The 72,089-nt window shown below is 43.0% G+C and overlaps 2 long non-coding RNA genes across 2 annotated transcripts; one reads left to right on the top strand and one right to left on the bottom strand.

Moving 5' to 3' along the window:
* Positions 1 to 18,980: 18,980 nt before the first annotated feature.
* Positions 18,981 to 19,839, bottom strand: LOC131813792 (uncharacterized). Its single transcript, XR_009346979.1, has 2 exons — positions 19,699 to 19,839; positions 18,981 to 19,616 (listed from the first exon to the last, which is right to left on the bottom strand). It is a non-coding gene; the product is annotated as an uncharacterized LOC131813792 (long non-coding RNA).
* A 4,832-nt stretch (positions 19,840 to 24,671) lies between these two features.
* LOC131813833 (uncharacterized) lies at positions 24,672 to 45,325 on the top strand. The gene is made up of 2 exons (XR_009346995.1): positions 24,672 to 24,808; positions 44,975 to 45,325. It is a non-coding gene; the product is annotated as an uncharacterized LOC131813833 (long non-coding RNA).
* Positions 45,326 to 72,089: the final 26,764 nt, after the last annotated feature.

Raw genomic sequence — 72,089 nt, 5'->3', positions numbered from 1 at the left:
GGCCAGGGTCAGATTTAGGTTCAGGCTTTGCTTTATGTTCAGTTCAGGTTCACAGTTAGGTTTAGGGGAAAAGTTTGGGATGGGGTTCGGGTTAGAGTTAGAAGTAGTGTTATCGTGAGGGTTAGGATTAGACAGCATAAGGTCAGGGTGAGGTTTTGGTTTAGGGTAGGGGTTAGTGTTAGTGTCAGGGTCAACGTTCAGTTTGGGTACACGGTCCATATTAGGGTCAGGGTTAGGGTTACCTTTAGGGTTATGTTTAGGGTCAGGCACACAGTCGCGGTCAGGGTTAGGGTTAGGGTCAGGGTTAGGTCAGCGTCAGGATTAGGATTAGGGTCAGGTCAGGGTCACGGTTAGGGATGAGTCATAGTTAGGTTATCTCAGACTTGGGTTTAGGTTCAGGGTCCGGATCAGTGTCAGCGTCAGGCTTAGGTTTATGTTTAGGGTTCAGGTCGGGATCACGGTGATGGTTTGGGTCAGGGTCAGGGTCAGGGCTCGGGTTAGAGTTTGGGGCAGGCTCACAGTGTCAGGGTCATGGTCAGGGTCAGTGGTTACTGTTAGGGTTAGCCCCGCTCCTGGGTCATGGACTCATGACTTGCCCACCAGGCATCTAACCCCTCATCAGCCTGATCCTCCTTGGGGCATCTCCACCCATGATGGCATGGACAGGTCCTCATTACATACAGACACAGAAACCTAGTGGCACACATACACACACACACACACACACACACACACACACACACAGAGGCAGGGAGGAGACCTAGGGCTACACCAGTCGAATAGAAGGTGTGGGAGTCTCTGACTCTAAGCCCCCTGGTGTCACCTTTTGATTTTATTAGCCAAATTGCCTGAGGTGTTGGGGAATCCTGATATGACCTGCCAGGGAGGGGACGTGTCTGGCGGGCTAGCTCTCTTCTCCCTGCATCCTCTGGGCTTCAGTGCAGCAGAAGAACATGTCGCTTCCTTTAGGATGTGCCTAGAAATGAGCTGGGAAGGGGAGGTTTCTCTGTAATGGGGTGCCTGGATACGTGGGTTCCAATTCCCTTGGGCTCTGTTGTCAGGGAAGTGAGGTCACCACTGCCTGGGGGCTCCTTACCAAACTTCCTGCTCCACCAGAGCTCCATGAGCCACTGTTCCACAAGCTGCTCAAGGCTCACACTCCACTCAATGCAGTGCCAATCCAATGACCCCCATATACCCTCCACCCAGCCCCTGGGAGGCCTGGGTGCAGCTGTTGTCCCCGCTGAAGGGAACAGAGCTGGGTTTAGACTAGGTTAGTGTTAGGGTTAGGGTTAAGAAAGACTTAGGGTCAAAGTTAGGGTTAGACGTCGTTGATGTCAGGGTTAGTGTAAAGCTTAGCGTAAGGGTCAGGGTTAGGGTTAGGTTCATGGTTAGGTTTAGGGTCAGGCTCACAGTAGGGTCACGGTTAGCGTTACGGTCACAGTCAGGGACAGGGTCAGTGTTAGGATGACGGTTAGGTTTAGGGTCAGGTTCAGGATCATGGTCAGATTTAGGGTCAGGTTCAAGTTTTGGTGTGGGTGCAAGGTTCATGTCAGGGTCAGGGTTAGGTTTGGGACAGGTTTAGTGTCAGGGTTAGGGTCAGGGTCAGGGTTAGGTTCATGGTTATGGTAAGGTCAGCTTTATGTTTAGGTTCTGTTTTATGAGTAGGTTCAGGATCGGGGTTAGCTTTAGGGTTACTATTCTGTTCAGAATCACGTATTGGGTCAGAGTTAGGTTTACAGTCAGGGATAGGGTCAGTGTTAAGGTCAAGGCCAGGGTCAGGTTTAAGGTTAAGTTCTGACATAGGCAAAGTTCAGAGTTAGGGTTATGATCAGGGTCAGGGAGAGGGTCAGGATTATTGTTAAAGTGGGGTTAGGGTTAGGGTTAGAGGTAGGTTGAGGGTTAGGGTTAGACCGGGTTAGGGTCAGAGTCAGGGATAATGTTAGGGGTTAGTTTTAGGGTTAGGTTCAGCGTTAGGTTTCAGGGTATGGCCCGTGTTAGTGTCAGGGTCAGGGTTAAGTTTAGGGTTACAGCAAGGGTCAGGCTCACAGTCAGGGTCTGGTTTAGTGTTCAGGTCTGTGTCGGGGTCACTGTTAGGGTCAGGGTTAGGTTGATTGTCATGGTCTGGGTCAGGTTCAGGGTTAAGTTTAGGCCCAGTGTCAGGTTTAGCTTCAGGATCAGGTATTAGGTTAAAGTCCACATTCAGGTCAGGGACAGGGTTATGTAGTGGTCAGTGTTAGTGTCATGTTTAGGATTAGGGTCATGGTCAGGGTCAGTTGAAGGTCAGGGCCAGGGTCAGGTTTAGGTTCAGGCTTTGCTTTATGTTCAGTTCATGGTCACAGTTAGGTTTAGGGGAAATGTTTGGGATGGGGTTAGGGTTAGATTTAGAAGTAGTGGTATGGTGAGGGTTAGGCTTAGACAGTGTAAGGTCAGCATTCGGGTTTGGTTTAGGGTAGGGATTATTGTTAGGGTCAGGGTCAACGTTCGGTTTGGGTTCAGGGTCCGTATTAGGGTCAGGGTTAGGGTTACCTTTAGGTTTAGGTTTAGGGTCAGGCACACAGTCACGGACAGGGTTGGTTTAGGGTCAGGGTTAGTTCAAGGTCAGGGGTAGGTTTAGGGTCAGGGTCAGGGTCACGGTTAGGGATGAGTCATAGCTAGGTTATCTCAGAGTTAGTTTTAGGTCCAGGATCCGGATCGGTTTAAGTGTCAGGCTCAGTATCAGATTAAGGGTTCAGGTCGGGATCACGGTCAGGGTTAGGGTGAGGGTGAGGATCAGGGTTCGGGTTAGGGTTTGGGGCAGGCTCTTTTCAGTGTCAGGGTCACTGTTAGTGGTTACTGTTAGGTTTAGCCCTGCTCCTGGGTCATGGACTCAAGACTTACTTTAAAGACCACATTCGGGTCAGCGAAGGGTTATATAGTGGTCATTGTTAGGGTCATGGTTAGTTTTAGGGTCAGGGCCAGGGTCAGGTTTAGAGTCAGGGTCTGGTATAGGCAAAGTTCAGGGTTAGGGTTATGATCATAGTCAGGTATAGGGTCAGTGTTATTGTTAAAGTTTAGGGTTAGTGTTAGGGTTAGCGTTTGGTTGATGGTTAAGGTTAGAACTTGTTAGGATCAGGGTCCGTGGTAGGGTTATGGGTTAGTGTTAGGATTAGCTTCAGCAATAGGATTCGGGGGAGGGTCCGTGTTAGTGTCAGGGTCAGGGCTACATTTAGGGTTAGAGTTAGGGTCAGGCTCACAGTCAGGGTCAGGTTTAGTGTTCAGGTCAGGGTCTGGGTCACTGTTAGGGTCAGGGTAGTTTTATGGTCATGGTCTGGGTCTGATTCAGGGTGAAGTTTTGCGCCAGTGTCAGGTTTACCGTCAGGTTCAGGTATTGGTTTAAAGTCCACATTCGGGTCAGGGACAGGGTTATGTAGTGGTCAGTGTTTAGGTCATGGTTAGGATTAGGGTCAGGGTCAGGGTCAAGTGAAGGTCAGGGCCAGGGTCAGATTTAGGTTCAGGCTTTGCTTTATGTTCAGTTCAGGTTCACAGTTAGGTTTAGGGGAAAAGTTTGGGATGGGGTTCGGGTTAGAGTTAGAAGTAGTGTTATCGTGAGGGTTAGGATTAGACAGCATAAGGTCAGGGTGAGGTTTTGGTTTAGGGTAGGGGTTAGTGTTAGTGTCAGGGTCAACGTTCAGTTTGGGTACACGGTCCATATTAGGGTCAGGGTTAGGGTTACCTTTAGGGTTATGTTTAGGGTCAGGCACACAGTCGCGGTCAGGGTTAGGGTTAGGGTCAGGGTTAGGTCAGCGTCAGGATTAGGATTAGGGTCAGGTCAGGGTCACGGTTAGGGATGAGTCATAGTTAGGTTATCTCAGACTTGGGTTTAGGTTCAGGGTCCGGATCAGTGTCAGCGTCAGGCTTAGGTTTATGTTTAGGGTTCAGGTCGGGATCACGGTGATGGTTTGGGTCAGGGTCAGGGTCAGGGCTCGGGTTAGAGTTTGGGGCAGGCTCACAGTGTCAGGGTCATGGTCAGGGTCAGTGGTTACTGTTAGGGTTAGCCCCGCTCCTGGGTCATGGACTCATGACTTGCCCACCAGGCATCTAACCCCTCATCAGCCTGATCCTCCTTGGGGCATCTCCACCCATGATGGCATGGACAGGTCCTCATTACATACAGACACAGAAACCTAGTGGCACACATACACACACACACACACACACACACACACACACACACAGAGGCAGGGAGGAGACCTAGGGCTACACCAGTCGAATAGAAGGTGTGGGAGTCTCTGACTCTAAGCCCCCTGGTGTCACCTTTTGATTTTATTAGCCAAATTGCCTGAGGTGTTGGGGAATCCTGATATGACCTGCCAGGGAGGGGACGTGTCTGGCGGGCTAGCTCTCTTCTCCCTGCATCCTCTGGGCTTCAGTGCAGCAGAAGAACATGTCGCTTCCTTTAGGATGTGCCTAGAAATGAGCTGGGAAGGGGAGGTTTCTCTGTAATGGGGTGCCTGGATACGTGGGTTCCAATTCCCTTGGGCTCTGTTGTCAGGGAAGTGAGGTCACCACTGCCTGGGGGCTCCTTACCAAACTTCCTGCTCCACCAGAGCTCCATGAGCCACTGTTCCACAAGCTGCTCAAGGCTCACACTCCACTCAATGCAGTGCCAATCCAATGACCCCCCATATACCCTCCACCCAGCCCCTGGGAGGCCTGGGTGCAGCTGTTGTCCCCGCTGAAGGGAACAGAGCTGGGTTTAGACTAGGTTAGTGTTAGGGTTAGGGTTAAGAAAGACTTAGGGTCAAAGTTAGGGTTAGACGTCGTTGATGTCAGGGTTAGTGTAAAGCTTAGCGTAAGGGTCAGGGTTAGGGTTAGGTTCATGGTTAGGTTTAGGGTCAGGCTCACAGTAGGGTCACGGTTAGCGTTACGGTCACAGTCAGGGACAGGGTCAGTGTTAGGATGACGGTTAGGTTTAGGGTCAGGTTCAGGATCATGGTCAGATTTAGGGTCAGGTTCAAGTTTTGGTGTGGGTGCAAGGTTCATGTCAGGGTCAGGGTTAGGTTTGGGACAGGTTTAGTGTCAGGGTTAGGGTCAGGGTCAGGGTTAGGTTCATGGTTATGGTAAGGTCAGCTTTATGTTTAGGTTCTGTTTTATGAGTAGGTTCAGGATCGGGGTTAGCTTTAGGGTTACTATTCTGTTCAGAATCACGTATTGGGTCAGAGTTAGGTTTACAGTCAGGGATAGGGTCAGTGTTAAGGTCAAGGCCAGGGTCAGGTTTAAGGTTAAGTTCTGACATAGGCAAAGTTCAGAGTTAGGGTTATGATCAGGGTCAGGGAGAGGGTCAGGATTATTGTTAAAGTGGGGTTAGGGTTAGGGTTAGAGGTAGGTTGAGGGTTAGGGTTAGACCGGGTTAGGGTCAGAGTCAGGGATAATGTTAGGGGTTAGTTTTAGGGTTAGGTTCAGCGTTAGGTTTCAGGGTATGGCCCGTGTTAGTGTCAGGGTCAGGGTTAAGTTTAGGGTTACAGCAAGGGTCAGGCTCACAGTCAGGGTCTGGTTTAGTGTTCAGGTCTGTGTCGGGGTCACTGTTAGGGTCAGGGTTAGGTTGATTGTCATGGTCTGGGTCAGGTTCAGGGTTAAGTTTAGGCCCAGTGTCAGGTTTAGCTTCAGGATCAGGTATTGGGTTAAAGTCCACATTCAGGTCAGGGACAGGGTTATGTAGTGGTCAGTGTTAGTGTCATGTTTAGGATTAGGGTCATGGTCAGGGTCAGTTGAAGGTCAGGGCCAGGGTCAGGTTTAGGTTCAGGCTTTGCTTTATGTTCAGTTCATGGTCACAGTTAGGTTTAGGGGAAATGTTTGGGATGGGGTTAGGGTTAGATTTAGAAGTAGTGGTATGGTGAGGGTTAGGCTTAGACAGTGTAAGGTCAGCATTCGGGTTTGGTTTAGGGTAGGGATTATTGTTAGGGTCAGGGTCAACGTTCGGTTTGGGTTCAGGGTCCGTATTAGGGTCAGGGTTAGGGTTACCTTTAGGTTTAGGTTTAGGGTCAGGCACACGGTCATGGTCAGGGTTAGGGTTAGGGTCAGGGTTAGGTCAGCGTCAGGATTAGGATTAGGTTCAGATCAGGGTCACGTTTATGGATGAGTCATAGTTAGGTTAACTAAGACTTAGGTTTAGGTTCAGGGTCCGGATCAGGGTCAGCGTCAGGCTTAGGTTTAGGTTTAGGGTTCAGGTCGGGATCTTGGTCAGGGTTAGGGTCAGGAACAGGGCTCGGGTTAGGGTTTGGGGCAGGCTCACAGTGTCAGTGTCAGGGTCAGGGTCTGTGGTTAATTAGGGTTCACCCCGCTCCTGGTTCATTGTCCCCTCCTTTTATGTTCTCAGGATAATCCCTGGGCAGAAGGCTGTAGTCCCGACACCCGATCCCACTTAGCCAGCATTACACTGGGATGTAAACATGACCTGCCCACCAGGCATCTAACCCCTCTTCAGCCTGCTCCTGCTCGGGACATTTCCACCCACAATGGCATGGCCAGGTCCTCTTTACACACACACACACACACACACACACACACACATACGGGGAGGAGACTTAGAGCTATACTGCTCAATCAAAAGGTGTGGGACTCTCTGACTCTGAGCCCCCTGGTGTCACCCTTTGGTTTTATTTGCCAAAGGGCCTGAGGCGTTGGGGAAGCCTGATATGACCTGCCAGTGAGGGGACGTGTATGGCGGGTGAGCTCTCTTCTCCCTGCATCCTCAGGGCTTCAGTACAGCAGAAGAACATGTCGCTTCCTTTAGGATGTGCCTAGAAATGATCTGGGCAGGTGGGTTTTCTCTGTAATGGCGTGCCTGGATACGTGGATTTTAATTCCATTGGGCTCTGTCATCAGGGAAGTGAGGTCACCATTGAATGGGGGCTCCTTACCAAACTTTCTGCTCCCACCAGAGCACCCTGAGTGCGCCCATCCCCAAGCTGCTCAAGGCTCACCCACCACCCCATGCCCTGTTCATCCAGTGATCCCCACACAGCCAATCCCAGCCCCTGGGAGTCCTGGATGCAACTGTTGTCCCGGCTTCTGGGAACAGAGATGGGTTCATACCGAGTTAGGGTTCGGGTTCGGGTTAGGGTTAGGGTTAGTGTTAGCGAGAGACTTAGGGTCAGGGTTAGGGTGAGACATCGTTGGGGTCAGGGTTAGCATTAGGCCTAGGGTAGGGGTCAGTTTTAGGGTAGGTTCATGGTTAGGTTTAGGGTCAGGCCCACAGTAGGGTCAGGGTTACCGTTACAGTCATAGTCAGGGTCAGGGTTAGTGTTAGGGTGACGGTTAGGTTAAGGGTCAGGTTCAGGGTCATGGTCAGATTTAGGGTCAGGTTCAAGTTTTTGTTTGGGGGCAAGGTTCATGTCAGGGTCAGGATTAGGTTTGGGACAGGTTTAGTGTCAGGGTTAGGGTCAGGGTCAGGATTAGGTTTATGGTTATGGTAAGGTCAGCTTTATGTTTAGGTTCTGTTTTATGAGTTGGTTCAGGATCAGGGTTAGCTTTAGGGTTACGATTCTGTTCAGGCTCACGGATTGGGTCAGAGTTAGGTTTACAGTCAGGGATAGGTTCAGTGTTAAGGTCAAGGCCAGGGTCAGGTTTAAGGTTAAGGTCTGACATAGGCAAAGTTCAGAGTTAGGGTTATGATTAGGGTCAGGGAGAGGGTCAGGATTATTGTTCAAGTGGGGTTAGAGTTAGGATTAGAAGTAGTTTGAGGGTTAGGGTTAGACCGTGTTACTGTCAGAGTCAGGGATAATGTTAGGGGTTAGTTTTAGGGTTAGGTTCAGCCTTAGGTTTTGGGTCAGGGCCCGTGTTAGTGTCAGGGTCAGGGTTACGTTTAGGGTTAGAGTTAGGTTCAGGCTCACATTCAGTGTCAGGATTATTCTTATGGTCAGGGTCAGGGTCACTGTTATGGTCAGGGTTAGGTTTATGGTTTGCCTTTGTCAGGGTCAGGGTGAAGTCTAGGGCCAGTGTCCGGTTTATGGTCAGGATCAGGTATTGGTTTAAAGTCCACATTCGGGTCAGGGACAGGGTTATGTTGTGGTCATTGTTAGGGTCATGGTTAGGTTTTGGGTCAGGGCCAGGGTCAGGTTTAGGATCAGGGTCTCTAATAGCAAAGTTCACTATTAGGCTCAGGGTTAGGTTTATGGTCATGGCCTGGGTCAGGGTCAGGGTGAAGTTTAGCGCCAGTGTCAGGTTTATGGTCAGGATCAGGTATTGGTTCTGAAGGACCCCAGGTCAGAACTATAGTATAGCCTATAAGTTTTAACATTCTTTTTATAACCAGCTTATGCTAACTGAGAAACTGTAGCTAGCTGACGATAAATAAGAGAGTCAGCAAGCAGCATAACAGGATAACGAATGGCGAAAATCTGTGTTTAACCCGGCTGTTTCTAGCTTCTGTATAATAATGTTTCTAATGCTTTGCTAAGAAATGAAAAATTGCTTAAACCCTCAACTCTAAGGAGCAAGAGGCTGGCTGAGGACAAAGCAAAAGATGGCGCCTTGCACCCCCCCCTTCACCAGCTCCCCTCCATATGTGTAGCATTATAAATAGTTAACTTGCAGAAATCACAGTCCTGCAGGGTAGGAGTCTCCCTTGGTTTGCAAATGTCCTTGAGATTACAACAAAGAAGTTACCTTACGTTTGATAGCAGGAATGTAACATTTCACCAGGAGACTCCCAATTGTCTTTATGTTAGTGCCTCATTAGAGGGAAAATGGCCTTGGCTTGATAGTAACCAGGCCTTCAATATCCTGATAGTGCTTTCATTCGCATGCGTGGGCTAACTACCGGCCAGTTCTGCTTCTGTAAGATTGCTTTGTCTGCTTTTGCACGTGGGTCCCCAGATCCACTCCACTGATGCCAAGTATGCCTGTTCAGACTATCAATCAGTCAGCTCAGCCCCTCCCGAAACTTGTTTGTCCATAAAAATCCTGAACTACCCCAGCCTGGTGTGCTCAGCTAGCAGGAGCTGCTGACCACCCACAGGCGCCTGTGCTACAATAAAGAACCTCTTGCTGTTTGAAACCAGTGGCAGTGTTGAATTTTTGGGTAAGGGGATCCGCGGGTCTTTCAGTTCAAAGTCCACATTTGGGTCAGGGACAAGGTTATGTAGTGGTCAGTGTTAGTGTCATGGTTAGGTTTAGGGTAAGGGCCAGGGTCAGGTTTAGGGTCAGGGTTTGGTAGAGGCAAAGTTCAGGGTTAGGGTTATGATCATAGTCAGGTATAGGGTAAGGGTTCTTGTTAAAGTTTAGGGTTAGTGTTAGGGTTAGAGTTAGTTTGAGGGTTAGGGTTAGACATGGTTAGGGTCAGGGTCCGCGGAAGGGTTAGAGTATAGTGTTAGGGTTAGGTTCAGCGATAGGATCGGCGGAGGACCCGTGGTAGTGTCAGGGTTAGGGTTATGTTTAGGGGTAGAGTTAGGGTCAGGCTCACATTCAGTCTCAGGGTTTGTGTTAGGTTTGGGTCAGGGTCACTGTTAGGGTCAGGGTTAGGTTGATGGTCATGGCCTGGGTTAGGGTCAGGGTGAAGTTTAGGGCCAGTGTCAGGTTTAGCGTCAGGATCAGGTATTGGTTTAAAGTCCACATTCGGGTCAGGGACAGGGTTATGTAGTGGTCAGTGTTAAGGTCATGGTTAGGATTAGGGTCAGGGTCAGGGTCAGGTGAAGGTCAGGGCCAGGGTCAGGTTAAGGTTCAGGCTTTGCTTTATGTTCGGTTCAGGTTCACAGTTAGGTTTAGGGGAATAGTTTGGGTGGGGTTAGGGTTAGAGTTAGAAGTAGTGTTATCATGATGGTTAGGGTTAGACAGCGTAAGGTCAGGGTGAGGGTTTGATTTAGGGTAGGGGTTAGTGTTAGGGTCAGGGTCAGCATTCGGTTTAGGTTTAGGCTCCATATTAGGGTCAGGGTTATGGTTACCTTTAGGGTTAGTTTTAGGGTCAGGCACACAGTCACGGACAGGGTTGGTTTAGGGTCAGGGTTAGTTCAAGGTCAGGGGTAGGTTTAGGGTCAGGGTCAGGGTCACGGTTAGGGATGAGTCATAGCTAGGTTATCTCAGAGTTAGTTTTAGGTCCAGGATCCGGATCGGTTTAAGTGTCAGGCTCAGTATCAGATTAAGGGTTCAGGTCGGGATCACGGTCAGGGTTAGGGTGAGGGTGAGGATCAGGGTTCGGGTTAGGGTTTGGGGCAGGCTCTTTTCAGTGTCAGGGTCACTGTTAGTGGTTACTGTTAGGTTTAGCCCTGCTCCTGGGTCATGGACTCAAGACTTACTTTAAAGACCACATTCGGGTCAGCGAAGGGTTATATAGTGGTCATTGTTAGGGTCATGGTTAGTTTTAGGGTCAGGGCCAGGGTCAGGTTTAGAGTCAGGGTCTGGTATAGGCAAAGTTCAGGGTTAGGGTTATGATCATAGTCAGGTATAGGGTCAGTGTTATTGTTAAAGTTTAGGGTTAGTGTTAGGGTTAGCGTTTGGTTGATGGTTAAGGTTAGAACTTGTTAGGATCAGGGTCCGTGGTAGGGTTATGGGTTAGTGTTAGGATTAGCTTCAGCAATAGGATTCGGGGGAGGGTCCGTGTTAGTGTCAGGGTCAGGGCTACATTTAGGGTTAGAGTTAGGGTCAGGCTCACAGTCAGGGTCAGGTTTAGTGTTCAGGTCAGGGTCTGGGTCACTGTTAGGGTCAGGGTAGTTTTATGGTCATGGTCTGGGTCTGATTCAGGGTGAAGTTTTGCGCCAGTGTCAGGTTTACCGTCAGGTTCAGGTATTGGTTTAAAGTCCACATTCGGGTCAGGGACAGGGTTATGTAGTGGTCAGTGTTAGTGTCATCGTTAGGTTTAGGGTCAGGGTCAGGGTCACCTGAAGGTCAGAGCCAGGGTCAGTTTTGGGGTCAGGCTTTGGTTTAAGGTCAATGTTTGGTTCAGTGCCAGTTAGGTTTTGGCAGTAGGGTTTGGGATTGGGGTTAGGGTTAGAGTTAGAAGTAGGGTTATGGTTAGGGTTAGGGTTAGACAGCGTAAGGTCAGGGTTAGGGTTTGCTTTAGGGTAGTGGTTAGTGTTAGGTTTAGGGTCAGCGTTCGGTTTAGGTTCAGGGTCCGTATTAGGGTCATGGTTAGCATTACCTTTCGGTTTAGGGTTAGGGTCAGGCTCACAGTCACGGTCAGGGTTAGGGTTAGGGTCAGTGTTAGGTCAGCGTCAGGGTTAGGATTAGGGTCAGGGTCAGGTTCATTGTTAGGTATGAATCATGGTTATGGTAATGTCAGCGTTAGGTTTAGGTTCATGGTCCACATCAGGGTCAGTGTCAGCCTTAGGTTTAGGTTTAGGGTTCAGGTCAGGATCACAGTCAGGGTCAGGGTCAGGGTCGGGTCAGGGCATGCGTTAGCATTGGGGCAGGCTCACATCAGTGTTGGTGGTTACTGTTAGGGTTAGCCCCGCTCCTGGGTCATGGACCCATCCCCTCAGTTTCTCAGGATAAACCCTGGGCAGAAGGGTGTAGACCCTACACCCCATCCCACTTAACCAGCCTTAAAGTGGTGTTTGAACATGACTTGCCCACTAGACGTCTTACCCCTCATCAGCCTGATCCTGCTTGGGGCATCTCCACCCACGATGGCATGGCCAGGTCCTCTTTACACACAGAAACACAGACACCCAGAGGCACACACACACACACACACACACACACACACAGAGGTATACTATGCAGCCATCAAAAATGAAATCTTTCCATTTGCAATGACTTGGATGGAACTATAGGGTATTATGCTAAGTGACGTAAGTCAATCAGAGCAAGGCAATTATCATATGATCTCCCTGATATGAGGAATTTGAAAGGCAGGGTAACGGGTCATGGGAGGTAGGGAGGGAAAAAATGAAACAAGATGGGTTTGGGAGAGAGACAAACTATAACAGACTTAATCTCACAAAACAAACTGAGGTTTTCAGGGATGGAGAGGGTGGCCGGGTTATGAACATTGGGGAGGGTATGTGATATGGTGAGTTCTGTGAAATGTGTAACACAGATGAATCACAGACCTGCACCCTTGGGACAAATAATACATTATATGTTAATTTAAAAAAATTTCACCTGTGCTTTATGCAGTCTGGGGGAGGATGGGCACACATATAAACCCAAATAGTGATTGGTCCACCTGAGACCAATAGGACCAATCAGAGTCTCTCTGGGATTGATATGTAAATGACAGGAAGACAAAGTTCTCTCTTTACGCGAGTGACTGGTCTTGCTGGATGGGATTCAGGAGCTGGCCATGGCCATCTTCCTGGACACTTGAAGAGTCTGACCAGAGAAGAAAGCAGCCATATGGAGACGAGTAAACATGAGACATGGACAAAGAGAAAAGTGTTTTGCCGTTTTCCAGTCCCTAGTTCTTGATTCTGAAATTTTAGTTCTGCAGCTCTTCTTTTGATTTTTTTTAAGATTTTATTTATTTATTTAACAGACAGAGATCACAAGTAGGCAGAGAGGCAGACAGAGAGAGAGGAGGAAGCAGGCTCCCTGCTGAGCAGAGAGCCCAATGCGGGGCTCGATCCCAAGACTCTGGGATCATGACCCGAGCCGAAGGCAGAGGCTTTAACCCACTGAGCCACCCAGGTGCCCCTTCTATTGATTTTTAAAAAAGATTTTTTTTATTTATCTGACAGATATCACAAGTAGGCAGAGAGGCAAGTAGAGAGAGTGGAGGAAGCAGGCTCCCTGCAGAGCAGAGAGCCTGATGTGCGGCTCGATCCCAGGACCCTGGGATCATGACCTGAGCCGAAGGCAGAGGCTTAACCCACTGAGCCACCCAGGTACCCCATCTTCTTTTGGATTTTTATGAACTTCTGTGGTATCCACCCCTACAGGAACCTGGACATTCCTTTGTTTTTTGTTTGTTTGCTTGCTTTTCCCTTTTGGTTCCTCCAGTTTTCTTTGGATTGCTGCCACTTGCAAGCAAAGGGTCTTGTAAAAATAGCACACCAAGGAAATTCACATGTCCTTTGGAGATATTGAGTAAGTTCCTGTAGGGGAAGGACACAGTGAGATGCACATTTTAGAGTGATCATCTTAGAATAAGTTTAGAGGATGAATTGGTGTGAGGAGGGGAGGGAAAGGGGCATATTCCTGAAGATGAAATGACAGGTTGGAAGGCCGTTATGGTCATTCTGGCAAAGTATGGTGAGTGCCTGAAACAGAAGAGAAAAGGGGGCCGAGGAAAGATTAAACTTACACAAGGTGAGGAGACTAATGAGATTTTATGAAATCTGAGTTTGTGAAATCAGATATTGCTAGGCTTTTAGCACACTTACTTTGGGATCTAATCTTCAAAAATATTTAAATATCTCTGGTGGTGACAACACCATCGTCTTTCCAGTGATTAAGAACTCTGAAATCTTAATCTGGCCTGGACTGTAGAATGTCAGCTGTGGCTTGAGCACAACGAAAAGCCGTTGAAGGGTTTTACACTGGTGGGTGGAGGGTGGTCATGGGATTCCTTTTGCATTTTTAAAATGTCATTTTTGGCTGCTGTGTAAAGAATGGATAGAGAAAAGGCAAAGATAGTAACAAATCATTCTCCAATATTTACGGAACATCTACTATGTGTCAGGTACTGTTCTAAACCCTAAAGACAGAATAGTTAACAAGAGACAAAATAAATTTGATGTCCTCTTGGAGTTTTCATTTTAGTTGTTGAGTGAGAAATGAAGCAAATAAATACACATACATATCAGGGGTTGATGTGGGGTAGGAAGGAAACTAAGCTGAGTGAGTGGACATGGAGTGTGGGGTTTAGGGGAGCAGGTTGGTATTTTCTATGGGACTGTGTCAGGGAAGTCTCCCTCATTTGAGGAAAGACCTGGAGGAAATTAAGGAACAAGCAGTTGTGCTGTTTGGAGAAGAGCATCCCACACAAAGCAAACAGTAAGCCCAAGGTGGGAGCACATCTGGTGTGTTTAAAGAATGACACAGCGACCAATAATGCTGGGCAAAAAATGAGCAAGACGGCAAGTGGTAGGAGGTAGGTAAGGAAGGTAGTGGGGTCAGATCACATAAAGTCTTGAATGCCATTGTAAAGATTTGCCTTTAACTTTGTGCCAGATGAGAAGAGCTTGGATGGTTTTGAAGAGGCTTGACTTGATTTAGATTAGAAAAGGATCGGGGCACCTGGGTGGCTCAGTGGGTTAAGCCTCTGCCTTCAGCTCAGGTCATGGTCTCGGGGTCCTGGCATCGAGCCCCGCATTGGGCTCTCTGCTCATCAGGGAACCTGATTCTCCCTTTCCCACTGCCTGCCTCTCTGCCTACATGGATCTCTCTCTCGCTCTGTCAAATAAATAAATAAAATCTTAAAGAGAAAAGAAAAGAATCACTCAGGCTGCTGTGTGCAGAAAGGACTTGCGGGGTTGTGGGGTGGGGATGCTTCTTGCATTAATGTAGACTGAGATTTCTATACTGCTGACATTTGGGGCCACATTAATTTTTGTTATGGGGAGCTGTCTGGATCGCAGGAGCGCCCTTTCCCACTCTCAAGTTGTGACAACGAAAAGTGTGTCCAGACCCTGTCAAAATCCCCTGCGGAGGAGCAGGTACACAAAACTCTCCTGGTTGAGGACCACTGATCTGGGTGAGAAGGGTTATTGGCCCAGACCAGAGCAGTAGATGCAGGGGTGGGGAGAAGGGGGCAGATTCTGGGTGTATATTGAAGACAAAACATGCAGGATTTGTAAATATATTAAGTGTGGAGTGTGCGGAAAAGACAAGAGTTGGGATGATTTTACAATTTGGGGGGCCTGAGGCCCTGGAACAGTGACGTTACCACTTGCTAAGATGGGAAAGACGACAGGAGAAGCAAGTTTGATGGGCAACAGGTGTTTGGTTCTGGAGATGGTGGCTGAATCCACATAGGGATGCCCAACCAGCAGCTGAACACATGAGTCTGGCATTCATGGGTGAGGTCCAGGCTGGAGGCACAAATATGAGCACCGTTAAGACATAGGGTTCAAGCCCTGAGAAGAAGTGGGCTTACCTATGCAGTGAGTATGGACAGAGGTGTGTTTGGCAACATGATAAGGCAGCTTCATGATATCTGTCCCCTGGTATTTGTCCTGTGAGTATGGATGGGAGTGTGTATGGGACTTAGGACTTGCTTTTAACCAGTAGAATTTGGCAAGGTAAGAAGATGTCACTATTATGATCTCATTATATTAAATCAGACTGTTTTACTGATTGGAGTGAGAGGCTGTCCTGGACTTGAAGAAGCAAAGAGCCAAATTCAGAATCACCTGTGGAGAGAGTTATATGGCAGGAAACCGCAAGCAGCCTTTGGGGGCTGAGGATGGTTTCCAGTTAATAGCCTGGAGAATCTCTCTGGCCCACCCCAGCATGGGCTGCCCCCCAAATCACACAGCTACAAGGAAATGAGTTCTTCCAACAACCCGAGTGAGTTTGGAAGCAGAGCCTTCCATAGTGGAACCTGCAGGTGAGAACACAGCTTGGTGGGCGCCTTCTCTCCTCCTTTGAGTGAGACCCAGAGCCGAGGACCCTGGTTAAGCTGTTTCTGGCCTCCTGACAGCTAGAGATGGTAGGATAGTAAACTGAGCTGTTTAAAGTTAATAAACTTGTTATTATTTGTTATGAAATAACTATTAAAAACAAAACAAGAGGCCCAAAATGGAGTTGCTTATGCTAAGCCCCATGTCCCCCAAACCAGGCTTAATTATGATTTCAGCTGTCCCAGAAATGGAGTCTGAGCCCAGGCAAGCAGACACCACCTGATCCCCACTCCCTCGGACCCCTGCCATCCCCAGAAGCCAAGTCACCTGGCCATAACCAACCTGCCTTGTTTGCCTGATGTGACTTCCTTGCTCCTCCTCTCTTCTGCCTATAAAAGTCTTTCATTTTGTACTGCTCCTCTGAGCTCCTTTCAGTCTGCAAGCAGGATGCTGCCCATTTCGTGAATCATTGAATAAAGCCAATAGGTTCTTTAAAATGTACTCAGCTGAATTTTTTTTAAAGATTTTATTTATTTATTTGACAGAGAGAGATCACAAGTAGGCAGAGAGGCAGGCAGAGAGAGAGAGGAGGAAGCAGGCTCCCTGCTGAGCAGAGAGCCCGACGCGGGACTCGATCCCAGGACCCTGAGATCATGACCTGAGCCGAAGGCAGTGGCTTAACCCACTGAGCCACCCAGGCGCCCCCTGAATTTTTTTTTTTTAATACAACAGAAAACTCAAGCAGAAGTTCTGAGTCCCAGAGCACAGGACTGATGTCTAAAGGTCAGGAAGCTCAAAAAAACCCAGCCAGGAAAGGAGCCATCATCACTGACCAGTGTGGAAGAGGAAGGGAGAGCCAACATCACGATGAAAAAGATAGAATATTTCCAGAGAAGTGGAGGGAGTTCTATGTCTATTGGACTGACAGGTTGATTCATTTGGATCTGAAAGTTAATCATTGGATTTGGCAACTTGGTGGTGATTAGCGATCTTGTAAAATATCTGTGTAGGTGTAGTCGTGGGACCAATGACTGTTAACAGTGTCTGAAGTGCAAAAAAAATTTCAGGGTTTGGATTCAAATGGGAGCAATGGATATAAAGAGCAGTGAGCAAGTGTGACTTCTGTTTTGGAGGTCAAATCAGTTGGTTTTGCTGATGGATTAGATACGAGAAAAGGGAAAGGGGGAATTTATCCCAGGGGCTGAGGCTTTAGCCAGTAGGAGTTGGGGATGCTGTTTACTAAGATGGGGAGACTGGGACAGGAGCAGGTGAGGAGGGAGCAGGATAGAAATCATGGTGAAAATAAGACTCCTGTTACATATTCATGGAGAAATATGCTGCAGGCAGCTGGCCATGTGATTCTCAGCTCCAAGGGCGGATTAGGATTAAAGACGTTAACTTCAGAGCCTTCAGCTTCTACAAAGAACTTAAATCAATGATGCTGAATGGAATCGGCTAAAGCAGTGATTTTAAAACTGGGGCTGGGAGGCAAGGAGTTTTGCTCCCAGGGCCAATTGAACAATATCTGGCGACATTTTTGGTGGTCACCACTTGGGGGGGGAGGGATGCTGCTGGCATCTAGTGGCTAGAGACCAGAGATGCTGCTAACTGTCCTGCAGGGCACAGGACAGCCCCACAGCAGAGAATCACCCACCAGGTATCAATAGTGCTAGGTTGTGAAAGCCTGATCGAAGGAGAGAGAGAGAGAGAGAGAGAGAGAGAGAGCGAACGTATAGCTACAGAAGACCCAGAATCAAGCTCTTCAAAGGGGCAGAGATGAAATAGAGAAGCAAATTGAGAATACAGGTCCAGGATGGTAGGAAGAGAAACCATGTGATTAAGAGGGCACTAAGGAAGCGGGAACCTAGAGACACCGAGTACATCCACGTTTGCTAGTGATAGGCGTGTTCGGTGCATGGACCGCCTATGAGAATTCACACACCTTGCACATTTTTAAGTGGACATCTGAAACTTTTTAATCATAAACTTTTCATCACAATATATGTATATTTTATTAACTAGGTGTTGAAAATATTAAACATTTAAAAAATGAGATAGAGGGCACCTGGGTGGCTCAGTCACTAAGCAGCTGCCTTTGGCTCAGGTCATGATCCCAGGGGCCTGGGATGAAGGCCCACATTCCTGATCAGCAGGAAGTCTGCTTCTCCCTCCCCCGCTCTCCCTACTTGTGTTCTGTGTGTCTGTGTGTGTGTGTGTGTGTGTGTCTACCAAATAAATAAATAAATCTTTAAAAAGAAAATGAGAAAGAAAAGGATCGACTTCATTGGAATAACATTTGCCTGCTACAAGTTGATTTTTTTTAAAGCAGAACAGTCTCATTTTCTGTTATTTTATTTCCCAAACCACACTAGAATGGAATGAAACCATTAAAATCCTTACTTGTGCTTTTCCCTATTATGTCCCTAGAAATATGTAGTTTAATTTAAATATGAAGGAATGAGTGTCACTAACCAAAACTGATTGTTATTCTGAGCACTTCCAACATCTGCCCTAATCCCCTTTCCGATGTTAACCTTTACCCTTAATAAGGAGAAGAAGCTCTAAAGGTGGAGCCCCAGGACTGCCCACAGAAGGGCATTATTTGAAACAAAACTGGTATTTCAACTTTGGTATCAGCCCAAGTCCTACACTCTAATAAGATCTGAGAGGAGTGTCTTGATCTTCCAGGAAGGAGAGGAGTATCCTGATATCAGACCCAAGAATGGGCATATCACCTATCCTACAGAGTACACATGGAGTTTGGATCTGGAAATGGACTCCCTTAAAATGATCTGCACATAAGGATTCTTTATAGAGATTTTTCAACTACCCTTGGGGACATGGTACCCTACACCCACAGGTGTAGACAAATATTTTACAAGCTATGCTGGGAATGAGGTGGGGAGAGAAATATGGAGGTTGTTATAGGAAGGTAGAAGGTTAAAGGAAGTCTTTGTTTTGGGTTTTTTTCCTTTTGTTTTTAAGAAAAAGGTCATTTGTCTTCTGACTGGAAGGACCCATTGGAACAAGAACTTGATATTGATCCTGGGAGTGGAGTCCTGGAGAGGGCTGGAAGGAACAAATCCCAGGCACAAGGAAGAACAAACCCTAGCTGGGGATGTCTGCTCTTCTCAATAAACCTGCTCTGTCTTCAACTCTTTCTGTGTTTCTTGTACATTTCTCCAATTACCATGTAAATTCCATGATGCCAGGGACTTTTTTGTGTCGTTCGCCACAGATTTACAAACACTCAGGGCAGTGTGTAGCACACAGTAGGTACTGACTAAATATTTGTTGAGTAAATGTCTAAAAACAAATTAAAAATGGATACAAATGTAGGTGTAGATTTGATTGGGTGGTGGTAAGATAAGGGAATTCCTGCACAAAGGGCTTTTATTTTCTTGAAGTGTGACACTAGTGATGAAGTTTTGGAACACAGGTGAGGTTTGGTGGGGTGAGGTCCAGAGCTGATGACCAAGAAAGGATTCTTGAGACGTCTTAGGTGCAAATGGTGGTTTTATTAAAACACAGGGACAGGACCCAAGGGCAGAAAGAGCTGCTCAGACAGAGGCATGGTTGACTGGGAGCTGAGGAAGGTGAGGACAAAGGGGGTGTCCAGAAGGACTGTCATATGCTAAAGAAGAATTTCAGGATAAGGGAGACCTGGTTATTGTCAAGTCAAGGCTGTTTTTGCCTCTAATGAGGGAAAGCATGAAGACAGTCGGGAGTTTCCTGGAGATATGTTACATTCCTTCTATCACACATCCTTGTCAGTGGGATTTGGGCTTAGAAGAAATTCAGTTTTATTACACTTCCCTCCCCCTTAGCCTCCCTCAATTTTATGGAGGGGAGGGTGATGTTAGGGCTTCCGGAAACTGAGGTATGGGTCTCTGGAAGTCAGGCTATTGATGAGAAAGCTTCTTCCTTCCTTGTAAGTCACTAGGACATTCGTAGATGGAGGGATACTCCTGTCCTGCAGGACTGGGATCTCTATCAGTTAAGCATCGTTTTTCCTTTAGGGCAGCCAGGAGTGCATGAGGAATGTTACACATATGGCATGGGGAGAGGGTGTAGGGTGCCAGTTTCTGCTTTGTCCTAAGCTTGCCTTCTGCTCCCTCATCCCTAGGACAGGAGCTGGGAGTGAGGTGACATAGTTCAGAAGAGGTAGGTGTAGGGATTGTTGAGGCAAGTCTTGAAGGAGGGAAAGCAAACTCACCGGAGAGACAAGGGAGTTTGAAGCCAGGGTTGAGTATCCACTGGAGAATTGTGGTCAAGTGTTTTAAAGTACAGCAGGTTGGCTCAGCTGTATGATTCCTTCCTGGTTTCTGGTGCATGCCGCTGGCATTGGTAGAATCATTTCTAAAGAAACAAAGCAAAAGAGGATAAGCCATTCTTTCACAAACGATGATGAATCAAGTTTTGAACATGCTGGGTTTTGAGGCATAGGTGGAACATCAGTGAAATAGCATGAGTAGGTAGTCAGTTACACGGGCCTGGTGGGTAGGAAAGAAACAGATGGTCGTGTATCAGTGGGAGAGATGTTGGCTAGGGAATGGGAGCTGAAACCAAGGGCACAGTTGATATCACTACAAGAGAGGGTAGCTTGGAAGAGAAAGGTTAACTGAACCCCCGGGGAAACCCTGATGGGAATGTCACATGCATTTCTCAGGCATGCCAATGTTGACACAGATTACTGTAACTCCTGGGGGCCAGAAGTCATGTCTTTGAGATTCAATCATTCTTTGCCTCTGGCATAGCGTGGGCCACATTGAAGGTAATTCTAAAATTCATTCCGATTTGATTTCATTGCACTTTTCATTTACCAGAATCTTGTCATTGTTTGCTAGTGCATCATTTTCTCAAAAAGATTAAATAAGGACCATTTTACAAATATGAGATGAATGCCTGAAGGGATTTTGTTTAATTCATTCATTAGCTCGGGAACCACTAAGATGTTACCACCACTTCAGGCAAGAATCTCAAGGCAGACACATATACAATCAGTAATACTTAAACGAATTTGCTTTGATAGATGCAAATAGATATGCAAATAGAATGCAAATGGATGCAAAACTGCCTTCTACCAAAGGAAAGGGGGTCAACTGTACTTCCAGTGGACAAAATTCATTTACATATAGCTAGACAAGATCATCTGCATCCACATCAATTATGTACAATCTATAGAGTTGCAAAATAGCTCAAAGACAAGAAAGGCACAGAATATCCCATAGAATTGGTCAGCCCAGAAGGGTACATGAGACAACACCTGTTTTCCCTTGTAAGACACTATAATCTTTTAGGTTCATTTCAATGTCTTTCGTGATTTTGCCTATGCTTTAAAAGAAAAAAAAAGTTACCCTTATCATTCTTATTAGTTTGAAAAAAAACTAATAAAATACTAGTCTGTTATAAAATACACATGGAAGAATGTTCTGGCACTATCATATCCAATTTGGGGTACTAACTGATTAGGAAGATGAGGCAGAATTTGGGAGCCTGTAGGATGAGTCTGTTTCCGGTTGGAATGGGAAACATTTAAGAATCAAACTAAATGATCTCAAATCCACTCTGGAATGAAACAGGTTATAAGGAAAATACAGAAGATGTTGAAATGGACCTGTTGGCTCATTGTGAGCTTTCCTGGTCGAATGGAGACCTCTACCATGATGCTTGTCCTCCATGTCCCACCCGTCCCATACCTGCTCTCCTGGCACCAAAGGGCCACGAGACTTTAGGCTCAGTCTGCAGTTCCAAATGGAAACCCTCTGTTCCCACAGTAGTGGACAGGATGACTCTGGTTGCTGGTGGAAGCGTCAGCTGCTTTAGTCCAACAGTTCAAGAGAGGATCAGAAGAGCATAAGGACGATATTGGAAAAAAATGCTCGGGCGAATTTCCAGAACACAATATTTCTCTTTGCAATTTTTGTGTGTTCTGTAGCCAACCTGTAAAAAAAAAAAATGTGAAAACTATAAATAGAGAGGAGTGGGAAGGAGAAATGAGGACCTGTCACAGTGCCAGCAAAAATAGGGAACTGAGAATCTTCCAGAGATTCAGAGTCAAAGGGGGTTAATATTTACTTAGAAAAGAAGTCGTGGGCACAAGTTCTAGGATGAAATGAAGGCAAGAGAGGGAAGTTAGGGAATCGAGAGAGAGAGAGACTTGAAGATAAAAAAAAGTCAACTTAAAGTCTCATTCCTCATTAAGGAAAGTACAGATCAGAGAAGAGGGGAGAGACTGGGATATAGTTGATCGCCGATTGTGTCTGGCTCTGATTAGAAGCTTTGTATCCACTTTTTAATTTCATCCTCCAGCCTGTTTCCTGGATTCCAGCTTCTATTTCCTATGAAATAGGTACCATCACCAAAGACGCGAGTCAAACATGTAACAGTAGTCAAATCTTTAACAGTGCGGACAACTAACTAACCAAAAGTTGTCCCGGGGACCCCTGCAGAGTCAAGTGTTACACGCCCAGTGCCTGGATCGCTGCAAGGCCATGGTAGGGATCTTGGGAAGGGTTCAGGGTAGGGAGACACACAGCAGGTTCTGGCCAGAGGCTAGTCACCAAACTTTGTGTGGCTGAAGGGGTGTGTACCAGCTGAATGTCAGCTCCCAGATGAAACTGAGGGAAATGTCCTTTGGGAAGGTTTCCGCTGACTCTCTGCCTTTCCTTCATCCTCCCCAGGGTGTTCCATTAGCATTTGGGGTCTGGGGTCTTGCCTGTTGCTCCTGGCTTTGGTGGGCCACGCCACTGCCACAGCCAGGGCTCCAAGTGGCAGTGAACTGTATGGGGTCTTGACTGTTCCCTCCTGACTCTCGGAAGGAGAACAGGCAGCAGGGATTTTCATTCTTTGTTGGCACCTACTCTCTTCAGCAACCCCAAGATCAGTACCCCAGGCTGCACAAGCTCAGGTTCATGTCTTTACCAAAGGCCGGCAATAATTTCAGAAAGGAATGACAATGAAGGTAAAAAACAGTTCAACTACTCACTCATCTGGACTTCTAGGGCTGGTGGGGTTCCCAGACAACTTTGTTCCGTCGGTCTGGCACCCTTGCCCCCCCACTCGGTGCCTTGGTGATGAGTGTGGGCCTTGCTGTTTGTGCTGCCTGAATTTGCCCTTGTCGCTTATTAGCACTGTGGCCCTAAAAGTCTGAGAAGCTAAAAGTCATGCCTCTCAGAGCCAATCGGAATAGCTTATTAGACCTATTGATTCTGGCATAGTGGGCCTGTGCGGAAATCTCTCTTCTTCATCCCTCCTCCTTCTCAGTCTTCCCCTCCTCCACCTCTTCCTCCTCCTTCTTTGATGTGTAAACCAAGGTATTTGGGGAGCAGGGAATGATGTGATGTTTGGGATTTACTTTAAAATATATTCCAGACCTCCCCTCTCCCCCAAAATCAAAAATACAAGCACTTTGGGGCAGTAGAAGGAGGAGGGCCTATGAAACAGTTGGTGAAGCAGAGTGATAAGTACTCGGAAGGGCCGGGATCCTTCTGCTCTATACACTTTGGTGTATGCTTGAGAATTTTCATAATAAGAGTAAACAAACAAAGACCAAATAATGAGGCTTTCATTCCCTATATCCAAATGACCACAACAGGGCATAGAATGCACTTTCATAGTTGCTCACCTGGCAATTTATTCTGATTCTCCAAATAAGATTCCAGCTCTCATCCTACCTGTCATAGTCTCTGGATATTGACTGGGAACGTTTTCCTCAACAAGGCCTTGCCAGGCCCACTGCTAGGGAATGTATTGTTTCAGATTCTGTACTCAGGTTTTAGATTTTTTTTTATTTATTTATCAGAGAGGGGGGGGGGAGAGAGCGAGCACAGGCAGACAGAATGGCAGGCAGAGGCAGAGGGAGAAACAGGCTCCCTGCTGAGCAAGGAGCCGATTTGGGACTCAATCTGGGACTCAATCTGAGGACGCTGGTATCATGACCTGAGCCGAAGGCAGCTGCTTAACTAAGTAAGCCACCCAGGCGTCCCTGTACTCATGTTTTAAAAAAAAGTGACCAGTTTCCCGCTTGGAGTGACTCGAATGCAAGACTCACTGTAAGCCGTTGTCTTGCTGTGTCCCATCCCTTTCTAAGGACTGCTCGTGCTATCTCTGGGAGATCACAGCATTGTTAGGGGCAGCCCAGTCCTGGGCTATTACAGCAAAGCTGCAGCCTGAAGGGCGTGCGTGAGATCTGTGGTTTGAGCTGTCAGAGTCTCACGGAGAAAAAAAAGAGAAATAAATCATCATTTGACCATGACATTCCCACTAAAGGGGAGGACAGTGGGAGAAAGAGCAAGGGAAGAGGAAAGAAAAATCTCAAAATAAAAGTGGGGTGGATGGCAGGAGGAGGAGGGGTTTCTCAGAAATTGGGGGCAGGTGTGGCGATCGAACCAACGCTAGCCACAAACACAAGATTCCGCCCATTCTAGAGCGGACTGGACATAAACATGCTCGCACATCTACTTGTCAGCTGGGTTTTGTCGGCCGGCCGGTAGCGAGGTGATTCTTTAAGAGCTCTGAGAACCCAAATTTGTGGCCGCCCCGCAGCTGAGCTTAAGTGGAGCTGGGAGCGGCCCAGACGACCCGAGGCTGCCAGCTGACCACCTTCCTCCCTACAGATCGCTGGAGCCAAGCTCAGCGGGGGAGAAGCCACGCTCGCGGGTGGGTGCCGGGGCTAAGGGCGGAAGCCGGGTTCCCACAGAGGCCTCCGCGCCCAGGGGGCTGCAGCGGCGGCGCCCGGAGACCGGAGGCCTGACACCCGGACGCGCCCCCCTCTCTGGACAACCGGCCGCAGAAGTAAAGGGCCAGCATCCCGCCATGGCTATGCTTCCCGCGGGACAATCTCGGGAGAAGGTCCTGGAAGAGGCTCACAGGCCGATTTTCCTAGGGAAAGGGCGAGGTGGGGAGGGAGCGCCCCTGACCCTCCCCGCCCTCCCTTCTCCCGCTCACCGGGCATCAACAGCGTCGGGGCTGCCCTGCAGAAACATAGGCGAGGTTGTAGTGTTGCCCTCCGCCGCATGGGAGCAGCATCACCTGCTGGCTCGACGGTAGGGCCCCCGCGCCTCTCTTGGCGGAGGCAGGCAGAGGCGGGCCTGCCGCGACGTCTTTCATTGGCCGGGCGGGTTGCTGCCATGTTGGAGGAAGCGGTGCCTTCTGTGCGGTGGAAACGCAGTGGCTTCACCGCGTCGGGGAGCGCAGCCTCCTACCTTTCCTCCTCGCTGGAGTGTCGGTGTTGAGAGGCGGCGGTCGGCGGGATGGAGAGAAGTAAGATGAACCTGCCCAAGGGGCCGGACTCGCTCTGCTTCGACAAGGACGAGTTCATGAAGGTGCACGCCTGGGCTCTGCTCCCCGGAGCCAGGCCGAGGGTGGCCTGCCCTCCTTGGCCCTCCGGGGCCTCTCCTCGGGCTTCTCCTGCGGGCTTCCTGGGCTATCCCCGCCCCAGACGGGTCCTCGGCGGGGACCTCACTGCACTTCACAGTGAGTCTCTTGGCCTCGGGTGGGCTAGGTGCAGCCTGGAGAAAGCACTCCTGTGAAATCGTGCACATTGAATGAAAAGGCCTGAAAGTTCAGGGCAAGTGGTTTTGAGCTAAACGTAAAAGCCCCGGACCCGTAGGACCCGCCTCTGGTACTGTGCGGCACAGTCAGACCGCCGCTCCCCCGGCCTGACAGAAGCCTCCCAGTGCCTTGTGCCTAGAAGCTGAGCGACTGTGCGTTGAACACATCTCTGAACACACGTACTTACCAGGAATTGGGTCAAAAAGGCACTTAACCTAACGTTTATGCCTGACTTTCGTCTTAAGCTCCCGGAATGAGAAATCTGAAAGACTGCACTGTCCTTACTGGTTCTGGTCCAGTACTACAAAGCATACCAAGCTCCTTTTCTAAAGTTGCCCTACTTCTCTTGGTGAGGTAGCCTGAAGCTGGCAGTAGGACATAAACTTACAGAATAGAAATTTAAACTGAAAAGACTTTACTGACAGGAAAGGTTCATCAGACATAGCCTTGAAAATGTCCCAAGGTTTGAATCAGAGCCAGGAGGAGCCTTATCTGTTTTCTGTATCCCTCTGGGTCTGTACTTAAACTATCAAAACGTATATGTTTAATTTCTAAGGATTGGGATTTAGTAGCTAGTTTCAGTGTTAAAAAGTTTTGGCTCTGTAGGTACCTAAAATTCTGAAAAGAGTTTGAATTTCTTACTTTTTTATGGCTTCAAGTCATAATATGTTTTTTTCTTTTTTGGGTTAACCAGCTAGTTCCTTTTTGATACTTGCATTCAGATCACATCTCCCAAACTCTGGCTTTAAAAGTGCTTATGTCTGGATCCTCTGCGGTGTGGCCATAACATTTTTAATATGTAGGGATGCCTAGACGAAGGTATATTGTACTCTTGTTCTTGTATGGTGATATTAAGCCACTGTAATAAAAGGTGTAAATTGAATGGAGTGTCTGAAGGAGAGCACAGAGTGAATTCTCGGATCCAGAAACCTTTTGTTAACGAAGGACACGTGATGAGGAGAGAGGTCATTGGAAGAAGAAAAGGCACACACACAGACTTAAAGAATCTCAAAGCACGGAAGTCTGTTTAGCTTGTCTGTCTTTGGACTTCGTCAGGCTTTCTTTGGGCCTAACACTAGCATTTTCTCGCACTTCCTCGCCCCGCCATCTTTCTCACTCTGAGCTGACAGAATGCCTTTGGTCAAAGCAGCTTCGGAAAATAGAAATCTCAAAATAGCAGTTCTAAAGTAGGACTTAGAGGTAGGAAGAGAGCAAACTGGGAAAGTGGCTAGAATGCCAGCAATTCCATATTCTTTCAAGGCTCTGACATTTCTGAATATAATGTACAATTTGTAGTGTTAATGAACGTGACCCCTTCATACATAGAAGGAAAATACATGAAACAGCTGTTCTGTGTAAAGTGGTATTGATCTTCTATGTGGGAGCTGGAGATAAAGGTTATATGCAATTTGTGTTTCCGTCAGAGAGATGTTTTGTTAAGTTACAGTTCCGAGGCAGAAATGAGTGGAGAGCTTGCTGTTGGGGTTGTATTTCTACATAGGTGTGTTGTTTGGCACATTTTGGAATGAGACTGAGATGGTAGAAAGGGAGATGGGGTGGGGCTGCGGGTTGCACCTTGGACACTGCATACATTGAGGGGTCCACGTTGATGCAGTCTTCACGGTAGAGCTGCAGTCAGGTTTACAGCAGGAAGTTGCATGGTCATATCTGTTGAGTTCGAGCTGACTGGTGGCAGGAGACTACTTAAAAAGTCATGTTTATGGGATCTAATGAGAAATAGAAGGGGAAAGGTATGCAAAAGAGGTAGGTGATCAATGTGCAGGAATGGCAGATGGGGAACGGTCACCTGGGGCAGAGGCACTGGCAACATCATACTTTGTCGGCTTAGAAATATGAAAATCCTTTGGGTTGACAGCCAAATAATAGATGAGCAGGACATAAGGTATTGGTAGTAGGGGGAGAAAGTGGCATAACAGATAAATTAGACCATTTACATGAGTGTGCTATTGACATCACATGTAGCCTTCCTCTTCCATCTCAACATATGACTTCATCTCCAGTCGTACAGAAAAATTAGCAGCCATCCCACGGGACCTCCTCCATCCTGCTGCTCATGATCCCATTCTTGTATTTATCCCCTTCTCCTCCTCGCCTGGTAAGGGGAGGTGCTCTCCTTCCTCCTCGGGTTCAGTCTCCACTCTGGCTCGGAGTCCATGCCCTCCCGCCCTTCCAGGAGCCTGCGAGGATCCTCTCCCCTGCACTCCTTCCCATCATGCGCTCCTGTTTGATTCTCTCCCACTTGACTGCCCCACCTCTAGGTATTGTCCTGTCACTGTCGCGCATCACAGCCAGTGCTCAGGGGTTGACTTGACTTTCCCACCTTCCACCCTTCAGGCCCTGTCGTTCCACTAAAGAGTTCTTACCAAAACTGTTTCTAAGTCAGCGTACCCGACCTTTCTCTGTCTCCTTACTCGACATCGCAGTAGACCAAATGCTCTGCATTGCTTCCTGTCTTTCTTCTACCTCTCTGATGTGTCTCCTGTGCAAAGTCATGCTCCTGGTAGCCACTGAATTCTAATTATGGGCTCAGCCCCGTGTTCCTTTCTTTCCCTAGATGACCTTTTGTGCAGCTTCATGACCACCTATCAGCAGGTAAGGCAGATTCCTGTCTCTGGCCCACACGCCTCCTGAGCACCAGTTCTGTGTATTGGACTTGCTGACCTTTCTTTTTGGATGTGTCTGTGGCCCCTCAGACTCATCAGGTTCAAGATGGAATTCATGAGCACCTCCTCCACTGAAAACCACCTTTCTTATTCTATTGCCTCTCTCAGTAAACACTTCATCTGTTTAGCCTGGAGTCGGGAAACCAGAAGTCAACTCCTACTCTGTCACCTTTCCAAAATCTAGTCTGTCACACCAAGTCCTGTGGATTTCGCTTCCTAAACCTCTTGAGTCCATATACATCTTTCCATCTCTTCTCGTACCTTTGCAGTGCGCCCTTGCCATCACACCGTAGAAGCTTCTCACCCAGTCTCCATGCGCCTTCCTTGTCTTTCTGGCCCCTGGTCTACACTGCAGGCAAGCCACTCTTGTCAGAATGCGGTTGTGATCTTGTATGTACCAGGTGACTGGTCAGTCCACCAGCTCTTGAAAACCCATTTTCCCACGCACTCAAACGTATTTCAAAGAGAATCAGTCCCCCATGGGGTAGTTTTCCTTGGTAGACAGTTTGTTTCTGTGCTGAGCCAGTCTGCCTCCTTCGAACTTCTCTGTGTCAGTTCCTCTCTGGAACTTGTGGCTTCGTTGGCACCCTGGGTAGGTACATGAAGACCTTTTCCATGAGAAGTGAAGGCAGGAGCCCTCTGGACGGTGAATGTATGTACCCTCATGTTCCATAGGTAAAAGAACCGTGTGTGGGGGTGGGGGGGTAAGTCCTTGAGGCTCCTCCCTGTTCTAATTGGGTGAACTGGGAATTTTGAGACAGGCAGCAGGTCCTGTGTGTCCTTGTTTGCAGGGAGCATGCATTCTGATGGACAAAACGGAAAAGGGGAAGAATGAGCAGCTGCTCAGATCTGTTTGTACTGTGCTGGCTGATTAGCTGTGACTTGCAGATGTGGGTCCCATCCTCGGCTCTGCTCTCTGCCTGCTTATGTCTGACTTGGGGCAAATCACTCGCCTCCGGCCTTCTGTTTGCTTGTTAGTATAATGAGGTGGTGCTTATCTATGTGATCTTTGCCGGCTCCTCTGAAAAGACTCCAGTCCATCCTGGCTTGCAGATAAGGAAACTGAGGCCTGAGGTGTGATGACTTCCTTTAAAGCCACACAACTAGTTGGGGCCAATCACAGGCCAGATCTCCTGACCCCCACGCATCAGTCCTTGGAAATCCTACTGTAATATGTTCCTTTCCAGAGGCCACAGGTGGGAACTGAGGGAAGTGGGACAATCAGAACATTAAGAATAGCCCAGAAGATGGCACAATGTCCACATGCCTTGGCACCTGCATTTCACCAATAGGGCCACCTCTTACCTTAGAAGAAGTTCCCACAGGGCTGGTGATCTGGATGCCTGGCCTGGAGCTTAGCTACGGTAAATGGGACCAGAGGGAAGTGATGGCTGTTTGAGGTGGACTTTGTTGACGGCGGCTGGAGATAGCAGCTGACAGAGGAGGGAGGAAGAGGGAAGAGTGACAGACGGCAGATAGCCGCAGGCCTGCAGGTCAGCCACTGTTGCCCAGGGTCACTCATCCCCAGGAGCTGTCTTCGTATCACAGGAGCTGAGTGCTTACCCTGTGGGTTCTTAGTTCGTTGTCACGTCTTGATGACAAGATTCCATTCTCTTCCGCATCAGTTTGAGACAGACATCGTAATGAAATTCTAATTAGCCAAATATGGAATGTAAGCCTGGAACTCATTTTATAGAGATATTTTCTTATGTGAACTACTTTCCCTGATGATAGAGGAGTTGTGACGATGTAACATCACATATAGTTTATCTGATTGGCACTTGTAAGAAGGGTTCCCGGCAAAAAAAGAACTGTTTTTTTGTTGTTGTTGTCCTCCCTTTTGATCTTTTCCATTCCTTTTTTTTTTTTTTTTTTTTTTTTTGTCTTGTGAGCGGTCATCTGATTTATAAAAAGATGCAACAAAAAGTAAAATGGTACAAGATAATCAGTTTCAAAACATAAAAAAATGAGTGTCTTTAGCCTTAGCTCAGAACAGAGGAACTGGGTAAGGAGAATTGCTTGTATGAACTGGCAACAGGAAAAGTTGGTAAAGGAGAGCTGAGGAACTCTATTAAGACATAGGAGTGAGGGGCTCCATCATCATCTGGCATTTGCTCAGTGTCATCTATATGGTTAGAGATGTCCATGATGGGAACTTCAGCAATCTTCTGGGTCTGGGTCAGCTGATGCCACAGTGTAACACTCTGAATTACTTCCGTACTGAGCAGTCATCTGCATAGTTTGTCTTGTGTGTACGTGGTAATCGTTTGAATCTTGGCTCTTTTGCAATCCTTAGAGCCTCTTGATACTTTCACCCCGGTTTCTCAGTTTCAGCCATTACACAGTCAGTTGTACAACTGGTACACTTGGCACACAGCCCGTCCATCATTGACCGGTGAAGTTTGGCCTAAATAGAAAAGTTGATAAAGTCGGTACCAACCAGGATGTGGTAAGTCGGCCCAGCTGTGTGTTTATATTGGAAAAAGCAGGAGGGATGTTGGGGGACTTCTCTTTCCTTGAGTGCAAGGGATCCTTCTTTCTTTCTTTTTAGGTTTTAATCTGTCCTTCTCTCGGAGAAGGATCTCAGAAGTAAGCATTCGCTTCCAGGTCACATACTTTCTTGCTTTCTCTTGCTTCCCCATGTTCACACCATGCCCATTTCTCCTTGCTTTTGATTTTCTAATTCACTCTTTGTAGTACCATAAAACTCATTTAAATAAAATGTTGGCCTACTAAGTTATTGATTATTAGTAAGTTCTTTGTTCAAAATTTGAGAGCAAGAAGTCTTATGTAAATATATCTTTTTGTTATTTAACTAGTCTTATAACATTTAGCATCAAATTTCTTGAAACATTTAAACAAATTAATCACAAACTGGGGCTTGGGCTCTTTCTTTCTTTTTTTGTTTTTTTTTAAGTAATCTCTATACCCAACATGGGACTTGAACTCACAACCCTGAGATCAAGACCTGCACGCTCCAGTGACTGAACGAGCCAGGTGCCTTTTGGGCTTTTTTTTTTTTTAAGATTTTATTTATTTATTTGACAGAGAGAGAGATCACAAATAGGCAGAGAGACAGACAGAGAGAGAGATGAGGAGAAGCAGGCTCCCTGCTGAGCAGAGAGCCCCATGCGGGACTCGATCCCAGGCCCCTGGGATCATGACCTGAGCCGAAGGTAGAGGCTTAACCCACTGAGCCACCCAGGCGCCCCGGGCTTTTTGTTTTTAAGTTCCTCAGGTGAGGGGCTGCCTTAGTGGCTCAGAGGGTTAAGCTTCTGCCTTCAGCTCAGGTCATGGTCTCAGGGTCCTGGGATGGAGCCCTGCATGGGACACTCTGCTCAGCATGGAGCATGATTCCCTCCCTCTCTGCCTACTTGTGATCTCTCTGTGTGTCAAATAAATAAATAAAATCTTAAAAAAAAAACTTCCTTAAGTGATTCTAATGTGTGACCAGTGTTGAGAACTCTAGCACTAGATAATTCCTTTAAATAGCTGAAGAAATTAATTTTGAAAAGCGAACTAAAAGCCTACATAGATTATGATTGGTGTTAAATTGAGGGGAAAAAAGAGATAAAGAGAAGAAATCAGCTGGAACAGAGTATAATTAGGTACTCAAATATTTGTTAGATGGATAAATACATTTACAGAATGTAGGGTTTTTTTTTTTTGTCTCTTCATAAATATGTCAAATGGGTATATAAATTCAACAAAGGAGTTTGATATAAAATTGATTAAAATGTTAGAACAGAAGTTTTTTAGAATTTCAGTGTTACTATTTCATGATGCTTTTAAGATGATCTCTCTGTAGATGGTGGGAAGATCTTGTTAGCCTATGTTTTTAATTTCTCAAGCTTGAATAATTTAGTCACCGAACAAAGATTTAGAATGAGTTTTGGGAGACACAAGTCCTAGATTATGTCCCCACCTAGCTGGGTCAGAGATTTGAGAGCAGGGGCTGGAGGGAAGAGCTCCAAGGACATTTTTGTATACATGCTGATACCTTGGGCAGGAACACTCTTCCCACACTTCCTGTGGCTAGATCCTTTGTGTCATTTGGATTCAACTCATTGTTCTATATTTCCTGGTTCATCCAAGTTAAAATACATCCCATTTGTCACTCAGACCCTTACTGTGTCCTGTTTTCTTTTTAGCTGTGATCACTATTCATTAATCACTATTTGATCACTGTTCATTAATATAATGTTTGTTTACATATTTATTTTCTCATTTCTGCATTAGAATATCTGCTCCTTAAAAGCAGAGACCTTGTCTTTTCTTTTCATGACTATGTCCCCAGGTCTTAGAACAGAGCTGGAGTTGCATGATAAATATTTGAGGAATATTTATGGGACATACAGGGACATTTATTCATCTCTGTTGTCCATTGTTTTCAAGAATGGTTGGAAACACACACATACGTGAGCGCACACAAACTTTCTATGTCTTTCAACCCCTCTGTAGTGTGCAGATTAGTGCTTAACTATTTTGGTTTTTTGTCTCGATGAAATGGGACATGTTTCAGGGCAGAGCTCATAAATTTCATATGCCCTCTTAGTACTTCTCATCATTACAGAGTGATGGTTCTGGGGGATTCTGTTCTCGTGGAGATAGTATATAGTGATTTCATAAGTCCATGTATCTGGGAAGGAGTGTTTTACTTCTTGGCAGCTTAAAGAACTTCAATCTTTCCAAATTCCATGTAATTTTCATAGCATTAAAGCTACTAATTTCAGATTATTGGTAAGTTTTAAATGATTAATTCCCAGGTTACTTTGAATTAGTCTTTGTTTGCCATCCCTGATTGCAGCTAGTTAGTAAAGTAGCTAAACTTTTAAACTCTACTTGGTTTTAATTTTGAGTGATGTCACTGCTTCTCTCATGGTTAATGGTTCTTAATTACCTTCAGCTTGTCTGGTTTGCTCATTTATTTTCCTGTGTTCCAACACCTCTTGTGATCTCCCAACTTCTGGCCTTTTGGGGGATTTGTACTTGAACTGGGTTCAGATAGGAAATACCCCTGAGTACAAAGAGAAGATATTTTTCTTCTAACTTCACTATCTCCTATTATTAATGTATTACATTGTTGTGGTACATGTGTTACAACTGATGAACCAGCATTGATACAGTATTAATTAAAATCCATGGTTTACATTAGGGTTCACTCCTCTTTCTAGAGTTCTGTGGGTTTTGACAAATGTATAATGTTATTTACCTACTGTTGGTATCTTACAGCCTAGTTTCATTGCCTTGAAAACCCCTGTACCTCATCTATTTGTTTCTTCTCTCTCTGCACCCTCCTCGCTCACCCCTCAGCCTGGGATCTTTTGACTGTCTAGAGTTTTACCTTTTCAGAGGCACCTGGCTGGCTTAGTTGCTAGGGCATCTGACTCTTGATCTCGGGGTTGTGAGTTCTAGCCACCACATTGGGCATAGAGATGACCTAAAAAATAAATAAAAATAAAAATGTTGGTTAATTTTTACCTTTTCCAGAATGCCATAGAGTTGGAATCATATAGTATTTAGCCTTTGAGACTGGTCTTTCACTTAGCAATATGCATTTAAGGTTCTTCGAAGTCTTGTGGCTTAATAATTCATCTTTTAATTGTCGAATAATCCATTGTGTGGGTGTGGCACAGTGTACCTGTTCACCTACTGAAGGAGATTGGATTGCTTCCAAGTTTTGGCACTTCAGAGAATAAAGCTGCTGTAAAAATCCGTGTGCAGGTTTTTGTGTGGACACTAGTTTTAAGCTCTTTTGGGTAAATACAAAGGAGCACAATTACTGATCTTATAGTGAGAATGTGTTTAGTTCTGTGAGAAACTGCCAAGCTGTCTCACACAGTGCCTCCCATTTTGCATTCTGACCAAACAGTGAATGAGAGTTCAGTTGTCCCACATCCTTGCTAGCATTTGGTATTACTAGTGCTTTGGATTTTTTATATTCTACGTGATATGTAATAGTACCTTGTTTAAATTTGCAATTTCTTAATGACATACAAAGTTGAGCATCTTTTCAGATCCTTTTTTTTCTTTTTTAAAGATTCTATTTATTTATTAACAGCACAAGCACACGGAGAGGTAGCAGCAGGCAGCGGTAGAGGGAAAAAAGCAGGCTCCTCTCTGCCGGGGGCCCAGTGTGGGGTTCAGTCCCAGGACCTGAGCTAAAGGCAGATGCTTAACTGACTGGGTTTCCTAGCCACCGCTCTCTTCACATTTTTAAATTAGGTTTGATTTCTTGTTGCTACTAAGACATCTTTATATTATATTTCTTATTTTAAGTCCTTTACCATGGATGTGTTTTGCAAATATTTTCTCTACTCTGTGACTGGTCTTTTCATTCTCTCTCTCTCTCTCTCTTTTTTTTTAAGATTTTATTTATTTATTTGTCAGAGAGAGAGCGAGCGAGAGTGAGCACAGGCAGACAGTGGAAGGCAGAGTCAGCGGGTGAAGCTGGCTCCCTGCGGAGCAAGGATCCCGAAGTGGGACTCGATCCCAGGACGCTGGTATCATGACCTGAGCCGAAGGCAGCTGCTTAACCAACTGAGCCACCCAGGCGTCCTGTCTTTTCATTCTCTTAACAGTGTCTTTTACAGAGAAGTTTAATTTTAACAAAGTCCCTCTCATCCATTTTTTTCTTTCGTAGATCATGCTTTTGGTTTTATATCTGAAAAGTCATTGCCAAATCTAAGGATCCCTACATTTTTTCTTATGTCATCTTTAAGAAGTTTTGCATTTTATGTTTAGGTTTTGTGAAAGGTGTGAAAAGTTTGTTTTTATTCTTTTCATTTGTTTGTTTTGTCTTATCAATGTCCCATTGTTCGGTTCCATTTGTTGAAGACTGTCCTTGCCATTGAGTTGCCTTTGCCTGTGTGTGTGGATGTTGTTCTGGGCTCTCCACTCTGTTCCAAGCACCTGTCTATTTTGCCAGGCACCTTCTGTCTTAATCACTATAGCTTTAATAGTAAGTCTTGAGATTGGGTGGTGGCAATCCTCAATTTCCTTTTTTTCCCCCTCTTTAATATTTTGTTGACTACTCTGGGACTCTTGGTTTTCCAGTTTTCCATCCAAATTTTAGAGTCAACATGTTGGTATCCACAGAATAACTTCCTGGCATTTTGATTGGGATTGCATTGAGTCTGTCGATCAGTTTGGGAAGAACTGACCTCTTAACAGTATTGAGTGTTCTTACCCAAGATTATGGACTTTCTTTCCACTTCACATCTTACCTTGCTTGTTATTTTTCATCAGAATTTTATACTTTTTCTCATATAGATCTTGTGCATATTTTGTTAGATTTGCACCTAAGTATTAATTTTTGGGGGTATGCCAATGTAAATGGTCTTGTGTTTTTAACTTCAAATTCCACTTGTACATTGCTGGTATATACGAAAGCAATTGACTTTTTAAATTTTTTAATTAAAATTCAATCTCGTTAACATATAGTGTACTTTTAGTTTCATGGTTAGAATTTCGTGATTCATTGGTTGCATACAACACCCAGAGCTCATCCCAACAAGTGCCCCCCTTAATACCCCTCACCCAGTTACCCCAACTTTCCCCTCTCCAGTAACCCTCAGTTTGTTTCCTGTAGTTAAGTCTCTTGTGATTTGCCTCCCTGTCTGTTTCTATTTTTCCTTCCCTTCTCCTATATTCATCTGTTGTTTCTTAAGTTCCACATGTGACTGAAAATATATGGTATTTATCTATCTAGTTCCATCCATGTCCTTGCAAATGGCAAGATTTTGTTCTTTTTGATGGCTGAGTAATGTGTGTGTGTGTGTGTGTGTGTGTGTGTGAGTGTGTGTGTGTGTGTGTGTGTGTGTATGTATACCACATCTTCTTTATCCATTCATCTGTTGATGGACATCTGGGCTCTTTCAATAGTTTGACTATAAACATTGGGGTGCTTTTGCCCCTTCAAATCACTTTGTGTACTTTGGATAAACATCTAATAGGGCAATTGCTAAGTCGTTGGGTTGTTACATTTTTAACTTTTTGAGGAGCCTCCATACTGTTTTCCAGAGTTGCATTCCCACCAACAGTGTAGGAGGATTCCCCTTTCTCCACATCCTCGCCAACATCTGTTGTTTTCTGACTTGTTAATTTTAGCCATTTTGACTGATGTAAGGTGGTGTCTCATTGTGGTTTTGATTTGTATTTCCCTGATGCTGAGTGATGTGGAGCTCTTTTTCATGTGTCTGTTGGCCATTTGGATGTCTTCTTTGGTCTGTTCATGTCTTCTGTCCATTTCTTGACTGGATTTTTTTGTTTTTTGGATGTTGAGTTTGATAAATTCTTTATAAATTTTGAATACTGGCCCTTTGTCTGATACATCATTGGAAAGCAATTGACTTCTGTATTTTAACTGTGTATTGTGCAGACTTGCTATAATCACTTGACTAGTTTCAGGAGGGTGTGGGTGTGGGGTATGAAGTCTTTGTATTTTCTGTAGACAGTCATGTCATCTGTGAACAAAGTTTTATTCTTTCCCAGGTTGTATACCTTTTGTTTCCTTTTCTTACCTTATTTCATTAGTTTGACCTTCCAGTATAGTATTGAATAGTAGTAGTAGGAGGGACATCCTTGCCTTGATTCCCTGTCTTCTATTTTCTCAGTATTAATATCATGTTAGCTGTGGATTTTTGGAGATATTCTTTATCTAGTTGAGGAAGTCCTCCTATTCCTAGTTTCCTGAGGGTTAATAATGAAGAGGTGTGGATTTTGTTAAATGTTTTTTTTCCTCCCTTCATTGATATGATCATGTGATTTTTTTTCTGTTGATATGATGGATCACATTGATTTTCTAATGTTGCATACCTGGAATAAATCCTACATGAACCTGGTGTATAATTTTTTTAATATAGTGTTTGCTTTTATTTGCTAATTTTTGTTGAAGATTTTTGTGTCTGTGTTCATGAGAGATACTAGTTTATAGTTTCTTTTCTTGTAGTATTGGTTTTGGTGTCAGGGTAATAATGATCTCCTAGAATGATTTAGGAAGTATTCCTTCTAGTTTTACTTTCTGGAAGAGATTTTAGAGAATTGTGTAGTATTCCATAAATGTTTGGGTGAATTTACAGTGATTGGGATTGTTTCTTTCATCTGATATTAGTAATTTATGTCTTCTACCTTTTTTTCTTTGTTTGCCTGGCTAAGGGTGTATCTGTTTTATTGATGTTTTCAAAGAAACAGACTTGGGGTTTATTGATTAAAAAAAAAAATCCTGGTTTTAATTACAGTGATTTCTACTCTAATTTTTATTTTTTTCTACTTCCTTTAGGGTTTTTTTTTAATGATTTTATTTGACACAGAGAGAGTCAGTGAGAGATGGAACACAGGCAGGAGGAACGGGAGTCAGAGAAGCAGCCTCCCTGAGCAGGAAGCTCTGATGCAGGGCTCTGTCCCAGGACCCTAGGACCATGTCCTGAGCCAAAGGCAGATGATTAACCAACTGAACCACCCAGGAGCCCCTCCTTACTTTAGATTTGATTTTGTTGTTGTTGCCTAAAATGGAAGCTAAGATTATTGACTTTAATCTTTTTTTTTCTAATATTTGCATTCAGTACTGTATTTTCCCTTTAAGCAGCATTCCACACATTTTGCTACATTGTATTTTGTTGAGACTGGTCTCCTGTCATTTAGAAGTGTGTCATTTAATCTCCATGTATTTTGGACTTCTTCAGCTATCTTATGTTACTGATTTTTGATTCCATTGCGGTCTGAGAACATACTTGGTATAATTTTTATTTTTAAAAATTTGTTGTGTTTTGTGGCCCAGAATTATTCTGTCTTGATGAGTGTTCCATGTGAGCTTAAGAAGAATGTGTGTTGCACTATTACTGGGCAAAATTGTCTGTGTACATCTGTTGTATGGTAATTGATGGTGGTGTTAAGTGTGCCATGTCTGGACTGAATGTCCACAGCTGTCAGATCCCAGATCCTTGTTGCCCTGCTGCTGGATCGGCCCATTAATGATGGAGAAGTGTTGAAGTCACCAGCTGTGATAATGGAATTGTATATTTCTCTCTGCAGTTCTGTTAGGTTGTGTCTCACCTGTGTTGATCAGGCACACATACGTTAAGGATAATTGTGTCTTCTCGGTCAGTCGATTTCTTTATCATTATGTAATGCTGCTCTTCATGCCTGATAATTTTCCTTCTCTGAAATCTCCTTTGTCTGAAATTCATGTAGCTACGCCATTGTTCCTGTGATTAGTGTTACTTTGGATTTTTTTTAATGTATCCTAGCATTTACCTTGTTGATATTTAAGTTGTTTCATTTTTCATCAAAATATAATTCACAAAGCATAATAGTTGCCATTTTAAAGTGTACTCTTCTCTGGTTTTTAGTATATTTACTGTATATATAGTACATACGTCACTTCCAGAATGGTTCCATCACCCGAAAAATAAACCTCTTAGTTCCAATTCTCCCCTCCCCTTATTCCCTGGCAATCATGAATCTACTTTCTGTTTTTATGGATTTGCCTTTTCTGGAACATCTCATATCAGTGGAATTGTATAACACGTGACCTTTTGTGTCTGGCTTCCTTTAACCTGAGAGTAGAATGTTTTCAGACTTCACTCGTGTTGTAGCATGTAACAGTTTATTCCTTTTTATGGTTGTGTAAGAGGCTCTTCCACATTTTATGTATCCATTCATCATTGATGGACGTTGGGTATATACTCTTTTGGCTGTTACGAGCAGCACTGCTGTGAACATTCATGTACAGGTTGTGGCAGGAACATCTGTTGTCAGTTCTGTCGGTGTCATACCCCTAGACGTAGAACTGCTGGGTAATTGTACGTGTGTAACTTCTTGAGGAGCTACCGAGCTGTTTGCTGCCTTAGCCACACTATTTTAAATTCTCACAGACAATACAGGAGGGTTCCAGCTTCTCCGCCTTCTTGCCAGCACTTTTCTTCTTTTTTTTTTCTTTTTCTTTTTCTTATTTTACCATAGTTGTCCTAGTGGGTGTGACGTGGCATCTGCATGTGCTTTTGATTCGCATTTCCCCAATGACTAAGGATGTCAAACATCCCGACATGTGCTCTTGACCGTCTGTGTATCATCTTTGGAGAAATGTCTATTCAAAAGTCTTTGGCTTGTTTTTAAATTAGGTTATTTGTCTTTTTGTTGTTGAGTTCTAAGAGTATATTTGCATATTCTGGTTATTAGGTCCTTGTCAGACAAATGATTTGCAGATACTCTCTCCCATTCTGTGGGTTGTCTTTTCACGTTCTCCATAGTGTCCTTTGACACATGAAAGTTTTTATTTTGATCAAGTTCAGCTTATCTAATATTTCTTATTGCTTTGTGTATCATGTCTAAGAAAGCTTTTCCTGATCCAAAGTCATACAGATTTTCACCTGTTTTCTCTGAGTGTTACAGTTTTTGCTCTTACATTTAAATCTTTGATCCATTTTGAGTTATATTTTTGTGTATGTGTGACGTTGCTATTCCAAGTTCATTCTTTTGCATGTAGATATTCACTTGTCCCAGTAGTAGGCACTCGAAAAGACTGTTTTTCCCCCCATTAAATGGTCTTGGCATCCTTGTGAAAAATCAGTTGACCGTAAATGTATGGGTTGTAAATACTTTCTTTTTGAATACTTGGGAAATCTACACTATAAAGTAAAACCATTCCTAAAGTAGTAAAACCATTCTTGGTTAAGTGAAATGGGTCTCTATTATGGCACTGTGAGTTTGAGTTTGCTTTTCACAGCAAACGCTGCCTAACCCAGTATTCACAGATGTTCTGAGTTATTTAGTCATGTGTTATGCAACTTTTGTTTATCTGAGAACAAATGCATAAATGGTAAGTTGAGTACTAATATTACCTAATAGCATTTGTTCACTGAGGCTAAGTTATATGATTTATTTATTTATTTAAGATTTTATTTGAGAGTGAGAGAGTGCAGGAGCAGGAGGAAGGGACAGAGGGAGAAGCAGGCTCCTTGCTCAGCAGAGCGCCTGATGTGGAACTCAAACCCAAGAGATTGGGATCATGACCTGAGCCAAAGGCAGATGCTTAACCAACTGAGCCACATAGGCACCCCAGTTATACAATTTAGAATGCCATCATGAAGTTCAAGAACTTCAACAATGTGTAGCTGAGGCAGGGAAAGTGATCGACCTAAAGGTATACAGTTGGTGAGTAGGATGGCCAGGATTATGAACCGAGACCCCCTCCCGTGATGTACTACATAACTATGATGTAAGGTCTGAGATGGTCTCAGGAGAGAAAGGTCCAGGCTAATTTGGTCACCAGTGTAAGAAGCAGGTGGCTTTCTGTAGATGACTGTGAAATTACGGTTTGGTATGAAATCCTTCTCTCTGACACTAGCAGGGTCAGTCTTTGGTTGATTAACTAAAAAAGTCAGTTTAAACAAGTACTCTTAGGGAATGGTTCATACAGTTTTTAGCATTTTATTTGGAAAAAATATATGTACATTTATTCTCCATTGAAACAGTGCCAGGTCTTTTCTCTGGAAACTGGCCTGCAGATTAGATTTCTGAGTTATCACAGCACTTGGGTTGCTCAATAGGTTAGGCATCTACCTTCGGTTCAGGTCATGACCTCAGAGTCCTGGGATGGAGTCCCGCATTGGACTCCCTGTTCAGCAGGGAATCTCCTTCTCCCATTGCCCCTTTCCCTGCTCATACTGTCTGTCTGTGTCTCAAATAAATAAAAAGAATCTTTTTTAAAAAAGCTTTCTATGTTGTCTTTTTTTGCATTCAGTTTCAGTTTCTTTAACTGAATTGAGTGAGAATCCTGTGATCACTCCCTCCCTGCCTGGTACTTGGTCATCTCACCCATACCTAACTTAGCATAAATTTTCTTATTGATTTCTTTGTATCAAACCTTTCCAAAGTAGCTGTGTTAGTTTTCAAAAGAACAGTGATTTTTTTTTGCAGTCATATTTTGTTGGTTTACATAGTGTTTAATGAAGCTGTATAATTACGAAGTAAGTGTAGGTATCCTTAACTAGTTTGGGAATCATCACATTTGATTCTTGCTGACTAAACAGGTCATGGAGTAGCAGAGTCACAGGGGAAGCAGATAGTAATTTATTGCCTCTAAGCATATAAGCCTACCCGGGTATCACAGAATTGTAAAGGGGAAACACAGGATAGCTAATCCTGTGAGACCAATACTTGGAAATAGGTTATGAAAGATTTGGAACATCTGTTCAATGGGACACTCAGCATGCACATAAAATATTAATAGAAATGTATGTGTTTTACATAAAGACATTCAAGTTATATTTTTAGATGGGAAATTTTTTTAATAGAATGGGTTTTTATTTTTTATTTTTTTATTCTTTTTTAAGATTTTATTTATTTATTTGACAGAGAGAGAGGTCACAAGGAGGCAGAGAGACAGGCAGAGAGAGGGGGGAAAGTAGGCTCCCAGCTGAGCAGAGAGCCTGATGTGAGGCTTGATCTCAGGACCCTGAGATATGACCTTAGCCGAAGGCAGAGGCTTAACCCACTGAGCCATCCAGGTGCCCCTAGCTGGGAAATAGTTTAGAAGAGCGTGTGTGTGTGTGTGTGTGTGTGTGTGTACACATATGTGTGTGTACACACATACATAGAGAAGGTCTGGGGTTTCCATTCAAGATGGTGGCATAGGAGGATCTTGAACTCATCTCTTCTATGAAATACACACTGAATCTATAGCTCCATATGGAAAATTTTCCTGTGGAAAAAACCCTACAACTAGCTGAGTGACTCCTACACATTAGGTGAGTAAGGAAAAAAACCTATGTTGAAGTAAGAATCAGTCTTGCCATAAACCCCACCCCTGGTACAGTGACCTGGGATTGGGAGGGTACTCAAAACCCCAGGCTTCTCCCTGAGGAGCAAAGTGTTTGAGCCCCACTTCTGGCACCCCAACTTCCAAGACGTACATCTAAGAGACAAGACCCCAAAACATCCAGCTTTGAAAGCCATCAGAGCTTGCACCCATGAGACCCACAAGGCTATAGCAAACTGAAAAACAGTTCTTAAAGCAGTCGCGCAAGTAGACTGACCCACCCTGGAACTCAGCACAGAAGCAGCAGACTGAAATGGGTTCAGATTTCTGTGAAAGAGGCTCATTTGCTTATCTTAAAGCCCTGAGGGGCAGGCATCTAATTTCACATGGATCTGGGAGCCTAGTAAGGTATTCTCCAAAGATGGAGCTGATGGGTACCATCTTTGCGCTGTCCCTCTACCTCGCTTCTGCTTTCTGGTATCTCCTGGAAAGGAGCTTGAATGCTCGTATGATGCCCCGAGGTTTGCAGTTGCTACCCAGGGTATAGCTCTAGATCACCTGGCTCTAGCGGCCAGCAAGACTCACACTCACAGTAGTGAGTATCACAGTATTTACAACAACCAAGACTTGGAAATAACTAAAGTGTCCACCAACGGGGTGAATGGATAAAGAAAATGTGTGTGTATACGATGGAATATTACTCAACCATAAAAAGAAGGAAGTCTTGCCATTTGCAACAACATGGATGGACCTTGAGGATATTGTGCTGAGTGAAATAAGTCAGACAGAGAAAGAGAAATACTGTATGATCTCCCTCACATGTGGAATCTAAAAAACAAAACAAAATGAAGTCATAGAGAACAGATTGGTGGTTGCCAGAGGCGAGGTTGTGGAGGAAATAGATGAAGGGGTCCAGTGGTATAAACTTCCAGTTAATAAGATAAGCCTTGGGGATGTAATGTACATCATAGTGACTGTAGTAAATAATACTGTGTATTATTGTATATTAATTTTATTATTTTTTATTAGAAATATGTATTATTAGTCCCAGGGTTACAGGTCTGTGAATTGTCAGGCTTACACACTTCCCAGCACTCACTGTAGTACATACCTTCCCCAATGTCCACAACCCCACCACCCTCTCCCTACACCCCTCCCCCCAGCAACCCTCAGTTTGTTTTGTGAGATTAAGAGTCTCTTATGGTTTGTCTCCCTCCCAATCCAATCTTTTTTTTTTAAAGATTTTATTTATTTATTGGACAGACAGAAAACACAAGTAGGCAGAGTGGCAGGCAGAGAGAGAGGAGGAAGCAGGATCCCCGTTGAGCAGAGAGCCCGATGTGGGGCTCAATTCCAGGACCCTGTGATCATGACCTGAGCCGAAGGCAGAGGCTTTAACCCACTGAGCCACCCAGGTGCCCCCCTCCGAATCCAATCTTGTTTCATTTTTCCTTCCCTACCCCCACACCCCCCACTTTGCCTCTCAAATTCCTCATATAAGGGTGATTGTATGATAATTGTCTTTCTCTGATTATTTCACTCAGCATACCCTCTAGTTCCATCCACGTCATTGCACATGGCAAGATTTCATTTCTTTTGATGGCTGCATAGTATAATATATATATATATATATATATATATATATATATATATATATATTTTAAGATTTTATTTATTTATTTGACAGAGATCACAAGTAGGAAGAGAGGCAGGCAAAGAGAGAGGAGGAAACAGGCTCCCTGCTGAGGAGAGAGTGAAAGACCCTTTCCCCAAAGTGTAAATGAATTAACCGGTCTTTTGCTTTTCTGTAACTGCTTGGCTTTTAGGATATAATGAATTAACTGCTCTTTTGCCTTTCTGTAACCGCTTGGCTCCCCCAACACAATGATAGCTGGTAGTTTCATAATAACTGTTTCTTAGCAAGATATGGCATTCCCTGAAAATAGCCTTCTCATAAAATATGGCCTAATACCTGACCACATAGGCAGGGGGCCGCATAGTCACGTTAGTCACGTAGGCAGGGGGCTGCATAGTCACGTAGACAGGATGTCTTTCTGCTGAGTAATAAGGTCTAACTTCCCCTCTTTGTTTCCCCTTCCCGCCTTTTTCTTCACGCGCAGGGGGTCTTCCAAAGCCAATCCACTAACACCAAGTATGCCCTTTTTCAAATGTTCAAATTGTCAGCCAATCGGCCCCGTCCCATCCGGGACTTGTATGTACCTGTCTATAAAAATCCTGCACCACTCCAGCCTGGGGTGCTCAGCTAGCAGGAGCTGCTGACCACCCGCAGGCACCCGTGCTACAATAAAGAACCTCTTGCTGTTTGCATCCTGTGGCAGTATTGAATTCTTGGGTAAGGGGATCCGCGGGTCTTTCAAGAGCCTGATGTGGGGCTCGATCCAAGGACCCTGGAATCATGACCTGAGCCGAAGGCAGAGGCCTTAACTCACTGAGCTACCCAGGTGCCGTATATTATTATATATTTAAAGTTGCTAAAGCTTAAGAGTTCTTAGCACAAGAAAAAAATGTGTATGTTTGGTGATGGATGTTAACTAGTCTTAGGGTGATCATTTCACAAAAGATAAAAATATGGAATTTTTATGTTGTATGCCTGAAACTAACATGTGTCCATTATATGTCAGTTTCTTTAAAAAGTAATTGATATTTTATTTTTTAAAAAATTATTTATTTATTAGACAGAGATCACAAGTAGGCAGAGAGAAAGACAGGGAAGCAGGCTCCCTGCTGAGCATAAAGCCCAATGCGGGGTTTGAACCTATAACCCTGGGATCATGACCTGAGCTAACAACAGAGGCCTTAACCCACTGAACCAGCCAGGCACCCCAAAAGTAATTTATATTTTAAAGAGAAAGACTAGGGCACCTGGGTGTCTCAGTCAGTTAAGCGTCTGCCTTCGGTTGAGATCTTGATTTTAGGGTCTTGGAATGAACCCTGGCAACAGGCTCCCAGCTCATCAGAGAGCCGGCTTCTCACTCTGCCTCTCCTCCCACTTGTTCTCTCCATCTCTCTCTCTCAAATAAATAAAATCTTAAAAAAAAAAAAAAAGTAAAGAGAAAGACCAAAACAAAGTCTGGAAGGATGTGAATCGCTGTGTTAAATAGTGAAAAAAAATAAATATTAACAGTGCTTAACTGCAGAGCATTAGAGAGTAGGTGATTTTTTTTTTCTCTCTTACATAAGTATTTCTTGGTTGGTTGAAAGTTTGACAGTGAACATTTGTTACTTTTAAAATTAAGAAGAAAAAGCTGTTTCTATTTTGAGAAGAGCCTCTTTGAAATGTATAATTAAAGAAATAAAATGCCTCTAGAGTTAGGCAACTGGAGAGAATGGTCTTAGGAAGTGAGCAGACCCCATGATGTCCCTGTGTGTGTTCCCCTGCAGTAATACGGCCTCTTATTCTTTCTCTGATCTTATTTTTCTATGTTAAATGTGGTATCAGTGCAATCATTTTTTCTTTCTGGTTTGGTTTTCAGGAAGATTTCGATGTCGATCACTTTGTGTCTGACTGTAGGAATCGTGTCCAGCTGGAGGAACTAAGAGGAGATCTGGAACTCTATTATAAACTTTTAAAACAGCCATGGTCGAGCTCATCAACAAGGATTATGCAGATTTTGTCAACCTTTCCACAAACTTGGTAAACCTGAAATTCACAAGTCCTACACACACACACACACACACACACACACACATTTTCTCTCTCCTTCATATTTATTAAAAGGGCAGAGTTTTTAGAAACCTTTCAGTTGATTACCCCACCAACCCCACCAGAAACTTGAAGAAATTACCAATTTCATTAATAAAAGAACTAAACTTTTTGGAATACATTTTTTTGTTTGTTTTAGTTTTTATTCATTTAAGGTTGCTCTAGTTTGATTATGTTTCAAATTCATTAGTCAACAGTGAAAAGTAAAGGATAATAATACCCAAGGGGTTGTTTTATTAGTTGCTAAGTGATTACCCTGAAGTCTTCCTTGATTTAGACTAATTTGTAGGAGCAAATGTCCACCACTCTTAAAATGTTTAATTTACTCCCAGGTATATCTGTTAGCCAGAGCTAGGTTGAGGGAACATTGGCCAATATTGATATTTAAAAAGTTTGGTTTTATAAAAATATAAGAATGATTTGCAGTGAGCTTATCAATTGTTTGTAAAAGCCGTTTAGAAATGTTGAATTTTGTTACTTGGCAGAAAAGTCTCCTTGTTGGGAATTCCGTGGGAATTTCAAGAAGCATTAAAATTAATGATGCACGTTTGCTTTTGGGAAATATACCACTAAGATAAATATCCCAATAGGATTAAAAACCTAGAAAATTTTACTTCTGTTTAATTTATATTTTTCTCAAGGCTTATAATAATGTTTAAGAGAGACGTAGCCCGTCAGACTTTCACATCAGCTGGCTGAGTATCATCAATTACAGACAGAGAACTGTTCACCTTCTGTGAACATTTTTCACATTCATTTAAAATGTCATCTAAAGACAAATTGTTCTTAAGGAAACTTTCGTTTCTCATGACTTCCCTTATTTTTATAGTTCCATGTATTTCAACAGATTTTTTTCATATTCTATGAACAACATTAATGGCCAAATAACACTTCTGTTGTTTAGCTAGTTATGTAGCAAAATACGGTTGTGCCAAAAAAATAACTTAAATCTGGTACTGCTTTGATCGGTAAATAGATACGTCACTATTACTCCTTATCGTGATGTGTTTGTGCCATCCTGGTTTTGCCTTTAGGTTGGCATGGACAAAGCCCTCAATGAATTTTCTGTGCCTTTGGGACAGTTATGAGAAGTTCTGGTAAGTCCCCAATTAATGAAAACAGTCTGCTGTGATGCCTGTTGTCCTCGTCGGCTTTTCTCTAAGAATTCTTTTCATCTGTTAGTTTGGTGGTACTGGTGGTTGTATTTTAACGGTTCATGATTATAATATTCACCTTCAGAAGAGTTGTAAATGATTTTGTTTTTGCATATGCTAAAAACCTAAAAAAACATGTTCAATTTGAAGAAGACATATTCTCAGAGTAGACAACCTTAAAGTTTCAGGGGAGAGGAAGCATATTTCCAAATTCAACTTATTAATGCCACTTTGATCATATGTAAGTGGTTTCTAACTTATGAATGACTTGTATTTTAACAGTTTGTAATCTTATAAATATCCCCCCCACCCCACGTAATCTACATGTGGTTAGGTTCCTGGGCTGATCTACAAAAACTGTGTAATCCCTAATGGAACTGAAGGATAATATAAATAAAATGTAATACTTAATAAATGTTACATTTGCATGTTCTCTCAGAAAAGTCTCTGTTGTGGGAATGGGACTCCCCACCTCTAAGCCATTGGGAATAGGAACTCCACCTGGGTGAACAGTGGAGGGGCAGTTGTGGCATCACTTCTAACAGAAAACTGTGCTGCCCTGTCTCCCACCCGCCCCCCCCCCCCCGTCTGTGTCTGGTGCCCTGACTTCCGGCCTCTGTCCGTTCTAATGCCCTGTCGTAAACTTGTCATAAACGACACCATCCTTCCTTGTCTGTCTCCTCTAGCTTGAGTGGCCTCGTGCATCCCTCCCCTAAGACAGTGCCTGCATCCTGGAGAGAATATAAGGAGAACATAATTTATGGGAAGACACAGTTCATGGTTAGAACCAAGAAAAATGCGGAGTAATGGAAATATCAGTGCTGAGAAGCCTAGGGGAGGGGCAGGCAGGAAAGAGTTCGTGAAACAGGTAAAAATCTTGAGTTGTGCCTTGAGGTAGCCAATACTTTCCATGGTTTATGTCTCATTTGAATTTTACAAAATCTTGTTAAAGGTACTTTTCCTTGGAATGGAAGGGATTTTCGTGGTCCGCTGCTGGATTCCACACCAGCCGCTGTGGGGCTCTCCCACTGCCTCCTTGGTGTGCCTCTTCCTCCCGGGGCCTCATAGTGGTGTTGTTTCCCAAGCCTAGCCTTCCTTTGGCCTCCCACTCTTCTCTCCCTGGAGGCAGATTTGCTCTACTCACACAGGCTCCCGTCCCACCTCACCCCGTGCCATCACCGTATCCCCTCCCTTTTCCATGGGCTGTTTTTATGGCCACTTTGGTCCTGCTCAGCCACAGGCCTGACCTGCCTTTCTGGTCCCAACTCTGAAGCTGTTCTGTGAGATTCTCAGACCTCTGAGGGATACAACTATATCTGTCTTCATTGTATCCCTGTGGGCTGCCACCATACTGACGTCCAGGAGGTGTTTCATAATGTTGATGGAGAGAATTAATTCACCTTCCTGTGGAATTTTTGTGATATGCCTACTTCATTCTAGTTGTTTCTGTTAACCTTTGTTTTAGCCCTAATTCCTAATTATCTCTTTATTCATTAGCTTCTAGACATGTTTCTCTACCTCTGTGCTCTGCCTTTTTCTGGTCTTCTGTTCTTCATTCTTGATTCCTGGTATTTCCATACCCACATTTCATCATCATGCATCAGTGCTTTGACATTTTCTCATTCTCCAAAATATGCAGAATCTAAAGACCTCATCTCAGTGAAGTTGGCCCTCCATTCCTATTTCTGCTTCTCTCCAGAAGGAAGCCTGCAGTGCACATGGCTGTGTGCCTGTCTGACCCTGCCCCTGAGTATGTCTGCACTTACATCTGCTCCCCATCCCCTCCCCACCTCGGCAGCTGTGTACACATGGCTTTCAGAGTCCAATTCAAGCCCCGTTGCATTTCCAGACTCTCCTGTACTTTGCTTCATATTATCTGTTCTCCATTCTAAGCCCCCTCATCCCCATAACTTTCACTGTATATGTGTCATTCTTCTTCTGGCCATGCGACCCTGCCTTCGTGTCATTATGCCCCCAGATCATGAGTCCCCTCAACAGTAACTATGTCTGGTATATCATGTTTTGTTTTGTTTTGTTTTGTTTTGTCAATATCTGCATAGTACTGGTACACAGGTATTAAGTTCTGTGGAATTGAATGAGATGTAGGAACTTGATAATGTGACAAAACAATGTCTGTAATACGTTTTATTTTTTATGCTTTTAAAGAGTCTCAGGTCATCAGTCAGTGAAGGAATTCGGGCAGTAGATGAACTAATGTGTAAACAACAGGACATAAGGAAGAAAAAGGTACCCTCCAGTAGATTTCTTATGCTGCATGCCAGTTGAAGCCCTCTCCTCTTGTCTCCACGAACTTGTCAGCACTATTCAGCTTTTTTTCAAAGCTCTCACGCATGTGCATTTTATGCATTACGTCACGTTATCTACCTGAAATAATAAGACAGAATTTCAGAGGTACCCACACAATCTCAAGATCACCCACTTTTTCCAGAACAAGAAACCGTGATAACTGTTGTCGGTGCAGCGCTTGACAGTTAACGACTGTATAAATTGTCAGCGGCCCTGTAAAGAAAATAGGCCTATATTAGAGACTAGGGGAGAAGTGGGCTTTCCAAAGCAAACTCAGGATTCTGCCGTAGGTTTGTTGTTATTTTCTGATCCTGTGTTCTTTATGTTCTGGTGTTAACTTTAATTTTTTCGATTCCCAGTAGTTAGCATGTGATGTTGGCTTAGTTTCAGGTGTGTGAGACAGGCAACGGCTCTGTACATCTGAGGGCTCACCCCGGGAGTGTGCCCCTTAGTGCCATCTCCAGTTTCAAGTGTCCCCGATGTCATTCATGATCATAACGATGTAGGGGCACAGCGGGCATTGGGAGTCTGGGCTTCTGACTCTCGCCTGCTGCTCTGTACAATGTTTTCTATGTGTATTATTAGCATATTTGTTAAAATCTCAGTGGGGAGAAAGCCTGTTTGAGGGACCTTCTGTTTAATTCACCTCTGGATCTCCTCACAGCTTTTGTCCAAAGAATGCTTGTCATGCGCTTCCAGACAAAACAGTAAGCTTTATGAGAGCAGGGTGTATTTCTTGCTTTATTTTCTCGTGTCCCCCCTCCTCCCCCACCCCCCGTCGGAATGAATGTCGAGCTCCCAGGGGTGTTCAGTAACTATTTATTGAATGGATGACTTTGTATTTTTTTGTTCTTTAAGGATGAGAGTTTTCATAATGTCCCTCAACCTCTTTGATAATATTTGTAGTGTAAAAGGTCTTTAATGATTTGGTGCTTGGCCATATAGGTATATGCACATGTAAACTGAAAGGGTCAGTACGATCGGAAGCCAAAGTTAAAACATGAATAAAGGGCCATAAGAAAACAAATGGAGGGTCGCCTGGGGGCTCAGTTGGTTAAACGTCTGACTCTTGATTTTGGCTCAGGTCATGATCTCAGGGTCATGGGATTGAGCCCCACATTGAGCTCTATGCTCAGCAGGATGTCTACTCGAGATTCTCTCTCTCCCTCTGCACCTCCCCTGCACGCGCACATGCAGTCTCTCTCTCTCTCAAATAAACAAATCTTTTTTAAAAAATAGGAAAGAAATGCCCATAGAAAGATTCAGGATGGGGAAAAGAAGAAATAAGAGTATAGAATATGAGAAAGCAAAGTCTAGGGTTTTTTTTTTCTCTATAAACTTGCAATAGAATATGGAAGTATGCTTATTCTAGAACTAAGATTTGCATTCTTGAGAATTCTGTGTTTCATAGAAATATTCAAAATATAGCATGCCCTATATATTTGAAGTTAACTTTTGGTCTTATATTTTCCTGCATTTAGCATGGGAAATAAAGATGATTAAGAGTAAAGATGGTGACGTTTTTTGTTTGCTTAATTTTTATTTTTATATATGTGTGTTGAGGCTTATACAAGTTATTTGATCAGTTGAAAAGATTGAAAAAATCTTAAATTCACAAAGTTCTAAAGAAACCTCTGCACTAGAAGCAAGCAGGTAAGCATTTTTTTTTTTTTACAAAGTAGCACATAAATCAATACTTCACATCCAGTCTAATTAGGCGGGGACGGCTTAGTTAGAATTCTTTTCTAAACAAGAAGAAAGGGGCGCCTGGGTGGCTCAGTGTGTTGAGCCTCTGCCTTCGGCTCAGGTCATGATCCCAGGGTCCTGGGATCGAGCCCCGCATTGGGCTCTCTGCTCGTCGGGGAGCCTGCTTCCTCCTCTCTCTCTGCCTGCCTCTCTGACTGCCTCTCTGCCTGCTTGTCATCTCTCTCTGTCAAGTAAATAAATAAAATTAAAAATAAAATAAAATAAAATAAAATAAAATAAAATAAAAATAAACAAGAAGAAAATCCAGGTTTGTGGCTAGAATGTAGCTCCAGGAGAGCGGAGAGCATGAAATGGTGAAATCTATAACACGTTCCTATAAACCCTTTGGTTATAGACCACAGTTCCAACACGTCATTATGCTTGCAGTTGAAAAGTATATTTCGAACCACCTTCCCTGAGGACTAGCAAAGTCCTGTTGATCTTTAAGGCATACCTACCATTCATATTGGTTTTTCTCCATCTCATTTTTTTTCCTAGACATGCCCAGAGTATTACCATTGATGTATTTTGCACCAGCATTATATTATTATGAAACAGTATAGGGCACATCCAGTTGAAATTTACAAACAGGAAAGAAAAAGCTTATGAAATAGGAAAAAGATGATGGCTCTCTTTGTTATACTGTGATTGTCTTGTTCCCTTCCTGGTGTGAATTTTCAATCAGCCAGGGTAGATGAGTGACTCAGAAAATGAGTAGTTAGGTCCTGTCAGCACCGTGAGACACACAGTGGTGCAGTGGGAGTAGCCAGGACTGGTTCTGCACATACCAGCTGGGCTACCTGCGTCAAGGTCGCCTGGTGCCCTGCGTGCTCTGTTGTGTGAGGCTAACAGTCCCTCCCCCTGCAGGCGGATTTAGGTTTCTAAATTTTAGGAATTAAGGTTTTAGATTTGGAAGGAACTTGAGAGACCATATGCTCCACATGTCTCATGATGGAGATTAAGAACGGACACATCCCAAAGGAAGTGATTCTCTGGTCCTAGGTCTCTGCTCCCTTTCACATCAAGGCATTCAACAAAGTGGTCAGCCTCCACTGTGCTTGTGTCTCTAGCCCGTTGCACTCGTGCTTCTGCCCCGGTTTGTCCACACTTAGCAGACAGTCTGTACGCGGCCCTTCTGCAGCCCATGTGTCTCCAGCAGCTCTGCTTTGCTGCGGCCCTTGGCAGCACCTGCAGCCCCTCCAGCCATGTCCACGTTCTGCCCCTGGGGAGCTGGCCCTCCAGTGTTCTTCCCGTCTTTGCTGTTGCTGCTGTGCCCCTGGAGAGAAACACCTCAGTGAGCTCTGTGTCTACAATCCTGTCCCTTTGCAGCACTGTCCTTGATAAACAGACATTGTGCGCTTTCTTGCTCAGAATTACCTTGGAGGACTTTTTTCTCCAGAAGAGCAGCTCTGAGCTCTGGAGTCAGGAAAGCCAGAGCAGCGTCAGTGCACGGTAAATCCATCATGCTCTGCTAGGCCCAGAAATGCTGAGATAAGGATAAATAGTAAATGCGCATGGGATCAGTCAGTAGAGGTTGGGATTAGGCTTCTGCATTGGTCATGCCGAGCGCCTGCCTTCCCTCCACACCAGTTCTGATGCTCTGGGACGGGGCACACCGTGGCAGGTCTCCAGACATTTTTGGGTTTCCTTACAGTGTGTTTCCTCACTACCTGACTGCCCATCCTCAGATGTGGGATGCCTCATAGAGCCCAGCAGAGGCTTTGGGGCCTTTGTTGTGTTTTTTTTTTCTTTCACTGTTCAGCTTCCTTTTGAACAGGGTTGACACTTTCTAATGTGGGGGGCAAGAGGGAAGTGTATCCAGTCCACTTGATGGCAGATGCACTGTGAGTGATTTCTCACCAGCTCCCGGAGCACCGAGCTTGCTCTTTCTGCCGTTGGGTAAATGTAAACTTGCAGTCTACTGCTCTGAGCGATTTCCCAGGTTGCTGCTAGGCGGTCAGTTTTAGCTGATTGAGGAGACAGCAGCAGTTGGTACTGGGGAGGTACTTGGGAGGGAGAATGAGGCAGGCAGAGAAGAGGGGGGTTCACGTATGAACGGTAGGACAGGGCAAGAGAGAGGAGGGGTTTAGAGAATGGGAGAAGAAGGGCACGAATGGGAGAGCCCGAGGAACGTGGTGGAAACATGCAGTTGTACCCACACTGACCTAAAATAGCTCCATCTCCTTGCCTGGGCCCTGTGGCCCGGGCCAGGCTGTGTTGGTGGCTTTTATGACCTCCCCGCTCCTCACCCCTTGCACCTGGGGCCTGCTGCACAGACAGTTTGTCCTGAAAATTGATGGGGTGCAGGTTCAGGTGCCTGAGCGCAGTAAGGCATGGGGGGCGGTGGGGGTGGCAGGTTTTAACTTTGGGAATTACACTTCTCTAATTGTCTCTACTAGCCCTCTCTGGACTAGAGAGATTTTGGAGAGAATTGCCACAGAATTTAACCAGTTACAGTTTCATGCTGTTCAGAGCAAAGGCATGCCTCTTCTGAACAAAGTAAGACCAGTAAGTGTTGGTTTCGATTTTCAATTTGCTGTTTGCGAATTTCCTGGAAGATTTTGGTTTGACCTAGCATTGCCCCTGATAATTGCTACTTTACAGGATTTTGAAGCTAGCTTTGAATTTTTTTTTTTCAGTATCTCCTGCTTGGGACCCTTCTTCCATTATGTCACACTAGATAGATTTTGTGTAAAGACACAAGCGTAGTCTCCAAACTATGCAAGTAAAATTAATTCTGAATTTCATGTAACTTGAAACATCATATGATGTAGTCAGAGTTCATTTATCCAAAGCCCTTGACTGGGTTTAAATGCACGTTTGTCAGATTTACTCCGTAGCTTAAGAGGCAAATAACTTTTTGTCGTTCCGTAATTGTCTAAACTTCACTTTGATGAAGCCGACTTACTTTCAAAGAAATCATACGGAGGGGACGCCTCAGTGGCTCGGTCAGTTAAGCCACTGTCTCTGGCTTAGGTCATGATCCCAGGGTCCTGGGATCGAGTCCCACCTTGGGCTCCTTGCTTGGCAGGAAGCCTGCTTCTCTTTCTGCCTATGCCTCCTTATGTGCTTGTGCTCTCTCTCGACAAATAAATAAATAAAAACCTTTAAAAAAGAAAGAAAGAAAGAAAGCAATCATGGGGAGAAGAGATTCATTGTTATTCTCTGGGAAATGTTGGGATTTTAATCTTACATATATTCTGGTAGAATTAGAGGCTCGATTTATATATATAACACATATGTATATAAATTATACACATATATTTGAGCTTTTAGAAACTGTTGTGCCTGGACCTTCTTTCCTGGTCTCTCTGTTCTTGCAGCGTATAGCCCACAATATGGCCATGCTGCAGCAGTCCCTGGGAGGCCTGTTGCTAGAAGGGCTTCAGACTTCCAATGTGGACATCATACGGCACTGCCTCCGGACTTAAGCTACATTTGACAAGACACGGGATGCAGAGGCGTTAGTTGGTCAAGTACTGGTGAAACCGTACATGGATGAGGTTTGTGCCCCCATGCACCTCATTCCACAAACACAGAGCATCTAATCTGGCTTCGTTTCTTGACTGGGTACGAGAGAGCTCAGGGCTCTTCCTTGAAGATGCTCTTAGTTCCTGCTCTTCTGGATGTAAGAAAAGGTTGGTCCCGCTTGGAGCCCATCAGCATGGCAGGAATCAGGCATGCGCTCTTTTCTCTTCCAGTGATGCCATAACTCAGGGATCATCTTAATTTAGTAGGGGTGAGGGACTTGCCTAGGAAGAAGGTACGGATCAGAACATTTTCAGGTCAATTTCCATTTCCATAAGTTATACGTTAATGAAGTTGCCGAAAAGCGTGACTCCACCAAGGCGCCCGTGCCCACTGGAGGAGCTGGAAGACAGCTCTGTGCACAGGGAAAGTCTGTGAGGGGAGGCGTCTTCGCAGAATTGATGTGGCTTAAGTCTTGAAGACCATGGGGGAGTTTGCCAGGCTAGGAAGGTGGGAGGGAGGGAATATTCAAAGATAAAGGGCTTTGAAGGGCGAGTTAGCGGGGTAGTACCTTAAGTCCGGAACTTGGTTACCCAGTGTTCTTGACCTATAAGGATACAGTTAAATACAGTGAGTCAGTGTATCCTGCCTCTGAGCGGCTGGAGTATGGGCTGCACCATGTGAGACCGCCAGCAATCAGCAGCTTCCAACATAGAGAGCATTGGTTTCATCTAGTTCAGGCTGACAGAAGTCATAAAGCCAGTCTCAGCATTTGAGGGCTTTCTTCCAGTCACCTGCCAGTGCGAGTGCTCTTTCTGTCCAGTAAGTATAAAGCTACCCACCATGACTTCAGGATGAAAGGCTTCCAGTTTTAAAACGAGACAGTATCCCAATGATAGAAGTGAAATTGAAGGATTAATTTCAGTAATCTTCTCAGCTTCATTAAGACTACTAAAAGTAAATGATCTGTCAGTTCTTTGTATGTATCCTATTATAGTTCATAGCTCTCTCTGGGGGGGTGAAAAAGATCACATTATTCTTTGTCACTAAATTAAAATATTTTAGTTGTTTAATTTATGCCCTTTTCATTGAACTGAATCTAATATGCTAAATTAGGGAAGTACTTTACGTTTCCGTGTCGTTAATTGAACTGTGGCCACGTTTGTATTTTAAGTTTGTATGCTTGTCATTCACCTCCTGCAACTCAGCCTCACCAAAAAAAATAAAATACTAAAGCAAAATAAGATGTGTTTTCTTCCATCACTTTCCATCTCAGCCCTTTCCCTGTTCTGGAGATGGTAGAGGATAAGGCCAGGGTGAAGATGGTACAGAGCTGTTGTCTGCAGATACAGTATTTCACTTTTAAGCTCAGAAGGGAAGCAGATGAGTGTGTGTGATGTTTTAGCTTCAGGCCAGTCTCTGTCCCTCAGCCTCTGTGTCCCCCAGGGTTGGAGCAGTATTCCCAAATCCCGGGACCTAGATTTTCATGCCGTTGTTACTTACCTCCTGTTTAGAAAGCATACTGAGTGGGGAGGAGGAAGGACGAAGTGCATTTTTAAGGTTTACTCGATTCTTTTCTCTGTAGTGTATAGTTAATACTTCTCTTGTAGGTGCTTTAAAAACAAACAAAAACACAAACAAATAAACAAATAAATAAAAATAAAACGCTCTTCCTTCTGCTAGGTGATTGTAGAGCAGATCGTTGAGTCTCATCCGGACAGCCTGAAGATCATGTATGCTAATAAGCTCCTGGAGTTCGTTCCTCACCACTGCCGCCTTCTTCGAGAGGTCACAGGAGGAGCCATCTCAAGGTGACGTAAAATGCTGTGTATGCACCTGAGCTCAGTTTAGTGACCACTTGTCACCTCCTCATGTGCCGCTGATCCCTGGCTGTCCTGTCTGACCCGGGAACGTGGGAACGTGTGCTCTTCCCTATTTGTTACCAGTGCTGTGAGGCAGGTGTCGCTTGCCTGGGTTTACAGGGAAGGGAATGAAGAGTGGGGACGAATCTCAACGGTGACATTTGTGTGACTCCAGAGCCTCTGCTTTTCTCTTGTCTATACTTTCTCCTTAACCAGGTTCAAAATCAGAATTGGTTTCCTTCCATTATTGTGATATCATCATCGGTCTAGAAATACCAATTTATTTTAATTCAACACGTTTTATACTGATGGCAATTAAAGTCATGTTCGGTTTTCCCTCCCTCTCTTATTTCATTTCCATGGCTTTCCAGTTCTGTTTCATGAATATCCCATTACCTTCCACCATCTCCGTCATCCCAGTCCAGACCTTTGTCGCCTTTTGTTCGAGGGTAGCGGGCTCTCCCCACCTGGTCTCCCAGCTCCACCTGTCCCTCTTCATTGCAGCCCTCAGCTGTCCCACCTGCCCAGAGCTCTGCAGCCTTCCTGAGTCGCTCGTGGCTTCTCATCACCCACAGAGGAGCATCCAGACTTCCTGCGCAACCTGTGACCCTTGGTGCTTGAGTCCTAGTGGTTCTCCGCTGTAGAACTTTTTACTGTGGAACTTTCCCCCATACCACTATGGTTCCTGGCCAGACAGGAGCGCTTGACCTTCCCTAACACACCTGGTACAGAAGATCCCTGACTTCACCTTGGTTCAGTTTATGGTTTTTTGATTTTTTATAATAGTGCAGAAGTGATATGCATTTAGTTTGAAACTTTTCACAGGCTGGCGATCTACAGTAGGGTCCTCTTTTGTAATGCTGGGCAGGGGCAGCGAGCACAGCCCCCAGGAAAACCACGTGATCACGAGGGTCAGCAACCAACACACTTGAACCGTCCTGTTCTGGCTTTCAGTGCACTGTTCAGTAAGTTACATGAGATACCAGACATTTTATTGTGAAATAGGCTTTGTGTTAGAGGATTTTGCCCAATTGTGCAATACTGTAAATTTCTCAACACATTTAAGTTAGGCGAGGCTAAGCTCTGATGTTCAGTCGCTTAGGTGTTTTCCATGCATTTTCAACTAAAGAGATTTCCAGCTGAACAATGGGTTTATTAGAAGCCGAGGCCGTCATAAGCTGAGGAACATCTGTCTATACTGTGCGCCTCTGTGTTTTCCTTCATTGCTTCCTGTCTCATATCCCTTTGTCTTTCTGTTGATCTGTCACTCCACATGAAGCTCCAGTGAAATACAACTTCTTTTTTTTTAAGGTTATTTATTTATTTACTTATTAGAGAAAGCATAAGCAGAGGGGGAGGCAAAGAGTGAAGCAGGCTCTCCCTGAGCAGGGAGCCCAATGTGGGACTCGATCCCAGGACCCTGAGATCATGAACTGAGCCACCCAAGCGTCCCCAGGCTATGGTTATTTCAAGAAAAAGTCCTATTTGTGAATTATTCATCTAGTGAAGATGAATTAAAATCAGAAAGTCAACTTTGCCACCTTTAAAAACCCAGGAACAAAAAAAATTCCACGACCAGGTATAACCCTATCCACAATAAATCACTTTCAATCCATTCCTGAAAACTAATACAGAGTAGGAAGAAAGCATTACAGAAAAATTTTGTTTTCATTAATCAAGCTGGAAAATAACGGGCCTTACACGAATGCCCTTTAGGAAGACAGTTCTTATAGTTTTATGTTGATGGAAACTAACATTACATTCGAAATGCATGTTAAAACCATGACTGTAGACTAACTACCACTTTCAGTCATCAGAAGATGAAAAATGGTCAAGAGTCACCCAAACTGAATCCTGGTTCCTCCTGGAAAATGTGTTCCTAAATATTTTCCCCTTGAACTACTGTGCTCTTTCTGTATCTTACACAGCAGACACTGCGATGCACAAACACATCCAGAAGGCCTTTGAGGGCTGACAGCCTGCTGGAACAATGAGGAATTCACCCGGGTTTCTGCCTTTCTGCCGGGCCCAGAAAGTTCTGTGTAACTCAGGTGACGTGTCATGAGAATACAAGTATGCCTCACACCGTATGTATCACCTCCTCAGGGTAGACACCAAAATCCATGTTCGTATATGAAAATCCGAGATGTGTACAGAAATCAAGAGTGATTCTGTCATCTTGAAAGAAAAACACACTGTTGCGCTGCCACATGCCTCGTTTCTCCTCGAGTGACTGCAGGAAGTAGGGATTGCAGTCAGAAGTCTCAGAAAGAAAAATTAGAGTAAGGGTAACACCTGAAGTTTACTCCTGAAAATACTTGGAGAACGACTGTGACCAATAAACCAGGGCTTAGTTCATGAGACTATGTCAATGAGCTTATACCATCCCATGTCCTGGTCAAACCCTCATGTCTGGGAGATGGAGGGACGTCTTCATCTTCCAGAGCTACTATTAGGGAAAAAAGTGGAGACAATACTGACTGACTCCCTCCTTCAGCAGGAGAGCCAAAAACACCTTGCCCCTCCATAATCCCAAATGAAAATAAACATCTCGGGGCGCCTGGGTGGGTTAAGCTTCTGCCTTTGGCTGGGATCGAGCCCCACGTCAGGCTCTTTGCTCAGCGGGGAGCCCACTTCCCTCCTTCTCTCTCTGCCTGCCTCTCTGCCTACTTGTGATCTCTGTCTGTCAAATAAATAAAATAAATAAAATCTTTAAAAAAGAAAAGAAACATCTCATTTTACTAGTGTGCAGCAGTGACTATGCAGGAGAAATTATTATTATATTATTATTAGATGATATTATTATTATTATTATTATTGTACTATATTGTTAACCTTTTGAATTCGGACATCAAAAACTTTTAATAAAATATGAAGGCCTTTTTTTTTAAGATTTTATTTATTTGAAAGACAGAGATCACAAGTAGGCAGAGAGGCGGGCAGAGAGAGAGGAAGGGAAGCAGGCTACCTGATGAGCAGAAAGCCTGATGTGGGGCTTGATCCCTGGACCCTGAGATCATGAATTGACCGAAGGCAGCGGCTTAACCCACTGAGCCACCCAGGTGCCCCTTTTAAGCTATTTTTTAAAACTACAGTCATTCTTTTTTTTAAAATATTTTATTTATTTATTTATTTGACAGAGAGAGATCACAAGTAGTCGGAGGGCAGGCAGAGAGAGAGAGAGAGAGAGAGAGAGAGATAAGCAGACTCTCTGCTGAGCAAAGAGCCTGATGCAGGATTTGATCCCAGGACCCTGAGATCATGACCTGAGCTGAAGGCAGTGGCTTAATCCACTGAGCCACCTAGGCGCCCCTAAGCTATTTTTAAAATTCCTGTTCCAATAACACTTGGATTGCCATATAAAGTTAACCACATCATCTTTTTTAGGTAAGTAATTGTACTTTTTATGTGCATAGTTATTTTGGTCCATGAGTTCAGCTCCTCTTAGGATCATCAAATCTCTGTAAAGTCTGGGTATGCTAGGATTTTCTAAGCAACAATAAAATATATTGAAACCTGGTAGCTTAATTATAATAATGTTTTCTTTCTCAATCATTCACAATAGCATTACATTCTGAGTAGCTTCCTTCTATTTTGCAGATATAGTGTTTGGAAAAACTTGAATTGTGATATCACTGTGATAATGTGAATTAGTCAGGATTTTTCAGAGAATCGGGAAGAGAAAAAAAAAAGGAAGATATTCTCCAGGGCCAACTCTAGAAGTGACTATTAAAACATCTGACCAAATTCAATTGAACAAAACTCAGAAATGCCATCTCCAGTGAAATACAAAGAAGAGTATGTATAGTTCTGGGCACACACATCTCATTTGACCCAATGATGTACATCAATGAAATACTGAAGGCCAATCACCACTCCATGGGAGAATTTAAAAATAAATTTACTAATGAGGCCAAGAATTCAGAATCACAAATACTTCAGATCTAATAATAACTGCCTTCACTTGATGTTATTCTATAAGAGAAATCCTATGATCAAGTCTTAATTTTAAATTCTTACAATTTTAAATTCTTAAATCGTTATGAAGAAGCATCATTTGGAGGGAGCAGTTTTCATAATTTATCATCCATCAGCCTTTTTTTTAAGACTTGATTTATTTATTGGACACACAGAGAGAGAGAGAGAGAGAGAGATTATAAGTAAGCAGAGAGGCAAGCAAGCAGGGAGGGAAGCAGGCTTCCTTTTGAGCAGAGCCTGATGTGGGGCTGGATCCCAGGACCCAGAGACCATGACTTGAGATGAAGGCAGAGGCTTATCCCACCACCCACGTGATGAGAGAGCCCCTCAGGTGCCCCTCATCCATCAGTCTTAATTGTTTGGAGGAAAATGTGTGGATGAATAATGCCTTAGGGAGCTGATCTCTCTAAAGAATTTTCAAGTCTTTACCCCTTCAAGGTTTTTGCACAGTTCTGATAGCCTCTAAACATCCAGCTGATGTCTACAGTGACAGGACTGTTAAAAACTGTCCTCAAACCAGGAATAGAGCTTGAAACATACCAGTCAAGAGCAACTTTGAGTCTTTTAAGGAATTTATCATCATTTCTTTGTTTTTGGTTCATATCCGAAATAGTTCTATATTACACTTGAATAATTTCTCCAGAGCTGACTTTGAAGGAGGCATGCAGTTCCAGCTAGTTCCATATTTTGGCAAGAACTATAATTCTATATAAAAAAAGAACATATTTTAGAGCGCCTGGGTGGCTCAGTGGGTTAAAATCTCTGCCTTCGGCTCAGGTTATGAATCCAGGTTCCTGGGATTGAGTCCCACAGTGGGCTCTCTTCTCAGCAGGGAGCCTGCTTCCATTCCTCTCTCTCTGCCTGCCTCTCTGACTTCCTGTGATCTGTCAAGGAAATAAATAAAATTAAAAAAAAAACATATTTTATACCAGTTATTCATGTTTATTAACTAAGATATCACAATACAAATAATACAAACAGTTGCTCTTTATTAATACCTTCAACCAAGATCCAAAAAATATGTCATATTTTCTCCAAAAATTTTATATCATCTGATAGGTCAGATATATATAAAATTACATTTAAAGTTTCAAAACTATCAGCAAATATTTTCATTTAAATGCAAATTTCAAAGAAAATCTACTTTTCCAAACACGACTTTTTATCCTATTTTTTTTAATTTTGTGGACAACTGGTAAATTGTTTAGTGAGACTATAAATGTTAGATCGAAGAAATGATTGATAGATGTAGGTTCAAAATATTATGTTCCATTAAAAATGATTTAGTCTTTGATCAACATCTGTTTGGTAATATGTTGTATCCAGATATAGTAAATTAATGACATATATAAAACTATAGGGACATGACACCTTCCATTCCATTATGAGTAGAGCTTTTAAAATGCTATTTGTCACACCCTGTCATCTTGTCATTATGTAGATTATGTAGCATTTAACAAATGTATACTCTTCACTTTGAAGTCTTTTAGAAATCTAAAATATGACATTCTATGGTTTGTGTTTCCATATTCCTTTATTGCCAGTTTGAAGAAATCCACATGCTTTGATTCAAAGGTAATAAATTCCTTTTATTTGGAAAAATGATGTTTATTTTTGTTCTCTCACCCTTAGCAGGTGGTTTCATTTTAGCACACTTCAGAGTTATAATTTCATGCTTATTAAAAACATTTATTATGATCTACATAGATGAATGAAACTTTTATTTTATTAAATTATTTGCCAAAAAATCTGTAATTTTTAAAAATGTATTTCCTTTGAAGGGTTATTTTAGAGCATTCAGAGAGGATCTAGGAGTGTGGTATTATGCAATTTTTAAGTAGGTATGAAATGGTTATTTATATGCTTGTTTCTTTAAGGCTTAAGTATATTGTCCATTATATGCTATAAAATAATTTGAAAGTAAATTTAAGGTATGTTTTACATAGTTTATTTTTTGGAAAAAATTATTGAAATAACTTATGAAATTCAGTATACTCTCAACATTAATTTTTTCTGAAATTTACCAATTGTGTATTGAACCTATTATATGGCAGATATTACTTCAGACTACACTGGTAAATGAAATACTTGGCTTTGTAGAACGTTTATTTTAATGGGTGAGACAATTAAAAGCTATAAACCTTAATAAAAATTGCATAGTGCATTCAAAAATGATGAGTACAATGGGGAAAAAGAAAAATTAGATCAGGGTGAGAAAAATCAAGGTTGCTAGGCAGGGGATGGGGAGTTAAGAATTTTAATAGGAAGATCAGGGTAGTTACAATGAAGCTGACAATTGAACAAAGGTATGGAAAGGTGATGAATTTGCCCAGAACTATCAGCAATAAGGTCACTCCAGACAAAGGAATTGGCTATCTTGAAGGCCATAAGGTTGGATCGTGCCTGGCATATCTGAGGAATAGCAAGGAGGCCACTGTGAGGGACTGAAGAGTAGCAGGGAAAGAGGTCACAGAGGTTAAATGAGTGGCTAGATCATGTAAAAGCTTAGAAGTCATTGTAAAACTCTGGATTTTATATTTGGAAACTTACTGTGTGATAGAATTTCTGCTAATAACTGAGAGTTCAAATGTCCATAAAATTTCAAGGATTCTTTTTCTTGTAAGACAGAATAAATAAAAAGAGTTCATTTTTTCACGTGGTGTAACAAATGCTCGGAGATCCAAGTGTAGGAAGCTATGGGAGCACAGAAGAAGGCACTAAAATCACACCAATATATTTGATGACTGTGACTATATATAAATTTGTATTTTCTAGATTTTCTTATAGTCATGAAATCACACAGTATATACTATTCATTGCCTGGCTTTTCTTTTCTCAGCATGATTACTTTGAGAATCTCCAATTGTAAATAGTTCATTTTGATGTTGCACAGTAATCTCTTTAATGAATAGATCACAATTTGTCTTTGCTCTATTGATGGACATTGATGAACATTTCCACAGTTTTCAATTCTTAAAAATAAAGCTGCTATGAAATTCATATACAAGTCCCTGTATGAACATAGGGTTTGTTTCTCTTGGTTAATGCCTAGAAGTAAAATGGCTATTTGTGTTACTGCAACATATTTTGCATTTAAAAAAATTTTCAAACTATTTTCCAAATTGGTGGTATCATGATATATGCCAACAACAGTTAGGATTTTTTGTTGCTTCTCAATCTAGCTCAGACGAAGTAAATTAGCCTTTATAATTTTAGCCATTCTAATAGATATGTAAGCATTTCTCATTATGATTTTAATTTGTATTTCTTTAATGTTTAAATGTTGAGAAATTTGTCATGTGCTTATAAGCCATCCATATCCTTTTGGTGACATGTCTCTTCAATAATTTTCTTCACATGTAAAATTGGATACTCTGTTTGGTTATTAGTAAGGTTTTTCATTTTTATTCATTTTTTAATAATCAGAGGAGATATCCATTATCAGATATGTAATTTGCAAATCTCTTCTCCATCTTTACGATTTCTCAATGGAGCTTTCATAGCTGTGTCTTTCAAGAAATATGCTACTTCTTTCCTGGTACACGGAGGTATGACTAGAACATTATCAATGTTGACCTTTGCAAAGAAAATCATGGCTTAAGATATATGTAGTCTGCGGTTGTTGGGATTGTTCTGTAATATCAAGCATATCTAGTTAGTTGATAATTTTGTTCAAGTCTTACATATCTTACCAATTTGATGACGATTTGTCTATATAATCTTAAAATAAAGGTGTTGAAACTTTTTTCCGTTTCTCTTCTAAGGTAGAAGTTATGATTTTTGTTTTAGTTTTTCCCTATATATCCCCAAATCTGTTATTAAGTATTAAAAGTCAAGAATTATTATACTCCCTGATAAATTCATCCTTTTAGTCTTCTGTAATTTTGACTTGATCATTATGTCTGATAATGAAATTTGCTTTAAAATCACTTTTTATTATCTTGACATAACCACCAAATTTATAGTGTGATTAGTGTTAATATAGCATAGTTTTTCTTTTACTTTATAAAGCACTTCTATATTTAATCCTGAAAAAAAAAAAACAGATTTTTAGCTCTGGAAGCATCTTTCTAAATTATCTTTTTTTTTTTAAATGAAGCAGTAGCAATTTTTGTTAAGGGACCTAAACTGAAAGTAGGTTTATTTATTTATTTATTTAGTAAAAGATTTTATTTTGTTTATTGACAGCGAGAGAGAGAGAGAGAGAGGAAGCGCACAAGCGGGAGGAATCACGTGCAAAGGGAGAGGAAGAAGCAAGCTCCTTGGGGTGCAAGTAGTCCCATACAGGGCTGGATCCCTGTACACTGGAATCATGACCTCAGCCAAAGGCAAACATCTGCTTAAACTGAGTCATCCAGGCACCCCTAGAAAATTTAAAAAAAAAAGACCTTTTAAAAACATTTTGTTTGTTTCTTTTTTTTTTTAATATTTTATTTATTTGACAGACAGAGAGACAGGAAGAGGAACTATAAGCAGGGCAGAGGGAAAAGGAGAAGCAGGTTTCCCACTGAGCAGAGAGCCTGATGTGGGGCTCCATCCCAGGACCCTGGGATCATGACCTGAAAAGAAGGGACACTTATGGAGGAAGCCACCCAGACACCTCTTTTCTTTGTTTTTAATATATGGCAACTGATGCTTCCCAGCCACGAGGAGCATATTACCCATTGATTAAATCTTTGATAACAACCTATTTAAAGAGGTGTGTAAATATATACTTACTCAGATTTATACACTTTGTGTTTTCTTCATAGTTTGGGGCTTGACCCCATGGTCACAACACTGCTTCCAGTCTTTGCCTTCCCATCTTTTGATACCAGGTATTTGGTCAGCAAAGCAAATTAGCATCAAAATTAATAAGCCCTTGGCACCATATCTCTGGAGCAGGGGTTGCTCTTAGCCAAGGCCCAGAGCAGTTAACCTCCCCTCGCTAGTGCTATAGCCCCAAGGACTAGGTCCCTGCCACCAGAACTCAGTCTTACATGTTATGCTAAGCAGACAAAACCAAAACAGGAAAGCTCCGACAGCTTTCACTGGCATGCCTCATCTCCCACTCCCTCGATGTCCAGGCAGTACCAGATGCCAGGGAGGGGTCTTGGTCCAACAGATGGGAGGGAAGGAAGTAGCCACGAGCAAGTACCTGCCTCTCTGTGCCTTTCTTTCATGAGCAGGTTGTAAGGAGGAGGAAGAGGAAGGGGAAGAGAGGTGAACTTCAAGGGGTGAAGGCCTCAGGTAGGTAGCTGGCTCCTGCCAGTAGGAATGGGACAAAGGAGAAGGCAGTGAGTCTTGCAGGGAGGTTGGGGGGTAAGAGTTACAGCTTATGACGGAATCTGGACAGGAGTAATAGGGATACTAGTCATTTGAGTCCACCATTGGCAAGCTGGACTGGGTGTCAGGGCAGATAGGCCTCCCTGGGCAACGGCACATGAAAGAAGGTGGAATTCTTCTCTGAGGAGCAGGTGGAGCTTTGGGTGTTGGGAAAGCATAGACAGTATTGTTCCAGGGCCAAGGAAAGGTCCAGGTACTCCTGGTTGGAGGTCAAGGCCACAGTATGATCCCGGTCTTCTACCAGCAGCTTGAAGGTACCACAAACCAGCCACCCCTCATTATTGTGTATAACTCTCTGGTGCACTTATTGGCTTATCTATCAAATGACTCCTTCAGCATTTTGAAAACCACCTCCACAGGCACTCCAGGATATGGGAGGCTTCCAGAGTGAAGATTTTGCACAGGATCACCCCAAAAGACTAGAAGTCACTCTGGTGGATGTAGATCTGGTCAAACATGGCCTTAGGGACCATCCACTTCACAGGCAGTCCACTGTTGGTTGTCTTTTTATAGTAACTGATGTGGTGATATCTCTGGCAAGGCTGAAGTCTGAGCTCTTCACCATGTTGTCCTTTGTCACCAGAGCTTCCCTGGTGGCCAGGTTTTGGTGTATGCACTTCTTGGAGGCAAGGTGCTGCATGCGTCAGGCTACCTGATAGGCACAGGATACCAGGTCCTTGGAGGAGAGTTGCTCTGCTGCATTGTGACTGATATTGTAACAGTACTCCAGGTCAGGAGGCCTCTGGGCCTGCAGGTACTCCTGTATGTTGTCTTTGGAGGCATATTCCATGAGAGCGATCGAAGGACCGTCCTGTGTGCAGGACCCAGCAGGTTGATGGTGTCCTTGTGCTGTCCAATAATCTTCATCATCTCCATTTCTGAGATTAGGTTTGACAGATCTTTCTCTGTTGCATCTGACTTCAACATCTTCACAGACACTTTAGTCAAATGGTTGGATTTGTCTTTGTCCAGCCCAATGGCCTCCTCCAACACCACCTGCCCAAAGTAGGGCTGTCTTAGGGGTCTGCCTAAACTACCTAAAACCAGCCTGTCTCAAGGCAGTTATGAACTCTAGATTATCCTCAAAAACATTAAACTACAAGCTAAAAGTTCTCTTCACTAGGTCTCTGTCGCAGGTCTAATTTTCTTATCTTTCATCATTTATCTTTTTCCTAATTCTTATTTTCAGTATAGTTTATTTTGCTTCCAGGTGTTTCCCCTGGTTTCTGTATGCTGTTTCATAGGGAAGAATTATCCTGTCATAAAATTATTTCTCGAGCACTCATTACATCTCTCAGTTAAAATGGGTTCCTTTATGTTATTGATTCATTTGAGTTTTCTCAAAATGGGAAGAATTTTCAAAATGGTGTTTTCCTCAAGGTTCAGAGTATGTCTTAGCCTCATCTTTACTCTTTTTGAAATTCACTTTTCAAATTCCTGTCCCTCTTTTTATCTTTTTAAATTAAAATGTTTTATTTTTACTATTCCTTTATTTCAGTATAGTTGATATTCAGTGTTACATTGGTTTCAGGTTTTCAATATCTCCATACATTATTCTATGATCACTACAAACATAGCCACCATCTGTCACCATATAACACTATTATAGTATCATTGACTATATTCTCTACACTGTCCCATATCTCTTTTTAAAATCTCTGATTTTTATGTTTTCTCTTATTCCAATTTTCGACCATCATTTTACTTGGTTACTTTAATAAAATATGCCTGATTACACACTCTTTGCTGAAAACCATAGCATTTGATTTATAGTAGTCTCCTTCTTTTTCTTTTTTTTTTTAAATTAACATATAATGTATTATTAGCCCCAGGGGTACAGGTCTGTGAATCCCCAGGTTTACACACTTCACAGCACTCACCACAGCACATACCCTCCCCAATGTTCATAAGCCCACCAACCTCTCCCTACCCTCCCCACCCCCCTGGAAACTCTCAGTTTGTTTTGTGAGATTAAGAGTCTCTTATGGTTTGTCTCCCTTTCTCTCGTTGACTTATTTTGCTAAGCATAATACCCTCTAGTTCCATCCATGTCATCGCAAATGGCAAGATTTCATTTCTTTTGATGGCTTCATAGTATTCCATCATATATATATACATATATATATATGTATATATATATTTCATTTGTTGATGGACATCTAGGTTCTTTCCATAGTTTGGCTATTGTGGATATTGCTGCTATAAACATTTGGTGCACGTGCCCCTTTGTATCATATAGTAGCCTTCTTTACCTCTTTTAGAACCCCAGGAAGCTTTATTTATTTATTTAGTCACATAAACAGATGATCCAACACAACGTTTTTTGATGTTCAAATGTATTATAATGTCTTACCGCTTAACACTATGCTTACTGCTATCTTTCACTGTCTGACTAAATCCTCATCATCACTATGCCATTTAATCAGAAAGAACATTTGAACAGAGTTCTCTCCATATCAGGGAATGAAGACTCCACCCTTCTGTTTCTGCAGGTAAAATAAATGTTGATATTGTCTGTCCTGCACATACTCCATCCTGTTCACCAGAATATTCACTATCAAAATATATACAAATAAAAACCATACCTCACCACTTCTATTACCACCCAGCATGCTAAAAACACCATCATATGTTCCTGAATTATTGACTTGATTAATAACCCCACTTCCACACATACTGCACTCCTTTCTCCCTGCAAATTTATTTTGGTACAGCAACTTAACCTAAAAATCAAGTCAGATGATTTTATTCTGCTGTTGAAGGTCTTTTGGTATCTTCCCCTTTCATATTGAATAAAAACTGAAAGCGTTTCAATGTACTAGAAGGTCATGCATCAATACGTTCTTCCTCTCTCCACCACTATGAACTCCTCATTGGCCTCCTTGCTTTTCCTCAAAAGTAACAGACCAGCTGTTCACACAAAGTCTATATACTTACTTGCTCTGCCTAGAGCAAACTTTTCCTTTAATATTTGTATATCACCCTCCTTCACTTCCTGGGTCTTTGTGCAAATAACATCTCATAAATGAGATATAACCACCCAACACAAAATAAAATTAACTTTCATCCCAGCATTCTCCAATGGCTTTTACCTTTCTTGTATTTCTTTGTAACACTTATCACCATCAACCATCAATCATTATTCTATTACTGGTTTATTTTCTTATTGGAGACAGAGAGAGAGAGAATTGGGAAGGGGCGCAGAGGAAGAAGAAAACACCCCACTGCCAAGAAAGCCTGCTGGGGAGTTACATCCCAGGACCCTGAGATCATGACCCAAGCCAAAGGCAGTCACTCAATGGACTGAGCCACCGAGGTGCCCCTCTATTATTGGTTTATTTCACTATTATATTTCAAAAGAATGTAAGCTCTTTGTGGTCAGGTATTTTATATGTTTTATTAATTGAAGTATTCTCAGAAAGGTAGCTGGCAGATTGTAAGGGATCACTAAACTGTATTTTGTTGTTATCATTGGGCTCCTTTATGGGCTTTATCTCTTATACTAGAAGTCTATCCTTCACATGTAAGCAGTAAGAATAGAGCCCTGCTGCCTGTTCAAATGAGTAAAAAGCCTGTATTAAGTGGATATTTTAAAAGCTAAATGAATGGCTCCATAGTTGTATATAGGGGGAAAGGGAACATATTTTCCACAGTTTAGAAGTGGAGTTCTTTTATAGAGTTCTTGTACAAGCCTACACTATTGAACGATAAAGGGCAGTTGTACATTCCAATTATACAAACACTTTGGTAATTTATATCTTTTTTTGTAATTCATGACTGGATCATTTAATTCCTTAGGAGCATTATAGCATTTCAACTTTTCCTGTTCAATAAACTTATTGGGGTTGCTACCTTTTTTATTCAAATGGAGAAATAGTCATGATTTAATCTAAATAAAGTGTTATTGATTGTGTTGTTTTCTAGGAATGAGTCGCACATGCTAGTTTAAAAGTTTTGTTAAATTCCCAAGTCTGTCACCGATAAAAGCCTTTTGTAGATTAGTAACTTGATCAAAACAGAAAAGTTATGTAACACTCAATTGTTATACTATCTTTGTTTCCATCTTGCATTGTAATAACACCCATCTTAACTCTATTTAAGACAAGTCATCGCCAGATGGCTCTCTGGCATTGATTGCATGATATGAAATCTAATATAACTAAAAGTTTTTGGTTTTAGTAGCATATAAATCAATTTAGAAAAATATATGTATTTGAATATAAGGTAAAGTTTTAAATCATTTGGCAATAGTAAATTAAACTTTTTTTTGTAAATTTTTATTTTCTAAAATTTCATTGAGCTCTTTTGCAATAAGAAACAAGTTACAAAAAATTAAGGTTTATTTACCCCAATTCAAAATTATTAGGAATATAATCATAGAGGTTGAAGTATTTAAAATATTGAACCCAAAACATTTTATTAGGTAAATTCATGAATGCTGAGCATTCACTGTTAAAATATACTAATACTATTGATAGGCTGGTAGAAGCCTAAAATCAAATATTTATCAAATATTTATATCCATATCTTTTCATGGCGTGGTAATTCATTTCTCTAGCATTAAATAATATTCCATTGTTTGCATGTACTACACTTTATTTGACCTTTCACCTATGGAAGGATATCTTGGTTGCTTCCAAGCTTTTGTCAGTTATGAATGAAACTACTATAGACATCTTTGTGGGTATAGATTTCATCTTCTTTGGATAAATACCAAGAACTGCTACTGCTGAATCATCTGGCAAGAATATGCTTAGTTTTGTTAGAAACTGCCAAGTTGTTTTCCATTCTTTATTCTCAATAGACATGGAAGAACATTCCTGTTGCTCCACATCCTCACCAACATTTCGTGTTCTGTTGTCAGTGTTCTGGATTCTGGGTATGTACTGGTGTCTCTTTTTTGTTTTAATTTGCATTTTCCTGATGACATATGATGTGAAGCATCTTTTTATATGCTTATTTGCCATCTGTAATATTTTCTTCTGTGAGGTATCTGCTAAGGTCTTTGGCTCATTTTTAATCAGGTTTTTCCCCCATTGTTGAGTTTTAAGGGGTCTTTGTGTATTTTTGATTAACAGTCCTTTGCCAGATGTGTATTATGCAAATTTTTTCTCATAGTCTGTGCTTTGCCTTTTCATTCTCTTGGCATTGTGTTTCACAGAGTAGACATTTTTAAATTCAGTGCTTGTGCTTTTGTAGCTAAAGTTATTGCCAAAACCAAGGTCATTTAAATTTTCTTCTATATTACCTTCTACATGTTTCATGTTTAGGTTTATAATCCAATCTGAGTTAATTTTTGTGAAGAGTGTATGATATCTGCCTGGATTTATTTTATTTTATTATTTTATTTTATTTTATTTTATATTTTTACATTTAGCTTCACCATTACTCCAGAACCATTTGTTTAAAAGATTGTATTTTGCTCTCTTGTATTGCTTTTGCTTTTATATTAAATATAAAATATAATTGATAATATATATTCCGTTCCTTTAATCTAGTCTTTCTGTGATATTACATTATCTTGCTTACAATTATCGTTATGGTATACTTTTTTAAAAAATATTTTATTTATTTATTTGACAGAGAGAGAGATCACAAATAGGCAGAGAGACAGACAGAGAGAGAGATGAGGAGAAGCAGGCTCCCTGCTGAGCAGAGAGCCCAATGTGGGACTGGATCCCAGGCCCCTGGCATCATGACCTGAGCCACAGGTAAAGGCTTAACCCACTGAGCCACCCAGGCGCCCCATTGTTATGGTAAACTTTGAAGTCAGTCCTCAGTCTTTGTTCTCCTTCAACACTATGTTGACTATTGTGAGTCTTTGCCTCTCCATATAAACTTTAAAATAAGTTTGTTAATATTAAGCAAAATGAGACCTCAAGGATCTGGGAGATGTCTAAGAAGTACTTGATACATCCCTTGGGTATGGTTTATTGAAGTGTCCACCTGTCTGAAAGCTGGGGAATCTAGATAAGGCAGGGAAAATTAGTTATGATAAAATGTATCAGAAAACATGAATAAATTTTGTAAAACTTATTGTCATGGCTCATATACAATATGACCAACAGAGGGACTATCAAAAGGAAAGCATCAGTTATGTTTATTGTAAAATTTTTTATTCAAAATAAAGCAATGAGAGGGGAAGACACAATGAGAAAATTACCATTTTTTAAACGGTAAACTTCCTACCAACTGGAATAGGTTTTATATTCTAAGTAGTATATTGAAAAGTAAAACATTGGGGCGCCTGGGTGGCTCAGTGGTTTGGGCTGCTGTCTTTGGCTCGGGTCATGATCTCAGGGTCCTGGGATCGAGCCCTGAATCGGGCTCCCTGCTCCGCAGGAAGCCTGCTTCCCCCCCCCCTCTCTGCCTGCCTCTCTGCCTACTTGTGATCTCTGTCTGTCAAATAAATAAATAAAATCTTTAAAAAAAAGAAAAGAAAAGTAAAACATTAAAAAATAAAATTTTAATTTAAAAAAATTATGTAATTTTTAAAAAAGTTTAAAAATAGCAGAACTATTTTTCTTATAACTGGAAAATACATTATATATATATCTATCAAAATAACTTGTCATGGGGGCGCCTGGGTGGCTCAGTGGGTTAAAGCCTCTGCCTTCAGCTCAGGTCATGATTCCAGGATCCTTGGATGGAGTCCCACATCGGGCTCTCAGCTCAGCAGGGAGCTTGCTTCCCCCTCTCTCTCTGCCTCACTCTGCCTACTTGTGATCTCTGTCAAATAAATAAATAAAATCTTTTATAAAAAAATTTAAAAAAATAACTTTCGTGTCTGGAATCAGGAGCATATGGAAAAAAATAATATCTGAGGACAATACTTCTGCCATGTTTGTACCTTGTTAATATTTTTAAACAGTCAGGCAACTTTTCGCGTTATTGAAATACCTGCTAAGATACCAGCAGTGCCTTTTGGAGCCCTATGACTATAAAAATTAATTGCAAATATTCAAAATGTTTACTATGGTGTCACTATTTAGGGCCACGACCAAGTATGTTTCAGAAGTAAGCATAACTGTTACTCTTCCATAAG

This window comes from Mustela lutreola, chromosome 13 (assembly GCF_030435805.1).
Source record: "Mustela lutreola isolate mMusLut2 chromosome 13, mMusLut2.pri, whole genome shotgun sequence".
Lineage (NCBI taxonomy): Eukaryota > Metazoa > Chordata > Mammalia > Carnivora > Mustelidae > Mustela > Mustela lutreola.
The sequence above is the reverse complement of the archived record's forward strand: the minus strand, read 5'-3'. Positions and strand labels throughout refer to the sequence as shown.